This window comes from Malus domestica, chromosome 13 (genome assembly GCF_042453785.1).
Source record: "Malus domestica chromosome 13, GDT2T_hap1".
Taxonomy (NCBI): domain Eukaryota; kingdom Viridiplantae; phylum Streptophyta; class Magnoliopsida; order Rosales; family Rosaceae; genus Malus; species Malus domestica.
The window spans coordinates 15417442-15472502 of record NC_091673.1 but is presented as its reverse complement, the minus strand read 5'-3'; the positions used below and the strand labels follow the sequence as shown (position 1 = coordinate 15472502).

The following is a 55061-nucleotide window of genomic DNA, read 5'->3' as shown; positions in this document are numbered from 1 at the left end:
GCCTCCTACAACTCTATTAGGATCTCACTTTGCCCTTTTTAACTCAAAAGTCACTACTTTACTATCTGAAACTTAAAATTCATTCTACTTTGACTTGTGGACCCTCTTCTCCCTGAAACTTATAGGTCGTCTCTTAAAACATATGACTGACCCAACCCAATAAGACCATGCCACATTGCAATAAATTTGATTATAAATCTTCATTATGCGTTAACATCAACAATCAAAGACCATTAAGTTTAAAAGAAATTGAAGAGATGAAAAAAATAGAAGAGAAGAATAAGAAATTGATTAGTTTGGCCACCCAAATCAGATCCGCATAATTTAAGTTTTATAGAGACGCTGACAGTTTTGGAGGGCAAAATATGATCAAAATTAAGTTTTAGTGAACAAAATGAAACAAACTTTAAGTTACAAAGTCAAGTGGTGATCTTTGTGTTACATAGGGCAAAATAAGATTAAAATTAAGTTCCGTGAGCGTAGCTAAAAATAAGCCATAAAATAAATATAAGCAAGGGCACTTGCAGATATACTTGGGATCATAAATTTTGACTCGTACAAATGCTATTGGAGGAGATTCAAGTGTTGCCTTTAAATCCATGCATATATTACTTGGCGGGAAAGCAACATGAAGTTTCGATGGGTAAGCAATTATCTGGGTCGTGCCCTTTTAAAATAGGTTGGGCCAGCCTGCTCGTTTAACCCCTCTACATGAAGCCCATATGACTTGGACTGAATACTTCTTCAAAAATCTCCGAAATCTCCCATTCTCCTTTTTCATTTTCTCTTTCCTAGAAATGCTAAGGAGACTCTAGCCTTGTTTGGTAGGTCGGACTGTACTTAATATTTCAGTCGGATAGGATAAATAATCATCGGATAGTACTGACTAAATTAGTCGGACGTTGGTACAGTATCGGACTAATTATCATATTATTTATACTATGTTTAGTATTATATCGGATATGAATTCAAAAGTAATTATCGAAAAAACAAAGAGTGAAACAGAACAGCACTGCCACCATTGCGCTTCTCACCACTGACTACACACCATCATCTCCATGGCTTCTAATCATTTGAAACCAAAAAATCAAATGAAATCTCTACTAATTTTGAGTTTAATTACCTCACAACAAAAGAGGGAAACAAAATCAATCAATTTGGTTGGTTACCAATCTTCATATGGAAAAGAAGCATATGCGGAATAACTTGATTATTAAATTATAGGGTAAATTACACAAAACTACTTCAACTATGGGTCAAACCACAATCTCATACCTCATGTTTTAAAAATTACAATGTCATACCTCATTTTACGAATTTGTTGCAATGTCAGACCTCCATCAGTCTGTATGTTAATTTTTCTGTTAAATGCTGATGTGGCTTGGAGTGGGACCCACTCTCCTATCCAATTGGATAAAAATATTAATTAAATATTAATAAATTAAAGATAAAATTATTTAAATATATTTGTAAAAACATGTGGAACCCACTTTTTCTCTCTCTCTCCTCTTTCCTCTCTCACATCCGATCTCTCTCTCCTCTCTCTTATATCTTTCTTGTCACATCCTGGCCTGGGCCCCCACCACATCTCAGGCTCGACTTCACCGTAGCACGATATTGTCAGCTTTGGGCCCCGACCACGCCCTCACGGTTTTGTTTCTAGGAACTCACACGAGAACTTTCCGGTGGGTCACCCATCCTAGGAATGCTCTCGCGCGAACTCGCTTAACTTCGGAGTTCCGATAGAACCCGAAGCCAATGAACTCTCAAAAAGCCTCGTGTTAGGTAGAGATGGAATATACATATAAGGCTTAGAAGATCCACTCCCCTGGGCGATGTGGGTAGAGATGGAATATACATATAAGGCTTAGAGGATCCACTCCCCTGGACGACGTGGGATGTCACAATCTACCCGCCTTAGGGGCCCGATGTCCTCGTCGGCACACTTCCGGCCAGGGATTGACTCTAATACCAAATTATCACATCTCGACTCAGGCCCCCACCACATCCAAGGCTTAACTCCGCCGTAGCACGATATTGTTCTCTTTGGGCCCCGACCACGCCCTCACGGTTTTGTTTCTGGGAACTCACATAAGCAAAACTTTCCAGTGGGTCACCCATCATGAGATTGCTCTAGCGAACTCGCTTAACTTCGGAGTTCCTACGGAACCCGAAGCCAGTGAGCTCCCCAAATGCCTGCTAGATAGAGATGAAATATATATATAAGGCTTAGAGGATCCACTCCCCTGGGCGATGTGGGATGTCACATTTATCTCCTCTTTTTCTCTCCTATCTCTCTCCTATCTTTCTATCCTCTCTCTCTCTCTCTTCTTTCTTCCTCAATTCTTTCACCTTCATCTTTCCCAGAAATTTAAATCGGCTAAGAGAAAAAAAAATTCAACACTTTCATCCCCAGAAAAATTTCACCTTCATCCTCCAAATTTCACCTTCATCCTCCAAATTTCACCATTCTTTTTTTCTCTCCCCAGAAAAAAAAAAGGACCAAATTATGCATAAAACCTGCTTAATTATCTAGAAATTCATAAACCTGTTAAAAAAACTAACTGAATTCATCTAGCATCTCCAACATTACAAAACCTACTAAATTCATAAAAAACCCGCTACATCATCCATTCAATTCACAAAAGACCCACTGGATGCATAAAACATGTTCTAACTTTACAATTTCTTTACAAAATACAACCATCTGTGCAAAAAACTAGTGGCTGGATTGCTTGATATTTATGTGCTTGGTGCCTTGGGATGATTCAGTTATTGGTTTGCTTGGTGCTTCTAGGTGATTCAACTACTGATTATGATGCCTAAATCCAAAATCCATTAAGAGACAAAGCAAGCTTTTTAACTAAATCCAAATATTTTACAACTAAGGAAATGGTTAAGTTTTTATCTTTGTTTTCCTTGTCATCTTTTTAGGTGCAGTTTCAGCTGAATTTGTTAATGGTGATTGTCCTTGAGCAGATGTGGATGCCTACAAAGCAATTTAAAGGATTAAGAGTCTGATATGATCTTAAAGGATTTAAAAAACCACATAAAATAGAAAATGTTACATGTTTGTCCCTTGGATGAAGATGTCTATGATGGGTTCTTGCATTATGACCTTCCTTTTTGCATATGGTACATTTCAAACTGCCTTGCCGCTTAATTGGTTAAGGAGGACCTTGAGGATTATTGATTGGGTTTGTGGGAGTTTGTTTACCTTCATTGTCCCTCTCAGCAGCTTCCTTGTTTTTCCTCCTCATCGACCTTCCTGGTTGTCTTGTTAGGAAGCAATATTGGTGTGTTTTCGGTTTCCTCCCACAAAGACATCTCGTTCATCAGCATTACTAAATGTGAATACACCTCCAAGTACCGTGCCTTTGAATAATAAGCATCGATATAGTCCTCCGGTTTTTCTCACTTGAAATTTTTTGGCAGTTATTGCATGGTTGCATGAGATTCTTGTCAAGTCATACTTTCTGCAAGAATAGGTTTTCTTAACCAAGACAACCATATATTGCTCCCCTTTCCAGCATCAACTTGAAATTTAGTGCCCCTTGACCATTATGCAATGCACCCGTCACGTCGAATTTTGGCTTCCTCCAACTTCTTAATTTTAGGACATAGATCTCCAACTTTGTTCACCATTATATCCCTTCTCATCTAAATTCTCTTCATCAAGAGTGTGTAAATAAGGAGTAACATGGTGAAAATAGGTTTTTGTCTTGGCACAAGTATGACAACATTGAAACTTTCATAGAGATTGTTCAACAACATGTCACACTTGGGATATGTTTCAAAATTGGACTTGCTCCAATAATGTGCAGGCTTCTTCACCAACCAATTGTAGGCATTTTCATCCAGCTTCTTCATATCCTCCATTGCTTTTTTGAAGTGGGGAACTGTTGTTGTTCTGGTTATTGACCATAAAGCATCTTTCAAAGTTTTCCCCTTGATCAGATTTCTGAAGTTGGTATACAAATGTCTCACATAAAATTTGTGGTGGGAATTAAGGAGGACTTTTTAAAAGACCGGAATTAACATATTTTTCTTATTACTGATAAATGTCCATCCCTATTGATTGACAATCCCAACATCAACAACTAGTAACTTTAAGAACCAAATCAAACTGGACTTATTCTCAATTTCTACCCCTGCATACGCTATAACCCATGTTTCATCATTTGGGTCAATGCCAATAGCACAAAGTAGCTAACCTCCATGTACACTCTTTAAACGGCACCCATCTAATCTTATCAATGGTCTTCACCTTAACTTAAACCCCTTTTTGCAAGCCCCCAAGCACACATATATCCTTTGGAACCTCTGCCTATCTAACTTCACCTTTATTGTGCTTCCACGGTTAGTCTTCCTCACTTCCTCAGCAAAATTCCACAACTTTGTGTATTAGTCTGCATATTTTCCCTCAATGATCTTCAAAGCCCTATCTAAAGCCTTGTAAGCCTTCCTCTTTGTACAACCATGATTCCACTATGATTCGATAGTTTATAAAAAAGAATCCACAAGCCATGTGAGATTACGTTTTATTATGTCCATGTACAAATTCGTCAGCAAATAGGACTTCAAGTTCTTGTTTGCCCAAGCTCTCCCACATGTGTCTTTATCAAGTATAGTCTTGATCTATATGATGTTTGAACCATACATTTTTCCAGCACAATACTTCCAAAGGCAGCCGTTTGCACACATTGCTATGACTTTCAACTTCTCATTCCTAGGAAAATGGATTTCCCTAAATCCATTCACTAGGGAGTACATGATAAAAGCTAGCTTGAATTGCACATGAACCCTGAAAACAAGCCCTAGTGTAAGAGTGAGATTCTTTATGTCTGTTTTCTCATTGAACTCTGAAAAACACTCATGTTTTTTGCCTCCACTCTCCAGGGCATTAGAGTTATAGTCTGGATCATTAACCATATTTTGTTCCAAAGTTGCAATATCAAATTCTTCTTCCTTTTGCTCTTATTCTCTTTCCCAACTTTGCTCAGATTGCCTTGCATTTCTTTGCTTAGAATCCATTTCATCCTTTAAGTTCATTTCTTTTCTATGCTCATATTCCCTTGCATTTTCTTCCACAATACCATCAAACTTGGAAAACACTAGGTTATCAGCATCGCTCCTAGAAAACATTGGGTTATCAGCATCACTCCCATATTCACTCTCTTCAAACTTACTATCATCTTCTTCAACAGCTTCTTCATTTTCTTATTCAACATTCCCCTCAAAACTAATAGGTACATCAAAGAAGACTTCAGTGTCTCCCTCTCCCACATCTCCCTCTCCTACCTCAATATCCCCTTCTTCTACCTCAGCATCCTCTTCTCCTACCCCAGCGATATATTTCCCCTTGTTCTCATTTGGCCCTTCACCATTTTTCTCTTTCTGACCATTCCCATAATAAGCATTTCTCTCTCCTACCTCAATCACACATGTTTGCACTAGTTGAAATGTGCAACAATCATCCACTTTTGGCCCTTCAATAGGTAGCAATCCCTTATATCTTATTGGTTTAAATGGTGTTGACCCAACATCTCCCTCTGAACTACTTATCTCCTCAATTACCAATTTACTTGGACCACTGACTTCCATAAACTTCATAAACTGTTGCTCTTAGGTTACAACTTCTTCTGTCATCAATTCTTCGATTTACATCTCAATCACTTTATCTTTTGGAACAAAATTGCACATCGTTTGAACATCGGAATCACTTTGAATCAGCTCCAAACCATTAGAAAGGTCTATGTTGGGAATCTAGTAATAGTATTTCATGGACCGCTCACTATATCCAACTACCTCCACCATATCATCTATCACCTGCAATGACATGAGATCCTTATCACAGTTATCCATATATGTCACTTTTCGCCCAGCGTAGACTTCATAACTTATCTCCCCACCATGATGCAATTCAATAGAGAATAGTTCTGGATATACTGAAATTCACAAAAACAAACCCTAATTAAAAGCCAACAACAAACAAAAGTAATTGCATTTTAACCTAATCAGAAGCCAACAAAAACCAATGCAAAAGAATAAACAAAGCAATAAAGCAACAAACCACCTTATCCGACACACCATATGTAAACAACCAAATCACATTAACCATTTCTCGACAAGAATAAACAAAGCAATAAAGCAACAAACCACCTTATCTTGACAAAAATAAACAAAACAACAAAGCAACAAACCACCTTATATCGACAAGAATAAACATCGACAAGAATAAACAAAGCAACAAACCCATTATCCAACAACTCAGTAACCATTTTGAATTAAGAAAGCATAAAACCACATTTTCAAACAAGAATAAATAAAGCTACAAATCCATTATCCGACACCTCAAGAACCATTTCTAATTAACAAAGCCTAAATCTACCTTTTCAAACAAGAATAAACAAAACTACAAACCCTTTATCCGACACCTCAGTACCATTTCGAATTCACAAAGCATAAATCCACCTTTTCAAATAAGAATAAACAAAACACACATTTAAACCATTCCAATAAATAAGTTCAGTATGCATTTGGAATCATCAAAAGCACAACAAAAAAAAACTTACAATAGGTAGGTGTCGTTTCGTCGGGATCCTCGCACACGTACCACCCCATGTCGAATCCTTCAATTTTTTCTTCGAAGCCAATGGAACCCATATGAAACCCCTTTCCAACACCAACGAAGTCAGGGAAGCGAGTCGACAAGATGATTTGGAGTTTTCGTTGAATTTCTAATCTGATTGTTTGAGATTTGAAGCAGTTGGTATGAGAACTAGGGTTAGGATTCTTTTTCTGGAATTGGGAATGGAATTAGATTGACAGGGTTTGGGTGTATCGGGGGGAAAAACAATTCGAATGGCACACTTTACAATGTACTCTCATCTTTTTAATTTTTTAATTTTAATTCAAATATATATTTTTAATTTTAATGGAATATCCACATGTCATCCGGTGAGAAAGCCATGTGTATTGGAAATCTCACGTGGATGCCATTTGGCAATAAAACATTGGGTGTGGTGCCACGTGGAATCCATCTGGGCGAGAAACTGGGTCCCAGATTAAGTCACGTTAGTATTTAACCGAGAAATTCACGGACAAACTAACATAGGTATAGCATTGGAACAAATTCTAAAGATGAAGTATGATAGTATAGTTTGATCCATAGTTGAGATAATTTTGTGTAACTTCTCTAATTCAGTTTAGGGACGGTACCCTATTCGGATAAGGTCACATTGCTATTTTCCTTTCCAAACATCGAAAGTGGCTGCCGGAAACGCACATGATAATTGACACAATGTTCCCCCAAGTATAAATCCAAAAAACCTACACGCACTCCGCTGCCCTTAATTTTCAGTTTTTCCCTCCACTCTCTTTTCCCTCTCTGCCTTCCTCCATTTCTGAGTTCCGTTTGAATCTCAGATAAGTCCCAAAGTACCCAGAAATCCGGAGTGGAAAAGAAAGGTACCCATCTCTTTCTCTTCGACTTTTGCTTCGTTTTTACCTCTTTTTCCAGTTTTAGGGTAACTTTTTGTGCTTGATAATCTGGCTTTAATTTGAAATCCTTGAAGGTATTAAACCCCATTTGGTTTTGTTTGATTGATTATCTGTTCCGGGTTGTTTTGTGTTTTGCTTGGTGGGTTCAGATTCATTTGGGTTTATATTTGATTTCGAGTTGATTAATTTTTTATTAGTTGCAGATCATATTTACTGCGGAAGTTTGAATCTTTTTGGGTTTTTTATAATGGTAGTTTTTGGGCAACTTGACATTTACCCAATAAATAAGTTCATGACATTGGTCATTTGACAATTTTATCTTTAGTTTAGGAGAATGGGGTTGGTTCAATGAGATGAGCCAAATTTAAGAATCTGTATTTTTTTTTGGTCTGAATATGTATGAGTGTGCGTTGGAGATGAGAACAGAGAGAATGAACGAGATGGTTTGCAGTGGAATCAACCCCATGGTTGGGGGCGGAAGGGATGCAAAATGTTGGATCTGTTATGAATTGGATAGTTGAGCAGCCCAGTGAGGTTATCTCTTTGGTTTTTCTGAGAGAGCATATCTGTTGCGAATGAGCTTACTGACCGGTTTAATTTTTAATGAACCTTAAAGATGGACTGTTGTAGGGTGAAAAGTTATCCAAAAATAATGGAAGGGTAATTTTCCGCATGGTGATTCTTTAATTGTATGATAAAATTTCCAATGTTTTAGATTATAAGAAGCGAAAGTTACTGCTTCACTCTATCGTTTTCATTTGTTGATGATACCTTTTACCAAATGGAACTGTGAAATTTCCTCTAACCCTCTTTTTGATTGCTAGAAAGGGGGGAAAGAGAAGAAACTTGATTGGTAATAAAGAGCAACATAAAATATTGGGAATCTATATATATGGGGAAACAATTGCTTAAAAGTTAAAACTGAAGGAATTGCATGATAGTAGTTTAGAAGGTTTTAGTTTAGTGCTTTTAATTTTGTTTACGTTACAAATTTTCTCCTCCCCTGAAGAGGACAAGAAGTTTTGTTGCATCATTGTTATTTTCTATATTCCAAGTTTCTTCGCCTCAACAGTTATCATTTTGCATATATTAACTTAATTTTTTCTGTTTTCAAGAATTATGTTGGCTAAAGGATGTTGTTTCTGATGTTATACAGTTTTATATCATATCCTGAAACGTTCATTTGGTAAATTCATGATGGTTATCATTTAATATTTTGGAACTTTATATGTATGGCATAAGTAAGCTGCTTATCACTTTATTAAAGTGTTTATGAATGCCATTTACATAACCGCAACCTGCATTTGTAGGTTTTGTTGCAATGGATGCCACAACTCTGAATTCAGAACGCCGTCCATTTTCAATTAAACTATGGCCTCCTAGCCAAAATACAAGGAAAGTGCTTGTGGAGCGGATGATAAACAATCTTAACTCTAAATCCCTTTTCACTGAGAAGTATGGCTGTCTGAGTAAGGAAGAGGCTGAGGAAAATGCAAAACGAATTGAGGATGTCGCTTTTGCTACTGCAGATCAAAACTATGAAAATGAACCAGATGGGGATGGAAGTTCTGCAGTGCAGCTTTATGCCCGGGAATGCAGTAAGCTCCTGCTGGAAGTTCTTAAAAAGGGACCTAGAAGCAAGGAGGACGGGAAAGTGACATCTGATACCACACCCACTGAGACTTTGTTTGATATATCGAAAGGCCAACGGGCTTTTATTGAGGCTGAGGAAGCTGAGGAGCTTTTGAAGCCACTGAAGGAGCCAGGGAACACTTACACCAAAATATGCTTCAGCAACAGAAGCTTTGGTCTTGGAGCAGCCCGTGTTGCCGAGCCCATATTGGTTTCTCTTAAGAACCAATTGAAAGAAGTTGACCTCTCAGATTTTATAGCAGGAAGACCGGAGGCAGAAGCTCTTGAAGTCATGAATATATTTGCAGCTGCCTTAGAAGGTAGTATCTTGAAGTATCTGAATCTCTCCAACAATGCCTTGGGTGAGAAAGGTGTTCGGGCTTTTGGGGCACTCCTGAAATCACAAAGTTACTTGGAGGAACTCTATTTGATGAATGATGGCATTTCAGAAGAAGCTGCTCGAGCAGTTTGTGAGTTGATTCCTTCCACAGAGAAGCTTAGAGTCCTCCATTTTCATAATAATATGACAGGAGATGAAGGGGCAATTGCTATTGCTGAGGTTGTCAAGCGTTCTCCGCTTTTGGAGAATTTCCGTTGCTCCTCCACGAGGGTAGGCTCCGAGGGAGGAGTTGCCTTATCTGAAGCACTTGGGACTTGTACCCATTTGGAAAAGCTGGACTTGCGGGACAACATGTTTGGTGTAGAAGGTGGAGTCGCATTGAGTAAAGCTCTTTCCAAGCATAACAATTTGACAGAGATTTACCTTAGTTACTTGAACCTAGAAGATGAGGGCACAGTTGCAATTGCCAATGTTCTCAAAGAATCAGCCCCTGCACTTGAAGTCTTTGACATTGCTGGAAATGACATAACTGCTAAAGCTGCTCCTGCTATAGCAGCTTGTATAGCAGCTAAACCACATCTGGCCAAGCTGAATTTGGGTGAGAATAGCCTTAAGGATGAAGGCACTATTCAGATCAGCAAGGTGTTGCAAGGCCATGCCGAGTTGCAGGAAGTTGATTTCAACACCAACCAAATCAGAAGAGCAGGGGCTCGTGCGTTGGCACAGGCTGTGGTTCAGAAGCCCGGTTTTAAGTTGCTCAACATCAATGCAAATTTCATTTCTGATGAGGGCATTGATGAGCTGAAGGATGCATTCAAGAAATCTCCCAACGTGCTTGGATCTTTGGACGAGAATGACCCTGAAGGAGAAGATGACGATGACGAAGATGAAGATGATGACAAAGAATCTGGAGAGGGCAAGGGCAATGAGGATGAATTGGAATCCAAACTGAAAAACCTTGAAGTTGGCCAAGAGGAATAGAGGTCCTCTCTCGTATGTCTAGGTGTTTTTCTCTTTCCTGATTAGGTTCCACAGAGTTAATACCCTCTTTAACATCAATTACTGGTGAGGGTATTTGCAACTTTTAGGAAGACTATTGAATCTTATTATGCATCAGTTGGCACCAGCCGTTTCGTAAAGCTGTGTGATGACGGGTGTTCGTAGAATTGGGTTTAATTGTTTCTTTTATTGTCATGTTAGTCAGTTTATCTTTCTTTGTTTTGAACCTTAGGAGTGTAGTAAGCTTCACCCCTGTTGTTGTGATCGATGTGGCCTTAGTAGATTTCGGATGTTTGCCATATGTATGACCATGAGGGTTATTCTGGATATTATTTTATGAAATGCAGCAAAAGCATTGCTGCTGGTGTTATAATAGAATATGTCGTTCCAGCTTCATCGGATGTTACCCAGAGAGACGTTAGAACGAAATGTGTGATATTACTGACTGTTAAAGGACATGATTTGATGATTCTGATTTGGCTTTGTTCCATGAGTGAAAAGGCTTTGTTCTCTGAGAGGCTTTTACTCATGGAACACAGCCTTGATGCTTTACTTAGGTTGTTCTTGCCCTCATTGTGTCTGCTGGTCGTTGTAGATTGGCAAAAGCTCTAGACGCAAGCCATTACTGTTTAATAGAATTGTTCGCTCGTTTGGGACTACCATTGGAAGCACTTTTTCTCTAAAGCGCTTTGCTCAAATTGATTTTGTTAAGAAAAGGTTAAGCATCTGATAGGTCCTCCGAAAAAACGTTTCCGACCTATAAGCATTTTTAACCGTATCAGCTTAAAGCCAGCAGAAGCATTTTCTGTTGTAAATACGCTTTTAACACTTTCAGAAGCAGTCACGTCTGGCTGAATTTATATTTTTTTTACTCTTACAGCCGGGAGTTTTTCTTTATTTCCTCCTGTCTTGATTAAAAGTTTCCAGTGTCAAGGAAATTGCAAACAATTTCAAGAAATCCATACAAAAAGAAAAAAGTTTACGAACTTTACGAGCAAGAACTTTCTTGTTAAATAACTTCCAAGAAACAGATGCAATCTTATTGTTATAAACACTCTAATTAATTGCAAACCAAAAGATTATTAATTTATACATTTCCCTACCGTTATTCTTCTTTGATACAAGTGGTGCAGACATCTTAGATTCATTATCCTATCACAATGCCTACTGAGCCCGACAATGAGATCGGAAGGTGCTATCGATAAAGTTCATGTTGCTGCTAACTGCCGCACTTCGCACAACCAGCAGAATGTACGGAGGTTAAGTCAGCATCACCATGACTACAAGGTCGTTAAGCATTTGCTGCTCTGAGATGTAAAAGATCAGCAGAAAGCTGATCAATGCTGAAGACCATGTACAAGATCAGCAGCCACACTCATGCTCAGGGAAGAAGTCATGAGGGGTTCGCTGAGCTAATTCGATTAAGCCCATCCATTACCTCTTACATTGGAATTTTGCCCTCTACCATCGGAGGAGGAACTTGGGTTAGTATAGCTTGATCTCTTTTTTCGATGTATCTTGAACGTCAAGATAGGCCCACTCAAACCACTTCCTCCAGCTGCATGACTTTCATGTTTCTCTACTTCCAGCTCTTCAGACTTCTGTCTCTTCGAGGCTGGGGTCAACGCATAGGTATCTTCACTTGCTCCCTCTTTCACCAACGGAACATTTTGAATCAATTTCGTAACTTTTTCCTCTGTTCCTGCATTACCACTAACTAATTCAACACTATCTGATTGAACATGATTTCTCTTTGTTCCTCTTCCTGAAAGCTTCGATATGTCTGCTCCATTTTCGACAGCTTTCATCCACTGTAAATCACTAAGGCCATCAGAATAAGACTGTACCGCCTTTCTCCTGCGCTTTCCAGTGATGCTGCCACTATGAAAGCCTTTGGTAGCAGTTTGCTTATCAGGTGTTGAATATGCCCACTCGGGAACCTCATGGTCTTCCATAAGGCGAGATCTGTAGTTCTCCTTTCGCCTTCTCTCCTCATCCATTTTCTCAAACAGCCAGAACTCTTCTTCTGATCTGGCAGCAAGGCGGTTGATCTCTCGCTCGCTTGGTACATCTGTCCCAAGTGATCTTGTACCCTTGCGCATGATTTCCTCCAACAGCTCTCTTCTGTCCTGAGCTGCAAACACAACGTATATCTTTTGTCAGAATACAGCTGTAGTGGAGAGAAAAATAAAGAAAATGTGTTCATCTTAACCATGCAAGATGCAAGACATCTCTTCCATTCAATCTCTGATGCAGACGTGGTGTTACTTTACTGTGAGTGGGGGATAAAAGTTTTGATCCTGTGGTTTATGCAGGGTCAATAGCAAGCTCAAGATCGATAATAGTTGTGACTCAATGCAACACTTCTAATTTGCTCCTATCATTGACTTGGGAACGACATGCATGCGTATTAAGAAACCAGATTTGTATGAACGTAATGCATGTGTAGAGAGCATGTGCAGGCAAAGTAATGAAGCAGTGAATAAAACCTAATTCTTACTAGAAGTAATGACATCATAACAAAAAAAAATGGCATGAAATGAAACTGAAGTGCAACCAACCTGTGGAAGTTGTATTAAATAGTCCGGCCTGGATGACCTTGGCATCTATGCCCATCTTCTCTTTAGCACGCTCTAAAATTACCTCTTCGATTGATCCAACACTAACCAACACAAATACCCTAACTTCTTTCTTTTGACCTATACGATGGGCCCGGTCCTCCGCCTGTTGGTCCATTTGTGGATTCCAATCACTGTCGAAAATTATTACCGTATCAGCAGTTTGTAAGTTCAAACCAAGGCCTCCGGCACGAGTGCTCAAGAGAAACATGAAGAATGGAGAGTCTGGAGCATTGAATTTCTTTAGCAGAGTCCCCCTTTCCTCAGTTTTTGTTGAACCATCCAGTCGAAGATACTTAAAGTCGTGAAGTTGCATATAAATTTCAAGAATGTCCATGAGACGAGTCATTTGTGAAAAAAGCAGGATTCTGTGCCCCGCTTTGTGGAGTTTTGGGAGTAGACGATCAAGTAGTTCAAATTTTCCTGATGCTCTGATGATCTCCTCCCTGCGCCACATGTTATAATCTCCCACAAAAAGGTATGGGTGGTTACAACACTTCCTGAGCTGCATTGTCAGGTTCTGCAAGCTCTTGGATTTTCCAGAACCTAAAAACAAGTTCTCATCAATAAATTATGACAGAATAAATAATCATTGCAATTTTAGACTGCTTTTTAAGGACGTTAACTGTCACAATGTTTCCACTTAATTTCAGGTAAGAAGAATGGTGAAATGCATGAACAGTAATGTAATATAGAAGATTTCCGGGAAAAATAAGGGGGATAGGGTTGATATCGGATATGCAGATCTAGCATGGAGGAAAGGAACAAACCATTATCAAGCCCAACTCTGCCCACATCTGTAACTTGTTGATAATATACTTTCTGCCATGCTGACATGTCACTTTTCAGTATGACTTGAGATTTTCCAGGAAGGAACTTCTCCACCTCATCTTTTTTCCTCCTCAGTATGAAGGGCCGTATAACCTACATCATAAAGAAATTTTTATCTTTTTTTTTAAAAAAAAAAGTCCACAAAACCAAAATAAACAGAAACTGCGAGCAAGACCCACTTGATGTAGACGGCGAATGATCAATAGCTGTTCTTCATCAGTAAGGGTAATACTGCCCCGATCCGCAAAAGGTGCATTAAACCATTCCTCAAAATTTTGAACTGAATTAAAAATGTGTGGGAGAAGGAAATTAAGCAGGGACCACAACTCCTGCAAGCTATTCTGTATTGGGGTACCAGTCAACAGAAGTCTTCGTCGCATATCATAACTGTGTCCAAGTAAAAAAATTAATAAAGCCTTCATATTATAAAAATTAAAAACTAGGAAAAAAAGAAACCAGCAAATGCTGACCCAAAACACCTTTCAAAAACTCAAGGATAATCGACCATAAAAACTCAAACACTATTGAAACTATATGCAAACTTGAAACACAGAAACACAATTTTGAAACTCCATGGATCTTTATAACTAATCAGTGTATCAAGACCTAGTTCAAAACTTCAAATATTGGACCAACTTTCTTTTACCTCTGAACAGAGAAAAGTCCTTTGCAAAGTAAACAGTCTTAATCTTCACATTTCATCGGTGTAGGGAGCCTAGGAAGTGAGGACAAAAAACTAGGAAAGACAAACAACAACAACCACAACAACAAAGCCTTTTCCCACTAAGTGGGGTCAGCTATATGAATCCTAGAACGCCATTGCGCTCGGTTCTGTGTCATGTCCTCCGTTAGATCCAAGTACTCTTAGTCTTTTCTTAGAGTCTCTTCCAAAGTTTTCCTAGGTCTTCCTCTACCCCTTCGGCCCTAGACCTTTGTCCCGTAATCGCATCTTCTAACTGGAGTGTCAGTAGGCCTTCTTTGCACATGTCCAAACCACCGTAACCGATTTTCTCCATCTTTCCTTCAATTTCGGCTACTCCTACTTTACCTTGGATATCCTCATTCCTAATCTTATCATTTCTCGTGTTCCCACACATCCAACGAAGCATCCTCATCTCTGCTACACCCATTTTATGTACGTGTTGATGCTTTACCGCCCAACATTCCATGCCATACAACATCACCGACCTTATTGTCATCCTATAAAATTTTCCCTTGAGCTTCAGTGGCATACGACGGTCACACAACACGTCGGATGCACTCTTCCACTTCATCCATCCAGCTTATATTCTATGGTTGATGTCTCCATCTAATTCTCCGTTCTTTTGCAAGATAGATCCTAGGTAGTGAAAGTGGTCGCTCTTTGGTACTTCTTGATCTCCGATCCTCACCCCTAACTCATTTGGGCCTCCATTTCCACTTAACTTGCACTTCATATATTCTGTCTTTGATCGGCTTAGGCGAAGACCTTTAGATTCCAACACTTCTCTCCAAAGTTTAAGCTTTGCATTTACCCCTTCCTGAGTTTCATCTATCAACACTATATTGTCTGCGAAAAGCATACACCAAGGAATATCATCTTGAATATGTCCCGTTAACTCATCCCTTACCAATGCAAAAAGGTAAGGACTTAAGGATGAGCCTTGATGTAACCCTACAGTTATGGGGAAGCTTTCGGTTTGTCCTTCATGAATTCTTACGGCAATCTTTGCTCCATCACACATGTCCTTTATAGCTTGGATATATGTTACCCGTACTTCTTTCTTCTCTAAAATCCTCCAAAGAATGTCTTTTGGGACCCTATCATATGTTTTTCCAAATCTATAAAGACCATGTGTAAATCCTTTTTTCTATCTCTATATCTTTCCATCAAAATTATTAGACTTGCTCATTAAAATCATATGGTGACACAACAGAGGGCAATCACCAATTTAGAGAGGTTAAGGACTGCTCTGGCTGGCTGCCATCAGATACATTTAAGATTCTTATGCGATCTGCAAGATAAACTCGTTCCTTTCTTTGTTTCTTCGGAAGTACATTGAATGATATAAATCTAATAAGTACATTGAATGATCTAAATCTAATTTTACAACCAACCTTGGACCTTAACCACAAATGTATTATTACAGAGTTAAGAAGATTTTTTGGGTTTCCAATTCATCTTTAAAGTTTGTTCACCCAAAGGTAGGAAATAAACAGCTTTTTCTGGTCATAGCAGGAAATAAACAGCTATACTGCAGCTTTCTGCCCATCCAAAAACAAAAATTAATAAATCCTACTTATAAAACTATTCAACTACACAAGGAGTGAACAAGATGACCACAACTTGGAAAGCAAAAACATAAAATAAAGCATTAAAGCAAGTGTTATCTCACACTTAAAGAGGGGTGATAACAAGGTTAATAATAAGCCCTATTGAATTCGCTAAAAATGGAAAGAAGAAACATAGACTTGTAATAAAACATCAAAAGAAAATAGGCCTCTATTGGCATGTAGCACATACCCTGCAAGTGTTTGTGCAAGAGCACACTCATGATTCTTCAACCTATGTCCTTCATCAACAATCAAGTAGTACCAGTTAATTTTTTTCAAAAATTGTTTATCCCTCATGATAAGGTCATAATGTGTGATCAACACATTAAATTTTCCTTCCCCTGATAATTCTTCCCTCATTGCCTTTCTTTCGTCTTGACGTCCATCATAAAGAATAGCAGCAATACTGGTCAAGAAGAAAATACATAAAATGATCTGTCATAATTCTTCTTTCATGCTATTACTTATGTAGTAGGTACATATTACATATATACATGGGGGAAGAGAGAGGGAGAGAGGGAGAGAGAGAGAGAGAGAGAGAGAGAGAGATGTTTAAAGACCCTGTACACATACCTAGGAGCCCACGTTGCGAATTCATTAACCCAATTTGGTAATACGGCCTTCGGAGCCACTATCAAGTGGGGTCCAGTGACACCCTTGTTTTCAATGAGATATGCAATCAATGATATAGTTTGTATGGTTTTACCCAATCCCATCTCGTCAGCCAAAATACCATTTAGATTGTTATTGAACAAGGAAACCATCCATTGTAGGCCCTCAACCTGGTAAGACCTCAGTTCTCCACCTTCAAGCATGGAGGGTTGCTCAGTCACCTGTTGAATTTAATTATTAGTAAATCCTCTGCTCCAGAGCACTCAGCAATTCCAACACTGTCACAAATAAGCTTTTAAAAAGCTTTCAAACAGCTCACACAGAATATGAGGCAAATGAACCACCCCCTTATACTGGAATTAATTCATATGCGTAATCCACCCACCTGTATACCTATATGTATAATAGCCAAGAAAATAATAATAAAAGCATGTTTGAAGGCCAAGGAAATTCCCAAAGAAGGTTCAATCCCCTTAAGACAAAGAACGCAAATGCCAGTCTTATAGAATAAGTAACACAGGGCATTGTGCTCATTTGATTAACACCAGCTTTCTTAAATTCCTAAATTTCACAAAAAGAACTTCCACATGAGTGATTTGTGGCTTAATTTAATGCTAAGACCTAGGAAGCCCAAATTTTAGCTGTCAAGGTCTGATACGAATACTATACAAGGAAGTAGTTAAAACAAATAAATCATAAATGTCAAATTGTACAACAGAATATAAATGGAGTGAAAAAATTAAACTATGATGGCATAGAATAACACTTTATCTTTTACCTGTTCCTCAATAGAATGGATGGCTGAGTTATACTGCCGCTGACCTTTAAGCAAGTCACTACTGTCATCATTACAATCAGAATCAATGAGGTCCACATCTTCTTCCAACTCTGTCAATTCACCTTCAGAGTCTTTCATTTCTTCAGTACCCTCTGAATGTTTAAAATCTTTCTGCCGCTGAACAGCAGCTCCCAAATTAACAAGGAGTTTATTTGTTTCTTCAAGAAGTATTGTTAGCCTTTCATTCTTGCTCTCCTTTACCATTCTCATGTATGCTTCCTGATCATCAGCCTTTAAGGCCTGGAACCTCAATTTCTCAGCCCTTGTGGCTCGTTGTCTTTGCTTTCCATGCCAACTCTGTCAAAATAAGATAATGATAAACCGACTCTTTCACCATTAAGATGTAGTAAGAATAGTATACACCTTATTTCATTCCAACATTTCTTTTGTTAGTTCAGGCGCTTAATATAACAATAAATTCTGTCTTCAAGAAGTAAAGATGATTTTTAAAAGATTGCTGTTTTGATGAAGTTGGGCTCACACGTGACCCCTTTTGCTTATGGGATCCTCCTTTAAAGCATCTCTGATACATATGTATACATATAATATGGGTGTGGGTGTGTGTGTGTGTACAGTCATTGTCACCTACTCCTTAGGGAGCATGAAAATTTATGCCTGCGAACTATTGGATCAAAATCCAACAGCTAACATACATTCAAAAAAGAAAAGTACTTTATTAGGATTCAATTATCAGTCGCCCGATCTCAATCTAATGGGGTTATGGTGAGCATGGATATTGTGCCTCGTCATCATTGAGTAGGAGACCAAGATTGTGTGAGCAATATGGACTGATCCTTGGTCTTTTCCAAATTAAGTATGAACATCTTTGATGAGTTTATCCCATACATTTAAACAGAGACATTACAGGTGAAGAGAAAAAAAGTAATAGTTATGAAAAGACAAAAAGCATACCAGGACATGATCATTCCTCTGTTTCCGACGTTTCATAGAAGCCTGAATTTGCAATTGGTATTCACGAACAGCATTAAGTATTTCTGTAAAGAATTTTCTTTTCCTAGTCTCAATGTTGTTCTTCTCCTCCTCTTCTAACCTTGAGAGGCGCTGCATCAAAGATATGTTACTGTATCAGCAGCTTTCAGGATGCACTGAGGCATTTAACACGTATTCACTTAGATCATCCCACTGATTATTAGTCTCTTTTAAGAACATATAAAAATTATGATATGCCTCAGATTTTATAGCCTTTCTTCTCTATAAAATAGGGAATCTTAATGAAACACTCCCGGTTCATTTTTAACGTTAAGGACATTTTTACCTTGAAAAGTCACTCCTGGTACTATTCACTTACACTTTTATTTTGTCCTTTTCGTTAAAAACTAAAGTTTTTAGGACTTTTCGTTAGTTTTCCTTAAAATGAAACACCACATTTACTCGTTATCAACACCAAAAGAAGGTAGCCTAAAATACAAGGATAGCAATTTTGGGACTTCTCTTTTAGCCATATGCACTCCTAACTGATTAATTTAAAATTCTTCTGCACTCGCAGGAGGAGTGCCTAAGGCTAAAAGAGGAGTGTCAAAATTACTAGCCAAATACAATCAATCAAAGAATTCCACTGTGGCACCCCGTTCTGTCAATACAAGTTACTCTAAAACCCCAGATTTTCATTATCCCCCTTCTAAGTGTAACCATTTCAAATAAGTAATGCATGTATTAGTATATAACCTCAGCATCTCGTTTCTTCCTGAACTGATCATCGGCCTCCATGGCAAAAGCATCTCCAACACCATACAGTGGAGTGCGCAATCGCATCATGCCCCAGTCAAACAATGTTTTGTCAGGATGCTCACAATGCATACGGAGTGAGTATTCTGAACTCACTTCAGAGCGGACCTTCTTTTGCAATTCTGCAAGCTGCTAGAAAGAAGTCCTTGCCAACAAGGACATGCATGTCATCCATTGGTACCAGAACATATAAAACATAAAACTCTCCATAACAATCACAATAATAACTCTTTTTGTTGTATATTTTTAGAAAATGGCAAATGCTAACGAGTACATAAAAGTTTGACTCACAGGAAAAAACGGAAAAGTGTCTTCCTGAAAGGGAATTTTCAAAACAATATCAGTATATCAAGTTTACCTTTAGCCCATAGAGTTCGAGCAAGCACTTTGTCTGCAGGTCCTCTCCTCTACTTGAAGGTAATTCTGATTCAAAATCAGTGGTAAGTAAGGCTAGACAATAATTGTACAACATAAAAACACTAATGAGACTCCAAAAGCAGTTGAGAACACTATTCATAGGGTTGAAATAATAATTTCTGGCTGACCATTGAATTAAGTAATTACAGATTAAAACATGGCCCAAAGGTGCAAAAACGATGTGGTCTTCAAATTAAGAGCAACACAGGTTAAGACATGACCACTATGGTTCTTTTGCAAGAAAAAATTGCAGAGCAAAGACCTAGTCAAACCTGACCTTGTTCCTCTTCAGCAAAAGGAGGTGAGGACTAGAGGTCACATTATAATCAAATCCGTAACTTTTGCACCTACTCTAAAATGAGGGTGAGAGGACAGACGACAACCAGACTAATCATTAAAAAATATTAAAAAATTAGCTTTTCCTTCTCTTTTTTTCTCTCTTTCCTTCACGTTGTTTGAACATAGTTGAATGTGCAGAAATTTTCACATACAATAACTGGGAGCCTATTGACAACATTATATCGCCGCTCTACCAAACATACAAAGGTGTTCTTGGACGCTGAATAAATGTTATTCATCAAGTTTAGCAGGAATGGCAAAGGAGCAAAAGAATGTGAAACACTAGGTGATTAGTTCTCATGAAATTGTAAAAGTTAATCACCTTCAAGTTCGGTTAACCGATGCTGAATGTGGCTTTCATAACGTTTTTCTTTCGATTCTATTAATGCAGCACCCGACGTGAAATTTTGACGTTGTTCCAAAAGTGCATCTCCAAGGTCTGCTAATAAATCTTCTCCTGCAGCAGAACTATCAGGGCCATCCTGCAAGCATTACGTATCTCAAAGTCAATAAATTTGGAATCAACAAAGCAAAACTATAAAAGACAAACAAAAAAAGCTGCAACAAACCCCTTACACCTCAAGTGAAGAAATTCAATTGAATTAACACATGAAGGTCGAAACTTTTCCTACCAAATCTCATACTCCACAACCTTCACCAAAATCCCAAAATCGAAACGAACCCAAACCGCCAATTCACACAAAGAACAACACAGGACGCCAAATTGACAAGAACCCAAGAACCAAAACCGACCCAAAACCCAAAACTTGGAAAAAACAAAAGGGAGTGGGAAGAAACCGTACCAAACCCTCGTCACCGTCGAGAGGGGCATCCGGGGCGGCGGCGTAGATGTTGGAAACGACGTTGAATAAGTCGGGAGGGAGAGGGAGGTTGCGAAAGAGGAAGTTGAGGGCGCAGATCAGGGACTTGGTCTTGTGGACGTGGTCGAGGCTGGAGCTGCTGCTGTCCAGCTCGGCCATTGGAGACATTGGCGGGAGAGAAAGAACGCACAGAAGCTCTCCCAAAACGATCTGATTTCAAACGGTCACTTTTTGAATTGAATTTTTTTTGGGTTTAATCTGTGATGTTGCTTTACAAATATCACGCTCTCTCTCTCTCTCTCTCTGTATATCGGATCACTTGGGTGATTGTCTTCGTTTCGGCGTTCGGGTGGGTTTTCTCGCCCTCTTTTTTTCTCTTTGGATTTTATTGGAAAAATCAGGACCGAATTATTATATTTGTGGCGTTGCCTAACACGGCTCTATTTTTCGTGAATGACGAAATTACCCCTGTGCGGATGAGAAATAGGAACCGTCCACTGTTATACCTTCTCTGCCCTTTGGTATCGTTTGGTATGCAGAATAGGATGGAACAGAACGGAATGGAACGGGACGGGACAGAACGGATAGGGAGGAAAGATGCCCTTGGATGGAAATAAGGAGGAAGAAGAAGGAGACGGAGAGGTTATAATTTTATGTTCCACAGATGTGGAATAAGCCGTTCCAGGGGATGAGGTAGAACGAAAATTCACCCAAAACTTGTTCCGTGGAACAGCGCGTTCCACCCGTTTTAGCAACACCAAACATAGAATAGAACGTCTCATCCCATTCCATTCCGTCCCGTACCATGTACCAAACGGTACCTTTGCTACTCTCTTTTGTTGGTGGTCTTTTTATTTCATAGGATTGTATTGGGTTAATACATTTGCATCCAACTAATTTTTTTTTTTCATAGGATTGTTTTTTCACTTAAAGGACTTGGAGATTTAATTTTGACAATTAGAGTCACGTAGATCGCTTAACATTTCAATTAAGGATGACGCGTTTAAATCACAAACAGGAATTCAACGGTTTTATCAAGTAATAGACACGTGGAATGGCAAAATCAACCTGTTCAATTTTCTTTGTTTGCATAGTGTGTGTACGGATCTGTTGTAGTTCTTTATGCACCTATACGGTTAACCAAAACTACTTTCCCCATAACAATTATTTTTCCAAATTGTAACCAGCCAAATCGATCGGTTTTGTTCAGTATGATAGATTAGTCGTTCTGGTTTTTATTCGATAAATTTTTTTAATATTTTCCATTTTCATATCCAAACTAATAAGCCGAGTCACCTCTATTTGGTAGATGTGAACTAGTTTTGGATACACAGCCTCATTTGCATTCAAGTTCGAATCACAATATTCTATAGATTAGACTAATTCAGAGAACCGTATCGTTAACCAAAAAACCCATCCATATTTGGTAATTGGCTTTCTAAAGTTTTCAATACAGTTTTTTAAATATATGTTTTCAGCCCCAGAAAAAATTGTCTACCTTACATGTTTACAAGAAGAAAACAATGAGTTCGTGGTCCGAAATTTACCAGCTGCGCTGGATCCACCTACTCAAGGCGCCAATACAAAAACTCTTCAATATTCACCCGGATTACAACATCAATTAAGTTTTTTGGCAGACTTTCATTCCAACCTTGCAGCTTAATTTAGATCACAAATTGTCCGCTTAATCACGCAGCTTAAGGTTGAGCAGCTTGTGGACCGGTTGGGCAGAAACAAATGAACAAAAAGGACGAGGATAATCTTCTGCTGCATAATTGCTATTCCCGCCTTTAATGATGTTAGAAGCAAAGTTACGAATCGGAAGAATCATGACTTGATTTCAGATTCCCTGTGATCTTGGCAACTGTGGAAGTTCCTAATGTCCTCCAATTAGTGAGCTTTAATGCTAAATTCTCTTCAATGCTCGGCTGATTGGTTCTTGGAAATACTGAAGAGATATGAGAATGGCTTCCTGCTCATGAAGAAGCAAATTAAGCAAATAATAACGCAGTTTTTTTCACTAAGAAGTTTTCATCCATGCATAGAAGAGCAAAGAGTACGCCATAAGTACCTCAGTTCGAATTGTTCGACTCCCCTGATGCGGGCATGTGTTCAAATACAAATCAAATACCTCTCTCACATTTTTTGCCTTCAAAAAGATCCAACAAAAACAGAATTCAATTACTGCTTCGTTTCTATATTTTTACTTTCAGTTAAACAAGCTACTAGATGTTTCGCCTCAAGCAAGCGTTTTCAAGATCATAAAGATGTTCAGAAGTTCGTAAGGGGATGTTTTCTGGGTAAAAAGTCTAAACGTAACACATTTTTTTAGATTGCTAAGATATACGGAGTAGTTTGTTTTTACAACTCAATACCTACTATAAGTTGTGAAAACCAAAGCCCTGATCAATTCACAATATCACGCCAAAGCCCTAGGAACAATACCTTTAGGTTAGCATCCTCTTCAACGCTCTCTTCCAACCCAGCAAGTCCACCAAAAGCAATCAATAGATGCCTGCCAAAATATTCATTCAGTCAATTAACAAGTATCTAATTTCACATTTGCCTCGTGCTAAAAAAGTTTCATAATATAGTTGGAAGTAGTAATACTAGAAAGATATTAAGTGTCTAAAACTAAAAATCATAGGAAATCTGATATACTTCTCAAAAAACTGAAGATAAAAAAAGGGTGGTGCTATCCACACACACCCTTTTTTACCTTTCACACGCCCTTCCCAGTTTCCGGCCATCAGATCGAATGAATTGAAGAAGATCAATGGACAAAAATTAACAAGTGTGTGTGAGGTAAAAAGGGGTGTGTGAATAGCATTACCCTAAAGAAAGTCAAAATACCCATGATGTTTTAAACACAACTGAATACAGTCAACTATTCAAATAAAAAAAATATGACTGGAAGCTTGTCAGTACTTGTCTTATGTACAATTTTCATTTTCTGTTTAATGCAACTTTACGGATAAAATATTGTAATAGAGATGAAATGGTTGTCCTCAGGCCAATCTCTGAGAAGGGCACCAGGCAACCTTACTTAACCAGAAAACTAAAGAACCCACATAAGGTAACAATTTAAGCATCTACAGAAAAGAAATGGAAGGAGGAAGGGGGCGGAAGGGCATCGTGTTATATTCTACATATCCCTAAAAAGAATGTGCATCTAGAACGAGGTTAATAGATTGAAAGAAGTTGAAATTCCATCCCGGGTACATCAAGAGCCTACCTGATAACTAAGCAATCTAGTCAATGAATACAAACTACAATAGGCATCTATCAAATTACAACATACAGAAACACAGCTGCCTTCAGTAGCTACCAGTTACCCAGAGAATGCAAAATGCACAGCATCTAATGAACACAATGTTATTAATGGTTAGTACGTTCAAAGAAAAGTACCTGAAAGTAGGTACAGTGAGCTCAGAGGAATTAATAATCTGACCATGCTCTGAGGTACCAATTGAATGGTCATAGCCACCCTGTGATTGAATAACAAAGTTGATAAAGAAACACCATATCTGAATGATTAACATGAAATCATGTATTTACGGGAAGGGGTTTGGGATAGAGAGAGAGAGAGAGAGAGAGAGAGAGAGAGAGAGAGAGAGAGAGAGAGAGGATCATAGGGTCAATGCATGAGTACCTTGTATGGGCATTCATTCATGACTGAAGTAATATTAGAAGCATAGCGCACTTTGTACCCCCAATATGTTCCTGCTTCTTCCCTAGGTTTGGAGGATGAGACAACCTGGCGTGATATATCTAGATCAATGCAATAGAAAGAAGCCAATACCCACGTAAGATTCATAGTCAATAGTAAAGCCTCCATTAATGGTCGAGAAAGAAAACAGAAAAGGCCGAAAAACAAATTCAGGACAGATTCATTACCAGCATCCAAGTTCCAACTGGCTCCCATAGCCACAGTAACTCTTGTTCCAGGATCAAGTACTTGATCAACAATGACATTCTGCATATTTCATCACTAAATCAACTAATGGCCAAGTCTTGAGAGGTGAAGGCGAGGAAGAAACTATCAAGCAATAACCCTTGTTACTGTAAACTAGAATTGGAGGGAGTACCTTACTCAAGCCCACATCAACTAGTGTTCCCACAAGGTTGGGAGGTCTTTCTTTCAGTGTGACACCTATACATTTATCGCACACTCTCAAAGTTATGGCCATATGTCTAAAGACTCTGAACAGAAAGCACAATCAAACAAAACTACATAGTACAATCCCATCATCCCATGTATAGTCGGAAGACTGAACCATTTTTATCATGTTGGTTCTTGTTTAATATCTAGAAAATTGTCGTCGTGGGTATACGCAAATATAGTCAGACAAATTTTTGTCTTTCAGAAAAGTCATTATTTCAATATCACAAGAAGTCTTAAAATCCACCCATTGCACCTTACCTTCCCGAAATGGACCCCATTCATGTTTGCGCAGATGGTGCGGAGCATCAAGCGGGGGTAACATGCCCTGTCAAAGCAATGTAAGTCGAGGTATAAGCTGAAAATCAACAACAACAACATCATATGATGTATGATCGAGGAACTCACCACAAATCTTAGGCTGTTGTGTTTTGGAAACAGAGCTTTTCTCAAATACTGAGGTGTCTCAAGGTACCTCAAGATTCGTACAAGAAAAGCAGCACCGCTTTCATTCTCATCCGAATCAGCTTGTGGCAATGAGCCAGACTCACTCTTATTGGCAAATATCACCACCTGTTTATACAATAATCAACTACAAAGTAAACAAATATGCTCATTTACACATCAACTGATATAACTAGGGGCCCGTTGGGGATTGCTTCTATAGAAACCGCTAATGCTCACGAGCGCTTTTGTTAAAAGTGCTTTCATTTATAAACAAGTTGAAATTTTTTTTTTAAATCCAAGTGAATTTCCACCTCGGAAGTGCTCCTGAAGAAGCATTTCACAGGTACTTCTCCAGAAAGCGTCCTCTGAGCCACAAGCACTTCTAAATTTCTCCACCACACGTATACAGAAGCACTTTTGGCAGTCAAGAAGCGCTTTTATCCCTTACCGAAGCAATCCAAACAGAAACCTCTAATTTTGATAATCATAGTTCAAATAAACAAGTATTAAAGATAGAAACCTCGTCGATTCGGAAAATCGTCGCGGCACGGGCAATCTGACTGGCCAACTGAGAAATATTTGGTAATAAACATAATTAATTAATTAGAAAAAATGAAGAGGAAGTGAAACGAGAGCAATTATCTGTTTGGATGGAGAGAAAATATACTCGGGTGGCGAGTTCGAGGGATTGAGTGTTGTCGATGATTGAACCGGGGACGGCTATGCTCACGGAAGGTATCACGGCGGGTCCGTCGAATTTGTGCTTCTTCTTCTTCTTATCTTTCTGATGAGAGTCGCCATTCACAATTTCGACTTTGTTCTCTTCTGGTTGTGCTTCTGCTTCTGATTCGGCTCTCTTCTTCTTCTTCCCCATTTCTGTTCGACGTGGTACTTACCAAGCCTTTACGAGGGTTTTTGAGAGTTTAGGGTTTTTGGTCCAGAAAAAATAATTTTGTAAAAAGAGTTTGGGTAAATGGCAAATCCATAAACCTCGTTTGGACTACTGCAAGAATTTTTAGAGAATGTTTGGTTGGAAGTACTTCTAAAATTGCTGAAAGGTTCTGGTAAAAATATTTTTTGAATCAATTCTTATTAAAAATGCAAGTGAATTATAAAAAAAATACTTAAATAACTTCCTATAAGAAGCACATAATTGGTGTTTTTTTTCAGGAATTGCTTTTGAAAGCCAAAATATTTTTTTCATAAACGTTCAGTCATTGAAGCACTTCCAAACGAATTTAAGTGCTTTTGGAGTAGGTGGTGTGATTAAGAATTTCTTTGGTTCTCGGCAAATGCAAGGGTTGGTTTAGCATTGCAGAAAATATTTTAAAAGCAATTTTTTTTTTTTATAAAAGTTGAGGCTCAAATTGTGTTTGGTAAATTGAGAAAAGTGTTTTTTTTTTTTTGTCAAAATCATGGGTCCAAAACAGAAAAAAAAATAATAATAAAAACAACTCTACCCCTACTTTTGAAAACAATGTTTTTTTTACAGCACAACAACCCTAAACAGCTCTACCTTTACTTTTGAAAACAGCTCTAACCTTAAGCCGTGGTGAGGTTCTCCTTGTAAAATTTGGGGCATCTTCTTGGGTCTGCAACTAGTTTGGAACAAAGGGATTCTTTTGACTTTTGGTGGAATCTGATTAAGCTCTCGTTGTCTACCTGATCTTGCGAGGTGTGAGTGACAACCATCTTCTTGGTGAATTGGTGTAGGCTTGTCATGAGTTGATATGCATGAATTAAACTGTAATTTTGTGGTTGATGAATGGACTAACTTGAGTTTATCATGTTCTCTTAGTCCGATTTATTTTTGAACAAGCTCTTATCTCTTGTCGACACCTTCTAGTGACAAATGTTGTTGAACATCTAGGCCTCGTGATGTTTTATTATAGTTTATCTTTGTTGGCCATTTAGCCCCGTTGTTAACCCAAAAACAAAGCTAAAGTCTAAGTGCTAGTTTGGGATTGCTATGCTTACAAAACAAAACAAAAAAACTGTTGCGGTGCTTTAAACTGCGAAATGAAGTATGTAAGTGTTTAATAAATGATAGTTATGAAAGTGCTTTTAGTAAAAAAAAAAAAAAAACAGTGTTTTAGTGTGTTTTAAACTTTTTTTTTTTTTTTTGGAAAGAAGTGTGTGTTAAACTTTTATATAAACTTATGTGCCTTCATAAAATGACAAAAAAAAAAGGCATGGTAAAAACAAGAATAGTGAACAAAATATATGTGATGTCACGACCCCTAGTGTAACAACAAACACACATTTAACTTTGAAATTGCACATTAGTGGAATGAGCGTTTATACTTTTATTCATGGATATGTTTTTTCTTGTAAACTTAAAGAAGAAATGTTGAATCCCACATCGAAAACCGTAAGCGTTAAAAGCGTCACATAACAGTATATAATTAGACTTTTGCTCGTGTACTCGTTGATATTAGATTTAAGTTACGTACTCTAATTATAATAGATATTTATATAAACTAATTAACTAATTAAATTTTTTTTAAACATTAATATTTTACCAAATATCAATGGATGCAAAATATCTCTATCATTTAAAATTAAATCTAAAATATTAGCATGTAAATAATATTGGCAATATACCCTTTCTATATAAAGGCCATATTACGCCTTAGGTACATTTTCCATCTATATTCAATTTTCCTTTTATAAATTATAACCATTTTATTTTATTTTATATAAATTAAAATCATTTTTGCATTTCTGTCCACACCTCACCACCAAGCATTCATCTTAAAATTACTTGTTCTTGCTTAATCCAGTTTGGAAGAAGAAACGTTGTGTTTCTTAATACATTCAAGAATGTCTAAGGCAGCTGCATCTTTCTCCACAAATCCTCCCAATTCGGTAATAAACAAATTAGAACTATTTAAGAATACAGTATTATTTCTCACAAAATACTTAGGTACTCACTAATGAGTATTTTCTGTACTTGCTTTTAAATCCAATCAAAAGAAGTCACGTATGTCTTGTTTTTCAAAGCTCAAGAAAAATAAAAATTGTGTCCATTATTTTTTAAAATAATAAAATATGTGGTACAATATCACTGGCCAAATCAAAAGTTGAGTAGTCACCAAGTGAGTACTGAAGTATTATCCTTGCTTCTCATAGTTAATAGATGTTGATTTTTTTTTTTTTTTTTTTGATTTCTTAATGAAAGCTAAGAGTGCATGCATATTGCATATATAAATTTGGCATTTGAGGCACATGATAAATGTTACGGAGGCTCTCTCAGAAGTTGGACTATTCATGGATTCTTTATCACTTTATATTTTTTACACAATATTTCATAAAGTTGGCATGGGAATTGATGTTAATTATGAAGTAACAGAAAGTCTATAAGAGCAACTCCAGCCTTCATTTTTGGACGGGGGACGGGCTGCAGGAAGGGGCCCGAGGGCCTGTTGATTCTTCTCCAGCCATAGAGGGCCCGAGTGAGAGTGGGAGCCCGAGCACAAGGGGAGTGGATAGTTGACAGGCCTGCAGCCCGAGGGCCAAGGCATTTTTTTATTGTTTTTTGTGTCAGCCCAAGGCCTTACATCCCCATTTCCCTGTTTTATTTTATTTTATATTATTTAAACAAACAAAAAAACTACTATTTTATTACCTATTGCCAGGGGGGAGGGCTCCAAGGGTAGAGATGCAAAAGGTAATTACTGTTCATTAATGGTAGTTACTATTCATTAAAGACAGTTACTGTTCAATAGGGTGGATTCAATAGTGGATTGCCAGGGGGGATGGCTCCAAGGGTGGAGTTGCTCTAAAGAGTCACTTTAAGAGTCTCCTTAGCATTTCTTTATATGCAAATGTTTTTCTCTCAATATTTACGTAAATATCATTGTTATACATTAAGTTTTACGTAAACATTGCGAGACGTAAAATTTAATTTAATGTTTATTACTATATATATTTGATTTAAAAACACACGCAAGCTCCCACAGACTTTTTTTTTTTTGGCTAATTTGACTCTAATCGTGTCAGTGTGATAACGTTTTATTAACTTGACCTACATACCCGACCACGTAGCAACTCTATCAACAATCAATTGTCTTGTGATTTAGGTTGAAAATACTTTTAGTTGAACCCAAATTGGTCGAAAGCAGGCAATGGTGGGTGTGAAATAAGGAGGTTTGGTAAACTGACACCTCCGCCACTTATCCCCAACCGGCCCTTCCCACTCACATTCCTTTCCGTGTAACAAAATTAAATACTATGCACATGCATTCTTTATTTTAACTATTATTTATTTATCACTCAATATTAGGATCTGCTAGTATTCTTTTTTACTAGAAAATAAGAGATTTTAGATTCAAATCTCGTTGATAGTGAATTTGACATTAAATTAGATTACCCATTGTGTGGTATATCCAAACTCTAAATTTCTTTAGTGTAAAACATATCGTTGTACTACAAAAAAAATTATTATTTATTTATTTGTTAATTTGTTTTTGGATTGGATCAGTTTTCTGCACTTAGCTTTTGATTTTTTATTTTGTTAGCTTTTTATATCATTAATTATATTCTAACAATAGTTTTTTCAATTCAAAGCAATGCCTCCCGACATTTGAAGCAGGAGGGTAATCGTGTGGAACTATAATATTTGTTTAATAATCATCGACAATCGTTTAATTTAAGCTTAATGATTGTTTAACTTATGATCATTTTGTCTAATGAAAACAAATATAATTTTTAACAAAAAAAACTTAAAAAAATTTAGAGAAATAGAAATATTTTTCACTTATACGGTAAAGCGTCCTTTGAAAAACCGAATACCTTTTTTATATGAACAAGTAAATAATAAAAAGAAAATGGAAAAGTAAAAAAAAAAAAAAAAGAAGGAAAAAATGTGCGACCATTTCAAAGCGAGCTTCTCGCAAACTCGAAGACAATCTCTATCTGGTGGAGAGGAGAGAGATCGATGACGATGACGATGCTAGTGAGCATTGTCGGTCTTCTTCTCCTTATGCTTCTTCTGATCCTCCTCCTCATCTTCCTCGCCTGCAAACCATGGCGCTTCTTTTCCTCCTCCTCTCGTTCTCGCACTATCAAGGTATTCTCGTCCTCCCCTCTTTTCTTTCCACTATTTCCCCCAATTTTTTTTTTTTTCAATTGCGAAATTCTCAGAGGTTCGATTTCGATCCTCCTCTCCGTTCGAGAGAGCGCCTATAGTGCAATGTTCTGTTTGGTTGCCGAGAAAACGTAGGAAAGACGGAAGGAAAATTTGAATGTTTTGACGCATCGGGTTTGACCTTGTTTGATCACTGGATTTCGGGTTTTTTTTTTTTTTTCCGTTTTAATGGGAATTTCTGGTGTGTTTCGGATTGCTAGTTAGCTTACAGCCTAAGACTTGTAGCTTTGTTCCACTTTGATCAGTTTAGCTCGGAATGTGCAAGTAGCATTTGTGGTGATTCGAGTGTGATCAATGATTTGATGCGTATAATTAATTTCGTTTCGTGTTTCAATTGGTTCCCTCGAGTTTTTTCGGTTTTGATATTGTGTTTCGGGGTAAAGTTGAAGACTTTGAAGCTGGGAGTTCGAGCTTTTGTGGGTTAATGTTACAGCTTACTTGTTGTTTTGTGTTTATGCTGATGTATGTATGTGACTCTGTTAAGCTGTTTCTTCATTTCACATTCGAGCGGGGGCTGATTTCAATTGTTGAAGGTTCTATCATTATATGTTTTCTATTGTTTAGTTTTCTGCGTTGCGTTTGTTATCTCCGAGAAAGTAATGAAATCAGAAGCCTATATTGATAAAAGAGTAATTGAAACAGTGCCAAGGTGTGGTGCCCGAGTGCACGAGCTTTATACAAGAGACTACAAAGTAACAAAACTACACACTCTGACAGAGTGTGAAAAGGCTAGGTGTTATGTGACCATTTGAAAAGTCAAGCCATCTCACTAGATGATTGTTGTCTCGCATCTCTATTAATATTCTCAATGATTACCTGAATACCAAGTGCTTCCCTTTGGATATATGATTTATCATTTGGTTTACCCAGTAATTATTAAGCTGTTTCACACCTTGTGATTCTTCGTTTAGGTTGGTGAGCTTGAGAGACCCCTTGTTTCGGATGATGCTGATTTGGTCCGGAACCAGGGCAATGAGCTTCCAAGAGGTTATGATCTAGAGGGAGCATGCTTTCCAAGTGAAGGGAATTTTCGCTCACCCCGACCACAAGGACTTGTGCATAAGCCAAGGCTTCCCACTGCACCTCCCATTTTGACTCAAAGTAATTAAGTTCATCAAGTGGAATAACTTTTAAATAATTCTTTTACTAGTTGCATTTAAGTGCAATTTCAATCCTTAGCAAAATCAGACATTTATGCTTCACTTTCAGGTGATAGTTTCGTCCTAGATGTGATTTCTGATGCTCCAGAGGATATTTTGGTTGGTCAGACCCTGAAGCGTCCATTGGCAATCCAGCAGTTACTGGAAGAGCAGAGGAACAGTAGACAGAGTTTAGAACAAGAGAGATTTCAAGAGTTTCTACCCAAGGATACCTTGAATCAAAGTAATTTCTTATCCCTTTCACATGTTTGAAGTGTTTTTTCTTCTAATGGTTTTATACAGTTGAGTGTGTAAAACACGTGATCATATTCTTCTTTTAGAAGTGCAGGAACCTGCCTCAACCTGGAGGTCATATCCGGTCCTTCCCACGGACTTCGTTGTTCAGTACAGTCAACAAGTTCCTCCAGGCTTCCTATGACCCTGGGAAGGGTTCCTCCAAGTGATTTATTATTGAAGGACTCGGAGGTGTCAGGAAAGCATGCATTGATAAACTGGAATTCAAATGTAAGCATAACAACTACTACCTCTTTGAATTTATTGGCATTGCATCTGTGTATTTGTTATATAATAATAATGTTAATCCTGATCATTGGCTGCAGAAAATGAAATGGGAGCTGGTCGACATGGGTAGCCTGAATGGAACACTTCTGAACTCTCAGCCAATCAATAATCCTGATTCTGGAAGTAGACATTGGGGTAACCCCGTGGAGCTTGCAAGTGGAGACGTAATAACCCTCGGAACGACCTCAAAAGTGTTTGTAAGTCAGTGTGCCTTTATATCCGAGTGAAGAAAAAAAAATGTACATATGCATTCAGTTGTAATATAACATTACTGTTTTTGCTTAATAGTAATAATTTTCATGCTAGTTCAATTATATTTATGCATAACATACACAAAATAGAGAAATGCTGACATTCTGGCTGGGCGACATAGATACACTTTTAGGACTCCGAATTTCTCACATTAATCTGATTTTACTTTGGCCGTCTGTTGCTTCTGCTACCGAGAAGAATTTTTATTAGACAATATACGTTTCAATGAATACAAGTACTTGGATTCATATGGCATACAAAATAGTTGCAAGACCCAAGACTGCTTGTTCTAACCTGCCTGTGTAAATATAATAGGACAAACCTACCATTATACCATAATGTTCTATGATAAAGAGACCTAAATTCTATGCTTCTTAGATGCCCCCTTTAATGATTCTATGTATATAGTACCCTTTTCCATGGTTGACTAAGCACAGAGAAAAGGTGAAAAGAATAAACATATATGGTTCCAAAATAATTTGGGGTAGCATAGTAGTATTTATGACCAAGTACCTTTAATTTTTTGACAAAAAAAAAAAGGACCAAGTACCTTTTATTTTGTTGGTCTGCAGTTCCTTTTGTCTGTACAAGCGCCTCTTTTATTGAACATAACAAACAGGTTTCTAATAGAAAACCGATCTAAAGTCTTGATACTATACATTATGTTATGTTGTGGTAAGGCTTTGATTGATCATGGTAGTTGTTTATTCTATATATTTTATCCTAATTCACTTAGTTGGCTTTATAATGAGGATATCTAGTGTTCACAATTTGTATTGTATAGGTGACATAACATTTGCTAATTTCCTACCCTTTGTGGCAGGTTCATATTGCATCTGAAACTGAGAGTCAGATCCCCTTTGGAGTTGGCGTGGCTTCAGATCCCATGGCTCTGCGTCGTGGAGGGAAGAAGCTTCCAATGGAAGATGTGTGCTACTATCAATGGCCTCTTCCCGGGGTTGATCAGGTTTCAGAGCTTATGTCGTTGTGCTTCCTTCCATTGAAATACTTTTGCAAGTTTCTGAAAGAGCTAATATCACCTAAGTTCTTGCCTTTCAGTTTGGACTTTTTGGTATCTGTGATGGACATGGTGGAGCAGAGGCTGCTGGATCTGCTAGCAAGTTAGTATTTCTTTTACAATTTAAGTGTCCTATGTTTCTAATGGATGCTTTTGTAGTTACCTAATAGTCCTGTTATTTTACAGGCTTCTTCCTCAGATCGTTGCTAACATTTTATCAGATTCGCTAAAAAGGGAGAGGGTCTTGTCACTATGTGATGCTTCAGATGTTCTCAGGGATGCATTTTTTCAGACAGAAACATGCATGAATCACCATTACGAGGTTTTTCTTTTCACTCAATTTACCTTGGTCCATTAGTTGCACTTTTTGTGTTATTAGAAACTGAAGCATTTGATTCACACACATCTAAAATTGATTCCTTTCTCATATGCATTTCAGATGCTTCTGTTACTAGCAGTTAAAGTTTGTGGTTTGCATAATATAATGGACCATCTTTTGCAGGGCTGTACTGCCACTCTGCTTCTGGTTTGGACTGACGGTGGTGACAATTTCTTTGTGCAATGTGCAAATCTTGGAGATTCAGCTTGTGTTATGAAGTATGTTTTCATCAATTCGTCTTTCCATTAGGATAAAAGTAAACCTGCCTTTCCCTGTTTTAAACTGCCTTTCCCTGTTTTAAACGGAGTATGATTTAATTGTGGAAGTGTTGATGGGAAGCTGATTAAGATGACCGAGGACCATAGAATTAGTAGTTATGGTGAAAGACTCCGAATCCAGGAAACAGGAGCCCCGTTGAAAGAGGGGGAAACACGCCTATGTGGTAATGATCACTTCCATTTGTTTGTGAATTACATGATTAGATGTTGGTAATCCCTCACGCTTGCTCCAACTATTCAGGTTTGAACCTTGCTCGGATGCTTGGAGACAAATTTCTTAAACAGCAGGATTCCCGCTTCAGTTATGAACCATACATTAGCCAAGTAGTTCATATCAATCAAGCGAGCAATGCCTTTGCGATAATGGCCAGGTTATTGTGCCTTTTGATTTGACTTTGTCAAAATTTTACATTCTGAACTTCAATACTGCACAAGAGAATAATACAATGCTTATGCTTAATGGAAGATTAACTCTGGAATTTGGGTTTGCAGTGATGGCTTATGGGATGTAATTAGTGCGAAAAAGGCGATTCAGCTAGTTCTTCAGGTAGTATCTTTATTTCTTTTCCTTTACTTAATTTTCTGTGAGAAGGATCGATATTTTATAATTACTGGCTTAACGTTATTCTTTCTGGCTCTTTTGACTTGGTGTTGTACAGACGAAAGAGAGATACTCGATGGACAGGGAGAATCTGGCAGAGAAGATTGCTAATATTTTGTTGAGTGAGGCTAGAACAGTGCGAACAAAGGATAATACCTCTATAATTTTCTTAGATTTTGATACTTCTAGGATCTCGTGTGAAGCTGAATCTTGATATGAATTTAGATATATAAGTTATAGTTTCAACACAGAAATAGGATGTTTCACCATTGTTGATCTTCCGATCCCAAAATATAATAGATACAGTTTTACTTCAGTAAACTCTCTCTCTCTCTCTCTCTCTCTCTCTCTCTCTCTCAGGTTTGAAAGCAAGTATGCTCCTTTGTCTCCTATATGCTGAGATTTTAGCCACTATATCTCGATCATTGGATCCTAGGATGAGGATTTGATGTAAAAAATCTTGGTATATAGGAATGGGATACACCGGGACATTTAATCAGTACTAAATGTCGCATTAAGGGCTAGTATGATACGTAGGATTGGACTGGAATTGATAACTCTCTAAACTCAATGCATGTTGAGGAGAGTGATGACAGAATTATCAACTACAGGGTAGAAGATGGATTACTCATAAATGGAGCTTACCCATTCCAATCCTTTCCAAAATGAAGGATTCGATGGGATCAGTTTTCTTGATGTTTAATCCTCTTCTAATCACCTCTAAATAAAAAATCATTCACTTCTACTTTCAATTTGCCCAGAAAATGGAGACCTATCCATTCCAATCCAGTTTTGCTTATCAAACGAGTCTAATGCAAGGCCTACATATTCTTCAAGTAAGGGCTGGTTTGGTATTGTTGTGCTTTGAAAAAAAATTGCTTCTGCTGTGCTGTGAGAATAAACTCATTTTTGCAGCTTCATGTTTTCAGCTTTTTTTCACAAAAAACTGTGAAAATAAGCTGTTTTTAAGTGTTTACCACACATTTTTTAGCTCAGTTTTTTTTTTATACCTATTTTTTATAAAAGCATCCCAGTACCAAACCATTACTAAAACATGTTTATCAACAAGCAAAAATAGAGGATGATGATCTAACAACAATTGGCATGATAAATATCATACTTGTATTGGTTTTACTAATTTTGTAATTTTCCAGTATCGATCTGTTTCCTTAAAGTTAATGTTTTATTTTTGTTTTTTGTTACGAAAATTATTTTCCATCACTTGATACAGTTTTCTATGGACGGATAATTTTTTTTTAAACTGTTGGCAAGTGCCTTCGCCCATGAGCGGTAAGTCTCGGGTTCGAGACTTGGGAGCAGCCTCTCCATAAATGGGGGTAAGGCTAGCCGACATTCACCTCTCCCAGACCCTGCGTAAAGCGGGAGCCTTGTGCACTGGGTACGACCTTTTGTTCTCTTATTGACTATTCAAAAATATCACACACTTCTTATACAAATTTTTTCTTATATTTTATAAATTTAAAATGCATGATAACATTTTTGAATTGTTTTAATAACATTTTCACCCTTTTCTGTACATGGCGAGACCAAGTCTCTTCAAAGGATTCTCAAGGATCTATAGACAAGAAGTAGCACATCATATTATTTTGATTCTTTATGCAAGAGCCTATATTTGGCTAGATTCATTTTATCTTTTTCTGAAGAAAGAAAGAAATAGGGTTCGGAGTTTAGACCGCTCACTGTAGTTCTACCCATAAAAAAAATAGGGTTCTCATGGCAGGGATTTATTTGCTTTCTTATCATTGGCTTCGTTGTTCCTGAACTGAAAGTGAAATATATGCACCAGCAAACATGAAAAAGAAAAGAAAAATTGGAAAGTGAAATATTATTAATAATTAATTCTGCTGCATATAGTATTATGGTGTGTCGCATTCATGTTAACTGACTCATATTTGTTCTTTATAAAATTTAATTAATCACAGGTTTAATGGGACAACGATCTTTCTTTATCTTTATTAAGTTTAACCATAAAATCGACCAAAACAAAAGAATATGATGCAGCTACCATTTACATGTGTGTGTGTGTGTATTATATGTTTGACTTTCTTAATGCTAGCTACTTGCAATCTTTACAATGATTTAATATGTTACCACTATTTTTAATCATGATCGATCATGATCGAATAACATATGCTTAACTAATCCTCCAAGTTTATAATTTTTGGATAACTCGATGAGGGAAATTTTCAAACATAGTGGACTGTTATTCCTCATTATCACTGTCAGCTAGTCATGTGATTACTAACCTTACTTTTGTTCTGCTATTTTCAAGGCCAAATGCAGAAACTCCAGCTCAACTTTGCTCATCTAGAAATACGTATTATATACGGATAATGATTTAGTTCAATGATTACTACTAAAATATGGTAGTGGAAGAGGAAGTCACAAATCACGCATGCAATCGACTTCTGTTTTTTTCTTTGATATTCATAATCGATCTAAAAGGGTACGTAAATTTAAATTGAATTCTCCAAATTTTTATCCTAACCTCACATCAAACTTTTGTAAATTCTAAATTATTCATGGACAATAATGAATTTCGATGCGATTCAAGTCATAAAAATAATGGGGCGATCAGATTGTGCGTATGCATATCACAATTCTCACTGGAGTTCGAATCTGGAAACATCAACTTATAATCTGCATCAAGTTTTTTTGCTTGTGATAGTAAAGCAATGATATTTTTATCGTTATAACTTGGAATCACGATTTGTAGGCATTCAAATTGGCCCGTAAAGTTAGTAGCACGGTTAAACCTAAACCAAATAAGCTCTGTGAACACAAAACAAAGTTAAAAGTTAAATCCTACAAGCTCTCACAATGAGAGAATGGCTTACGAGTTGAGATTAAAAATTAAAAGCTTATTTAGTCACCATCAATAAAGACAAACCTTCGACTGCGGTGCTTACTTATGTGTACTGCGTGCTTCTAAAAGTTTTTTTCATAGGGCTCAATCGTGGTTTACTGTTAACTTTGTAATTAGATTAGCAATAAAATAAACTAATGGCCATTACTTGCATGACATGTTTGCATGGATTACGTAGGCTTTCATTGCTTAGTCCGGCTGTTATTAATTTAAATTAATAATTCAAAATGGAAGGGAAAGGTGAGGCACTAACATCATAACATGGGTCAAAATTCTAAAAGGTAGGTGTGAGTGCTTTATTTATTTAGTTGCTTGTGTAAGCCATGAACTGGATCCTCTTGTCTTTCTCAGTAAAGTCTTAATTAAAATACAAATGATGTTTATTTGAAAATAATTAAAGGCTTAACTTTAGGCTTTCATTTAAAGCCAAGGGGACATGACGTTTGCTTTGTTAAAGATTCTCTCCAATACAAAATCTGTGATGGAATCTGATGCAGTTTTATCTCTCTCTCCCTCTCTGTTTTTCTCTCAACCAAAATGATTAGGAGGAAAAATACAGATTCTGATGCAGGCTTGATGCTCCCTTTGTTATTCAATTAGTTTGCTGATGTAGAAGATTTTTGTACTAATAGAGAGCAATAAAAAAGTATGATCAATTAGAGGTGCCAAAAGGTTATTAATTAATTTTCAGGTTTTTGCTTTGGCAGTGTTTACTTTGAGATCGAATTACTATGCTTACGCCCCCAAGCTAGAAATCTATGAAGTGCCATAAGATTCTCGTGAAATGTTGCACCACAATTGGAATTGTAGTATTCGACAATAAATTTTGTTGCTAATGAATTAGTCAATTTGAGCCTATCTTTTACATGATGATCTCCGTTTATTTTGAGCAACTTCTTGTTATAAATAATTTTTAATGGTTAATATTGATGATGTCTCTTGACCTTGCGATATTAATTTGTAATTTTCTCTTTTTATGAGCTGTTAGTCCTATTGTTTAACAAAACAAGAAGTAAGATAAAATTGAACAGACAGATGATAATAGATGGTCAAATTTTCCTTCTTGGATTAACAGCATTCGAGGACCATAGTACATGGTATTTGACCTTAAATTGCCCTTTAGACGAAAATCCTGCACAAATGGCTCCGAGTTTCGTTCCAAAATATCTCAAAGATAATGAAAGCATCCATGAGTTCAATTATTCTTTCTAAATTCTACTTGAACAGTAAATGCATGTTGCTATCGACAATTCTTTTAGTTGATAGAGTGAGAATCTGCAACATATATGGTCACTTTTAGTCTGTATCATAATCATAGATTCATATGCTGATTTTCTTATAAAATACGAGAAGAGATTGCTTTCATTACATCATGGACAATAGAGAAGAAGATATAAGTTAGTTTTTTCTTGTCATCTTTTGTATTTTTATTTATATTTGAAGGCAATGAAGTAATTCTACACTGCGCTGTCACCAGCGCAAATTGGAAATTAACATAAATTAAATGAGCAAAAATTAATTGGATAATGTGAAAAAAGAAAGATGATTCAAATTAACTTCATATAGAAAATGGAAATTATTAAAGACAAAAGCAAAACTAATGACGTTATAGAACATTTTCTTCGCAAAGAAACAAGACAATGAACAGATTGCATCATTGCATCTCTGGTGATTTAATTAATCCTCCCATTAGTAAATAAGGTTTATAAGTTTTACTTTAGTTTGGCGGAGTTCTCCATCTATCTGTCAACTGATAAGCCAGAAGAAAGTCACCGCAGCAACTCATCAAGCACTCTCATGCAAATTCTTGGCCTTTTCAGCCTCTTAAACCTCTATTATTATTAACTTAAATGTAAAATAAAATTATGAGAATGCATGTTTTAACAGCATGCACTCGATCGACCAAAAGAGGTCGGTGATATATTAGTATGAAACAAAATATTGTTTAAAAACAGTACACTTTTTACGTCAATACGAATTAATTCTGCTAATATTATACATATTTTCATTGGTCAGCATAAATTATAAAAACACAAGGCAACGTGCAAATGATACAATATTGTCAGCAGGTACACATAAAAAGAATTTGATTGCCGGATGCTCCTGCTGGTTTCCTTTTTACTTTTTCCTCCAATTGCTCAGCTTTCTGCTCTAAAATTTCTATACTGGGAAACCCACATCACTCACCACCACAAAACGCCCTCCAGTAGGAGCAACCAGTACTCCTAAAAGCAACATTTGTAGGATAGTGGTCCTAGACTATTCTGAGCGTATGCTTTAGCATTTAGGGTAGGTCACTTGTTGTCTTCCCACATGCTTTAGTATTTGGGGTGGGCATATGCTTTTAGCATTTAGCTTGAGCTGCTTTAATTTCCATTTTTATCAATAAGCAAGCCTTAAATAATCTTTTAGCTAAAGAGAGATCAAAGAACTTTCTCGGGGAACTTTGATATAAAGAAATTTCATCATGTCAAGTGGATGCAATATTTCTTTTTTGTCAAAATATCTGCAGTGTTTAGTTTGAATATATATGCTATGGAATTTGAACTATAACAAAAAAATTTGAAACATATGTATGTTATGTTTTAACTATAGGCAGCACTGATCGCTCTTGCAGTCGTGTTGGTATTTCATTTTGGTATAGTATTTGATAAATATGAATGATATGATTTTAGAGAAAGAAAGAGAAAAGAACCAACGTGAGGACTTTCCTGTCACATGGAAAGATGAGTCACATGCATGCAATGTTCCGCTAAAATATATTTTGTTAAGAAGTTTAAATAAAAAATAAAACTTAAAATATGCGCATTATGTTTTTATTAGGTAGTACCAATCACTCCTGCTTAATTAGTGGCAAAGCTAGACTTTCATGCTTAGGAGGGATGCTAGCTTGTGGCCTGTAAATAGTTCCGTCTCTCCTCATTTTTCCACTTGGCACATAAGTCTCCACACGAGTTTTTCTTTTGAGAGAGAGATACATTGAGATTATGTTTGAGTGAGGAATTTCCCAAGTCTCAAAAAATTGAGTCCAATTTAGTACAAAATGGAATGTAGAATGTAGATAGAGTGAATTAGGAACGCCTTCTATAAACAAACACAGACATGTAAGAAATATTTACAAATTTCTACTTAGAATGTATCATTTATAATTCTCTCTCATATGTCTTTATAATGCTCGGCATAGCCAATCTCCTCTAACTACATTTTTGGTCCATTATACCAATTTAGACTCAATACCTTAAAATTTAGAACTTTCTTAATCAAAGATATAGCCTTAATTAGGTTTGAATTAGCAAGGCACATAGCCGGCCGACATACAAAAGGGTAACCTAGTGGAGGATCACTTAGCTTTTAACATGTCTACCTAAGTGTCCGTACAATTAGTGCCGTGGCTCTACAGAGAATTAACAGTCATAATAAAAGTTTGCATGGCCTTTTGGGATTGGTGCAAAGTGATGGCAGGAACATAATTAATAATTGTTACCACAAACCAAACGTACAACCCCCCAAGCTGGAGGGAACCACATCGATCGCCTTTCCAACGCACAAAATTGAAGAGAAAAAAAGAAAAGAAAAAAGATAGTACTATTCATGTACCAATTTTTATATCTCAAATATTTTTATTAATTTTTATATATTGATATTCTTCATTCAACGTTTGAGAAAATTGAGAGAACAATGTATGAAAAGTAAAAATATGTGTGTGAATAGCATCATCCAAACAAATTAAATACGTTACACGATTGAGAGATTCTTTCAAGTTTCAAGGTTGTAATCAAATTGAAGAATAATTTCCGTGATTTCGAGTACTTGTGTTGAGAAATATTCCGAGCAGGCAGGCATGAGGCATTATTATGACTATATTTGAACAAGATAGGCTAGTTTTTGCTGGATCATTCATTGGGGTGGGACTCAGCACTCCATCACCCCTCTCTTGTTTCAAAGATCCATAGGAAAATATACCCATGGGATTCTGTCTCCCTGCTGAAGCTAACTAAGTTTTATTTCGCCGAACATAATTATTGATGCATGCTGCATGGATAGTGTCCCCTCTCTATCCCCCTTCGATGCATGCAGCATGAATCTTCCCATCTTGGTCTGGTATACATAGAATAATACGTAGATTACAATCTAGGTAATGTTTTTTTCGTTAGACTGATTTAGAATTTATTTTATTTTTTTATTTTATCAAATGATAGATTTTGTTAAATTAAATGTTAGATTAATTATCAACAAGGTCTGAACCCACACCATCAAGCAAGAGCAACACCTTTTACCACTGTGGTAAAGGGCCACTTGCTATTGTTCAAAATTAACAAAACCAATAATCGAGCTTTACTTGTAGGCGTTGATAATAGCACTGTACTGCGGTTAGTTAGATCATCTATCAAGAAGAATAAATGTACTAGACTACCATCTCACAATAAGGGGAATGACTTACATATCTACACCCCCTTTAAAATATTACAATGACATTTTAAGTCAATATTACAGTGACATGTAGTTTAACTATCATGCACGACATTGTATTATTGCTTTGGAACATCATGATGGCATCCTAGAGATGTCTTCAAGTGATCACTCTCCACAACAAGAGCATCCAAGAAGTTTGGTATTTTATGTCATTCAATTTGGACTACACATTCAAATAAAACATAAGGTGATAATATATTCCCCTAGATTCCTATGTTTACTATATGGATGGAGGCTAATTAGTCGACTGTGTGTATACAATCTGTGGTCAGCAAAATATATAAATAAATATGCGCAAAATCTAGTAATTCCACTCAGAAATTTCAAAGGGTGTGTGCTGATGTATTTCTTTTTCCTCTTTTTTTATATATTATATAACGGATTGACGGACTCGTATGGCATATGGATCATACATAAAAAAACTGGTCTCTAGCTACACAGTGTTGTAGTATTTAATTGATAAATCTTATATTTCAGAAACAGAAAAAGCAATATCACTGTCAAGAAATATTTGGCGGAATCCTTTTCTTCCTTGCCCCTTGTCGGCTTTCATTTGGAAAGGAATAGGAAAGCTGGTAATTTAAAAGAAATGATAAATTCCATGTGTCTCTCTCTTTAACTACATTCATGCATGCCCAGATAAGGGCATTTTATGTCCACATGAGATTTGGGAAACAGAGAAGAAAAAGAAGTTCTTTTGCTTAAAATTTCGAATTCCTTATATTAACACGATATTTAATTATTTAAAGCTCCTTGAAGAGCTTACTTGTGAAGATTATTTTTTTAAACTCCTTTTCTTGTCTAGTTGGAGTGTGTAGCATACTAAGAATTGTATAATTCAAGTGGTGTAAAAAAGGCCTCCTGCCCGCCTGGGCCACCTCTGCTTCTAAGATCTACACCTTCCACCTTGGAGGACTACAAATACCCACACTCCACACCCTCTCTTTTCACCCATGCTCAATCCCCTCCTTCCTCTCTTCTCTCCTCCCTCTCCCCCCCCCCCCCCCTCTCTCACTCTCCAAACAACACAAAAACCTCCCCTTGTTCTAATTTCCTAACACCAGCAAAACAGAGTCCTCTGCTTTTACCCTGTTTCTCAGACACCACAAAACAACAAAACCCCTCTATCTGAATCCTTATTTTCCCTACACCCACTTTTTCATTTCGTTTTCCACCTCAAAATTTGATTACCATTTTTAATTTCCTGGAAATTTCCAGCGTATATGGCGACAATCGTGTGCCAAGGTCTGCAGTCATGCCTGGATTCTCCTCACCTTGTGGAGCCAAGAACCCTAAGGCTAAAACTTTCTGCACCGGTAGCTCATCACTTCTCTCCAATTACCCCCCAAGAATTAGGAATCAAAGCTTGTTTCTCTGAAGAGAAATGCAATAATTATGAGGAAATCAACAGCAATAAGGGCACCTCCAAAAAATCTGACATGGGTGGCTGGAGTTTCCTCCAAGCTATCTCCAAACCCTCACTAGAAAACCCTACTGCTGAGGTGGACAAAGAAAATACTTACACCCCTCCTAGGGTTTATAGGAACTCATCAGCTACTAAGCTAAATGAGAAGAGCTTGGAGTTGTGCACTGAAGACTTGGGCTGCGAGACCGGCGCCATTATCACAGAAAGCTTCAGCATTTTCTCACCAATGTATGAATCAGAATCGAATGCAGCGGCAAGGGAGCATCAAAATAAGCATAAATTTTCGGGTGCAAAGAAGGCGAATAATGTTCACAATTTCCCACCTCCATTGACAACAATAAGCGGCGAGGATTCTCTACACTTTAGGCCTCACAGGGAAGATGGGAGGCTGATCATCAAAGCTGTCAAGGCCCCTTTAAGTCATTCATGCTTCCAAGCTGAAAGAAGCAATGGCCGCCTTCGATTGTGCCTTTCAAAAACCTTTACTCCCAGTTTTGACTCAGAGGAAGAAGCAGCAGCCATTCAAGAATACAATGAAGGGTGTGAAAATGACATAATTGAGGAGGAAACAGAAGAGCAAGATCAAGAAGTGGTGGGAGAAAATACAGAAGAAGAATTGGTAGAACAATTAGAAGGCGATAAGGAGGAGGAAGAGGAAGAAGAAGAAGAAGAAGAAGAAGGGAATAGTTCAAATGTGTGTTTGATAGAGGGTGAGGAGGTGGATGGGAATAGTTTGAATGTTAGGGGTAAAGATGGAATAGAAAAGTTTGAAAGGCCAAGCAGGTGCAAAGAAGGTGGCGGTGAGTGTGAGAAGAAAGGATTGTTAAAGTATTGGGAGCCCTTTTGGGTGGCTACTTAAGTTGGATTATTAATAATTAAAAGTTTATTAAGTATAATATTGGATCTCTCAGCCGTGTAATCAAATTTTCACAATTTTGTGTTTGTCTTTTCTCTCGTTCTATTCTATAAATTTCCTTTTTAGCGTCCATAATGTATCTTTGTGGTAGTCGGTACTCTCTCTCTCTCTCAGAGACAGAGAACATAAATGATCATACTTTCTTCAAACGAATTTCAATGACATGGGTATTTTCAATTGAATAAAGAGCTAAAACACTCACAAATGGGAGGTGGTTCTTATATTATTGCAGTAATTAACTTACGATTTCATTTAAACGAAAAACGAAAGTTTATAGTTGCTCTCCACCAAGGCAACTAAATGGAATGACATAACTCATCCATACATGCATGCAAAATAATTCTGGCTCACTGCGTATCTCCTGCAGAAGGCTTTTGGCAATAATCAGGTGAGATCTGGGTGGACCCATTGGAAACTCTAATTAAGACACTATGGCCTCGTTTGGCAGCTCGGACTGTACTGACTATTTCTGTCGGATATGATAAATAGCCACCGGATAGTACTGACTAAATTAGTCGGGCGTTTGGTGCAGTATCGGATTAATGACCGTATTATTTATACTGTGTTTGGTTTTATACCGGATAGGCTAAATCAAACTTAAAATTAAATTAAACTTATAAAAATAAAAATTAAATCTGAAACCATCCCTTCTTCTTCCCCGTTCTCTCCGCCGCACCCCTCAAACGCCCTCCCTCTCTCTCCCTTCTTCTTCCCCGCCTGCCTGCACATCTGGTGAGCAACCATGAGTCATCAGATCCACATCAACCCAAATCAAGATGCAACAAACGAAACAAACTAACGATTTGTTGACAAGGTTACCTCCTGCACTGCAGCATCGCAAGTGGAATGGACTGGCGGCGGTTTGACAGAGAGAAGGAGAGTAGTTTGTTGGCGTTTTGAGAAGAGAGGTTTCCCAGACACCATGCCGGCCAAGAGAGTGCATGCTTCTTTGTAAGACCCAGTTGCAGGGGAGGACGACGACGGCGACGGGGAGGACGACGATGGTGAGAGAAGGTGACAGGGGGGGAGGACGACGACGCCTAGAGAGAGAGAGAGAGAGAGAGAGAGAGGGTCGAGAGAAGGCAAGAGAGAGAGAGGGCCGACTAATAATCCCGGCCTTTTGGTTGGTTTTATTAGTCCGGTGTATATCGTGCTAAATAAGCACACCGGTTAATTTAATCCGGCGCTTATTTAGTACGAGTGAACGCCAAACACCCGCGTCTGTATAATTAGTCCTATCCGATCCTCTATCCGATCTGCCAAACAGGGTAAGGAGTTATTCATTCTTGACAAATACATGATGTTGTATCATTCTATTTCCGTACACACATTATACTATGAAGAATTATTCTCTTTAGGGTTTTTATCACAAATAATTTTTGAAAATTGACTAACATCATCAAGATGGTCCATGAAATTAAAAATCGATCAATGTAGTCCTGAAAATAGGTGTTACAAACCAATGTGGTCCTTCCATCACAATTTTGTCAAAGGTTCTGTTATATGCTAATGCCACACATACATGGGTCCCACAAGATTTAAGGGTTTATATCACAATAGTCCCTGAAAGTGATCCATATTATCAAGATGGTTCCTGAAATTGAAAATAGATTTACCAGTCTTAGAAATAGATGTCTCAAATCAATGTGGTCATTCGGTCACAATTCTGTAAAAAAAAAAATTGTTATGTGCTGAAATGGCACATAAATTGGTCTCACAAGTCTAATTAAATTATAAATAGGTTTAATAATTTAATAATTAATTAAAAAAGATGTCAACCCAAAAACCCAGTTTCGTAATCACCTCTGATCCTGACCCACACTTCTCTAGCTCCATCTATGGTAGCCTTCACCGTCTTTTCTTTGAAAAAAAAATTCTCAAGACACTCATCTTTACACCCTTCGATACCCTTCATCAAATTGGATATGGATTGATACCATCTTTGGTGACGGCTTGGATTGATGGCGACTTCTGTGACATCATTGTCAACATTTAGGCGATCGACAACCTCACAACCTTAATCGTGAAGAGCTTGTTGGGCTCTCCCTCGGTGATCTTGGTGACACGGAGAATGACGAGCTCTGACTTGAGATAATCTCACTATAGAAAAAGGTATTTTGACAATTTTTTTAATTTGTTATTAAATCATTTAATCCACATCAGCACATAACATAATATTTGATAGAATTGTGATGAAAGGATCATATTGATTTGCAACACCTATTTTCAGGGACTGCATTGATCGATTTTCAATTTCAGGGACTATTTTGATGGTGTGGGTCAATTTAAGGGACTATTTGTGATAAAAACCTTCTCTTTATAATCACCTAAAGATCATATCCAAAAAATTATTTGATTTGAAGACCGTTTAGTCATTCATATGAATCAAACAAATTGACAATTTATCACAAGGAGTCACTTGTTACCATAACCGTCAATTTGTGGGGCACATATGGATGACTAAAAGGTATTTAAATTGACAAAATTACTCTAGAGAGGTTCTTTAAATGATGATGATAAAGAGAATGAACGATTCTGATTGTGATGTTTGTAAAATAAAATGTTGTCATTTCAACAATTGGAAATGAGTCAAATCCATGACAATCTATGGTAACTAATTAATGATGTTAATATATTATTATGACAAACTCTCCAATCCACAAGACTTATTTCATGACAAATAAACTACGTTACTATCACATGCAGTTTCAATGTTTTTTATCTCTCTCGTCACATGGCCTATTGAATCCAAGATAGGGGAGTTATTCTTAAGATGTCACAACTACATATATAGTGCAATAGAAGTATGTATCATTTAGCATACCGAACATATGTGCAGTGGCAGAGCTAATATGAGGTCATTGGTTGCCTTTGGCCCCCAACAACTTAAAAAAACTCCATGTATATTTGTTTGTGTATTATATTTGATCCTTATAAACAGTTAAGGCAAACTAAATTATAATCTCCTCCTCCTGCTTCTTCTATTTTCTTCTAACATCTTTGTCTTTTTTTTCTCTCTTCTTGTGTGAGACTCTATTGTGGGCCACCATGTGCTCGATGAAATACCTTAGTTGACAAACCTTGACAGTCTTCAACATTACTCCATAGTATTCTGCAACCATCCTCGACAAGCCTCTACAAATAATAGTAGTTGTGTATATATGTTGGCATAAATTTTGGGCATACGTTTGTAGGAATTGGTAGATGCCTACTAGAGGTTCAACGAAATAGTCGAATGAAACTTTTTGGTCGATATCATGAACAATTATTTAAAATTTTGACTCCGCCTACTGCATATGTGTGGGACACATATTATTATCTCTAAAATAAGATGGATTCTGCACGATCTTATGTACCGTTCAAGCTTTTGGGACCAAACATATCTGTGACTCAGAACCAAAATCTTCCCACAAGGGCATCAGAAACGTGATGTATAGCAGCTAAAAGCACAAAAGGGTAAAAGGTTCCTTCGTATAACTGCCAGCCTGATAGTTGCAAGTGGGCACTGCAGACTAGGGCTGGTATAGGTACCTTACAGAGAGCCCCTATTTATGGGGGGTCTCATGCTAGCTATCCCCACATGCGTATCCACCTTACATTGCTTCATCTTGCTTGATCTTTATTTACGTACGGTGTGCTCTCACCACCATTAAAACATGTTATCAACTTATCATCAACTACCCTATAGCCATGCGCACACAGAAGGACTAATCGTATCTGTCACCACATCCTTTTGGAAACTTCAGTGTTTGATAGTTCAAGTTGCACTACAAGAAAAATAAGATGGGGAACTTTATCTACTCGGAACACTTGTCATGTGGTGTACAACTTTACGTATTATAATATAGTGGGTTGGAAACATAGTTTTTATGTTCTACTTTTATAGTATATTAATTAAAAAAAACACATTATAATTATAATAGAAGTTTCTAATAGACCAAAAAATCTCTCATTTTACCCACCTCAATTTGTTCAACTAATATTTGTGGCTACTGTTATGTTTTCTTATAATAGTGTTATTGTCTACACATGTTATAACACGTGTTTTGTTTATTTTGTTTATTAATACTAGAAAACTATGTGATGACAGTTACAGATAGTTAATAGCATAAAGAGAAATATAGGGTTGTGGGAGATGAAAAAAAGAGAGTGCATTTTAAGTGATATTGTCCTTAAAAGTTAATTCTATTATTCAACTTTTAAACTTAGAAATGCCATGAAAGTAACTTAATCTTCTTAGTTGGTAAGGATGGTTCTCTTAATATGTAGTGCATAGTGTAATTAAACCTAAAATATAAGCACATCACCCACCCATGTCATAATAGTTAGTATTCATTGACGAGTGGCTTTCTATATTCTGTTACAACAAGCGATAGCAATTTCATTAACCAAACAAGAAAAATTTCAAGGGTTGACACATGAATACATCTTTTACTAACCAATCCAATGATCTGGAGATAATTCAGACAAACAAACATAAAAGTAAGAGGACAACACATCTAGTGGCATCTTTTGTGTTTAAGGAAGATGGCCTTCATAGTTGGAATGAGTTTGAACTGGAATGGTTGTTCAGCACTCTGGCATCTGATATAAACGTTTCGATTCAAGTTTAATCAAAGTTTTTACCGTTTTGGAAAAGAAAAAAAAAACAAAGCACTACCGGAGCTAGCTCAAGCACCCCTCGGTTTAGGTCCATCACAAATATAGCTTTCTCTACTATTTGCTATGGTCCTAATCAGTTAAGTCTTTCAGCAAGAGTGCCGACAGTACCTATTAACAAGAGCTAGGGTTAGAGCTGTTTTAGAGTAATGTGCATGCATGAATCCTTAATATTTATCATTTATACCTTTCAACAAGATTAATGATCGATCTGTTTGAATTAGAGTAATGCCGACAATGACAGTACATTCAACAATGACAGTACATTCTCCATGTATATACAGACCAGAGGAAGGCAGTGCCTCATCGTGGAGTTAGGGCATCCATTCATTGGGAATTTTCGATAGGATAATGAGTATGTTTACTGCTCATCGATTGTCTGCATGTATTATATATCTCTTGAATTTTCAAACTTTCACTTTGATTGGTGTATTCTTAAGCATATGAACACTGATAATTAATTTACACTTTCATAAGTTGAGGAATGAGCTAATTGAGCACAGAAATAGTTTAAAAAGCAATAAATCAATAAAATAAAAAAAGTAATCAGTGAAGTGTTTGCTTATGGTGTCGACGAAATACTCTGAAAACAGTGTATATATAATGCTTCCAAATGTCAACCACGTGCGATAAACAGAATTGTAGCGCAAAATCTTTCATATCCACATGAACTGGGGTCGTTGTGAAAAGGAAACCTAGTCCCCACTAAAAGGGACAGTGGAATTTGGAAGTTGGCCACATTACGTTTTTGGTCCACGTAGATGTACGTTGTTAGGGGTTCTAATAGTTCTATAGTTCTTTTTTTGGTTGAACTCCCTCCCCATTTATAGTTAAGAATTCAAACTTATGCATCATTAGGTTTCCATAAGTCTCAATCCCTAAATGTCAATTGGTATGGACGGAAAATGGCATCTAATTAAATTATGAGTCACCTTTTCTAGATAAAAACCTTTCCACTGTTCTTGTTTTTTTTTTGCAAGGATAATGCTAGGCAGACTAAATTTGTAGACAAAATTTTGGAAACTAAAGGACATGAAAGTTGATGATTGATTTATTACTTAAAAGATGATAAACGTGCTTCGCTCCAGGAAGTTTTTCTCTCTTAAACTTGGGGCAATTTTCTTTTTGTTTTTAAAAGACATAGATGCTTACATTTCTTTTGTCGGTAAATCTGCTAGTATATATCACTTTACGCTCATGGAAGCAGGAGTATAGTTAGAACTAGAAGTTGGTAAAAATGGTTGACAAAGTGATCGTTTTCTTAAATAGTACTATGAGATGATAAAAATAAACTTATTGTATTACCTAATATCAGTTATTGTATTACCTAATATCAACATTTATCTAGGTAAAAAAGATGATCATTACCTAATGTAACGATTAGTAGTTACCAATGTGCACTATTTGTTTAGAGTAATTTTCTCTTGTTTAATAGTGAGCTAAGTTCATGTTATATGAAATTTTCCTTGTTGGATAATTTTCCTTTTGAACGTCGTTTGGGATTAGGAGTAGCCCTCCTTGTATGGTACAGTAGTGGATTAATTATTAGGAAAACTAATGAAAAGGACTTGAAAACTTTGAGTTTTAATGATAAGGACAAAATAAAGGGTAAAGTGAATAGTACCAGGATAAACTTTTTAGTGTAAAAATGTGGTTTTTCGTTAAAGTGAACAGTACCGGGTGCTTTTCGTTAAAGTTCCCTTAATTATTTTGAAAGTTTGATTTGATCTGATCAACAGATGACCAATAATACTGCTCCACGTGTAAAATTTAATGTGTGGACATTTGGTGAAACGCCGAAGGTGCATTTTGATTGGTTCTTAATTTGTTGAGTACTCTTTAAGAAAGGGAGCTTTACTTAATTTCTTGGTAGTTAAGGACTCGAAAGTTGTTTGTATCATTCATGCAAAGCCACGATATTATACAAGTTCCACTATCTTTTTTTGGTAGAGAGCAGATCGAGCTTCGAAAAGCCAATTGTGATAGTACACCTTCGATCGTAACAACTTTTAAAACTTTTTCATACATTACTTAGGTGGGTTGGTTTCATGCATAAGCACTCTTCGCAATTCAAATATTGCCATTTTTATATGGAGAAAGTTCACTCATGCATCTGCTTTTCAAATTAATTTGGGCAATCTTTTTAACTTTATATCAAGACTGTCCTTTTGTTATCCATATGATGAGATCTAAAGCTCTAGAAGTAAATCATTGGCCCCATTTTCTGTAGATTAGATGCCAGAGTGAATCGAGAATTAGATTGAAATGTGCAAATCCAATAATGAAGTTTTACATTACAGATTTTGGTTTGTGGTCCGTTATTTTGAAAAGACAAAAAATCGCCATCAATACTCAATGCTTGGTTGACATATATGCATTTTTAGCCAAATTCTAATGTTTACTAGCCCAAAGCATCATTCTAAGTTTTGAGGACATGTTTTTGGTAGCTTGCTATTTTTTGTACTTTCCTTTCTATTAGGATTCCTAGCAAGTTTAGGGTTGTGATAGACTATATATCTTTTTGTGGTGTTAGGGTTTCTATCTTTCTTATTGCTCAATAAACAATTTTAAAGTTTTCTCATATTCTCTTGCGTATTCTAATGATATCGTTTAATTTCTTTCTCTTAAGTTGTCACGTTGTGCCATCCAGACAAGAGTTTGCCCTTTCTCTTCTGAATAGTAACAAATAACATTTATGCATCAAGGTTGAGATGGAATTCTGTGTATTTGCCAGTGGATCTATTCATCTTTGTTGGATAAGCATCAATATTGAAAACCCAAAACTCTATTTATAAGAATTTTTGTTCTTATAGAAGAAAAATTTTATAACTAAATATTATATATTCAATAGTGCACTGTGTTAAGGATAGTATACCATTCCAACATCCCATTTTCCTTAATTTCTCATTTTCTTCTAAAAATGTTCAATTTTAATCCATGACACGTCACTTCTCTTTCAATTTCATCGTGTTTCACACCATCAACATATGATCTATATGAGCAATATTCTAATATGGTAAAATATTTATATGTAAAGGAAAGTCTCACTATTCATTGGTCCAAAGCCACCAGCCATGGTGTCACCAACAAAAGGAACCACCACTGGTTCGAAAAAGCTTCCCATCATCCTTCACACCCCCACCACCATATCCACCCTAGCTACATTGGACCCCAAATGTATGCCAAGGCAAATAAAGCATCCCAAAAGGAGGAGACCACGCGAAAATTGACCACAATATATAGTCTTAATCTGCTTATGATAAAACCGTGTGTCCCCCCTCATCATAATAAACCATTCTAATGCAAATGCATATAAGTTAAAAGTATGCAGACTGATTTACTAATAAAAAACGAATACAAAAAAGCGTGAGAGACCAATAGTCTACTTACATTCACAAACTAGGGATATAAACATCTTCTAAATCCATTGCAAGATTTGATAATTGACTTGAATTATAGACTTGACGACATCTTTTCCTCTCATACTCTTAACTTTCCACGCATATACGGATAAGCATGAACTCACAACTGCAATTGCCACACAGAAGGAGCACATTATTGGCAAAAAAAATAAAAACAGAAAAGGAGAGAGAGACTATGACATATATTTGTAGTTTATATACATTATAAATGCAAACGAAGTATGACATTCTCACACGTTACACGATATAAATTTACCCACAAGTTATGATAGAGCATATATACCTTTGTATCTTATCACGTAACATAACAGGTTACTCTTCTCCCAAGTAGACAATCACAAACAAACAACAAGCTTTATTTTTTTGTCAAACAAACAACAAACTCACACACATATATACATACATTCTCCACCTCATTAATTACAGAAACTTGAAGATCATCAAATTGTCACAATTCTTATTGTTTACAAAACATAATGCCAAATCTCTTACTTGGGTATGTGAGTTGCTAAGTTCCACAAATAACAATTTGAACCACTTCATACCCTTGGACAAAGCTTGGTGCATGCCCCATTGTCTCTTTCCCTTGTCCTTAAAACTATAGGAAAACTAATGAAAATGGCTTGAAAACTTTGAGTTTTAATGATAAGAACAAAATAAAGGGTAAAGTGAATAGTACCAGGATTGACTTTTTAGTGTAAAAATGTGGTTTTTCGTTAAAATGAACAGTACCGGATGCTTTTCGTTAAAATTCCTTAAAACTATTCCCATGATAAAAAGTGAGGGAGATATCGTTTGGAGGTTAAAGGGGCCACCCACCCACCTCACCTATAATCTTTAGACTTGCAGTATATTCCTGAGAATCATACAATATTCTCATAAAATATAAAATAGAGGCTGGTTGGTCCACCATTGTTCTTGTTAATAAAAACTAAATGGTCCAAGTTCATTCATCGTAATTTGGGGGTACTTGGGGACATGACAAGTTTATTTTCCAATGGGTTTTTGACAATAAAAAAAGCAATTAACACCATTATTTCAATATAAAAGTTGATTGAATGTAACAAGTAACAAACTCTTTTCATTCGGTTCTAGTCACTTAAAACTACGATTTGTTGGTGTTCTTCTTCATTAGTAAGCAGTAGTTTTTAATTTCGATTCTCATGAATAATGAGTTCAACGTCGAATTATTATGACTGACGCGTGTTTTTAAGCTCAAATCTTTCACTTTTTGACGTAAATATATCTTTGTATTAGACAAAATTTTGTTTTCTTTGCCGGCAGGAATATATGAGGTTATTTTCACATGATCTATGTAATCATCTTGTTGAGATCTCCAATAATCTTGGCCTTTCACAACCAAGAAGTCATCATTTTATTTACCAACAAAAGAAAGAAGAAAGAATGCCCACCTCATACGAGACAACAATCTTTTTCATGCCTTCGTAATCATTCAAAAATTCCGCCACTTATTCAAGAATTTTGCTTTTCCGCCATACTCTCTTTCCGTGATCCATAAACTTTCTGCCACGTAATATTCAAAAGGTCAAAGAAAATGGAGACTTTCAAAAGCTTTCGTTTTTTGACTCACCTACTAAATTGCTCCAATTGCTCGATCACAGACTAAATAACTCGTCTTGGGAACAAAGGGAACTTTCAAAGATTTTTTTTATGATTTTTTGGGAGGGAAAATCATGGTGGGGGAGGGGTCCAATGGTCAATTTCATGCATAACTGGGGAAGCAATGGGGGACAATGCAGGGGATTAATTTTTTATGTTTCTATATTACCCACATTTATAATTTCGCACCAACCCATGCTTCTTTGACATTTTCAATAACAGTAGTGCTGCTTTACTTTTACTTCTCACACATATCTTTCAATGTTTAGTCAGATCAAATGAATTGGAGATCAATGAAAAAAAGTTAACAACGGTGTGTGAAAAATAAAAATTAGTGTGTGAATAACATTATCCAATAAATAGAGATGCAATGATTTTCATCTAAAATTGAAGTTAACATTTTTAAAACAAGGTAAAAGTTTTCCACTTAGAACACTTTTCATCATTTGAAGATATTTGAACAAATATAGGTAAAGGATCGTTCTCGTGTACTACTTTTGAGTGGCAACATGTTTTTCATTTTCGAAAGCTTATAAACATATTTATTCTTTCTCTAAGAAAAAGAATCAAGAAAGCTCATCGAGACACAAATAAAGCTCTTATATGTCGGTAGGGAGCATGGGGAAATTGCAATTCGGACAC

At 36.8% G+C, this 55061-nt stretch overlaps 5 protein-coding genes and 1 long non-coding RNA gene across 7 annotated transcripts; 3 read left to right on the top strand and 3 right to left on the bottom strand.

Annotated features, from left to right (window-relative positions):
• Positions 1 to 7262: 7262 nt before the first annotated feature.
• LOC103453095 (RAN GTPase-activating protein 2) lies at positions 7263 to 10870 on the top strand. The gene is made up of 2 exons (XM_008392633.4): positions 7263 to 7470; positions 8814 to 10870. The coding sequence occupies exon 2, from the start codon at positions 8825 to 8827 to the stop codon at positions 10454 to 10456; it is 1632 nt and encodes a 543-aa protein (XP_008390855.3). The 5' UTR covers positions 7263 to 7470; positions 8814 to 8824; the 3' UTR covers positions 10457 to 10870.
• Positions 10871 to 11461: 591 nt separating this feature from the next.
• On the bottom strand, positions 11462 to 21414 carry LOC103453094 (probable ATP-dependent DNA helicase CHR12). 2 transcript variants are annotated; one of them, XM_029091274.2, is made up of 12 exons: positions 20992 to 21414; positions 20511 to 20670; positions 19791 to 19855; positions 19373 to 19561; positions 18599 to 18748; positions 17627 to 17983; positions 16810 to 17069; positions 16427 to 16642; positions 14103 to 14310; positions 13863 to 14016; positions 13036 to 13638; positions 11462 to 12608 (listed from the first exon to the last, which is right to left on the bottom strand). In XM_029091274.2, the coding sequence occupies exons 1-12, from the start codon at positions 21175 to 21177 to the stop codon at positions 11896 to 11898; spliced, it is 3261 nt and encodes a 1086-aa protein (XP_028947107.2). In that variant the 5' UTR covers positions 21178 to 21414; the 3' UTR covers positions 11462 to 11895. The 2 variants fall into 2 exon arrangements, with proteins under 2 accessions (XP_028947107.2, XP_070666581.1); XM_070810480.1 differs by having other exon boundaries at positions 19373 to 19564; positions 20992 to 21399.
• Positions 21415 to 22409: 995 nt separating this feature from the next.
• On the bottom strand, positions 22410 to 26826 carry LOC103453092 (uncharacterized). The gene is made up of 11 exons (XM_008392630.4): positions 26286 to 26826; positions 26139 to 26186; positions 25580 to 25744; positions 25433 to 25499; positions 25098 to 25162; positions 24907 to 24985; positions 24662 to 24780; positions 24418 to 24497; positions 23455 to 23524; positions 23081 to 23158; positions 22410 to 22981 (listed from the first exon to the last, which is right to left on the bottom strand). Exons 1-11 carry the CDS (start codon positions 26490 to 26492, stop codon positions 22916 to 22918), a joined length of 1044 nt encoding a protein of 347 aa, XP_008390852.3. The 5' UTR covers positions 26493 to 26826; the 3' UTR covers positions 22410 to 22915.
• Positions 26827 to 30486: 3660 nt separating this feature from the next.
• Positions 30487 to 35337, top strand: LOC103414648 (protein phosphatase 2C 70). Its single transcript, XM_008353012.4, has 13 exons — positions 30487 to 30689; positions 31679 to 31868; positions 31977 to 32150; positions 32256 to 32431; positions 32527 to 32685; positions 33564 to 33707; positions 33800 to 33861; positions 33945 to 34080; positions 34261 to 34355; positions 34464 to 34579; positions 34657 to 34786; positions 34908 to 34962; positions 35075 to 35337. The coding sequence occupies exons 1-13, from the start codon at positions 30558 to 30560 to the stop codon at positions 35228 to 35230; spliced, it is 1725 nt and encodes a 574-aa protein (XP_008351234.3). The 5' UTR covers positions 30487 to 30557; the 3' UTR covers positions 35231 to 35337.
• Positions 35338 to 43176: 7839 nt separating this feature from the next.
• On the top strand, positions 43177 to 44793 carry LOC103453192 (protein FANTASTIC FOUR 1-like). Its single transcript, XM_008392742.4, has one exon. The coding sequence runs from the start codon at positions 43600 to 43602 to the stop codon at positions 44659 to 44661; it is 1062 nt and encodes a 353-aa protein (XP_008390964.1). The 5' UTR covers positions 43177 to 43599; the 3' UTR covers positions 44662 to 44793.
• A 457-nt stretch (positions 44794 to 45250) lies between these two features.
• On the bottom strand, positions 45251 to 45714 carry LOC139190279 (uncharacterized). Its single transcript, XR_011574379.1, has 2 exons — positions 45538 to 45714; positions 45251 to 45439 (listed from the first exon to the last, which is right to left on the bottom strand). It is a non-coding gene; the product is annotated as an uncharacterized lncRNA (long non-coding RNA).
• Positions 45715 to 55061: the final 9347 nt, after the last annotated feature.

Excerpts from the sequence above, each read along its gene's own strand:
- LOC103453095 (XM_008392633.4), top strand. The coding sequence starts at position 8,825 with ATGGATGCCACAACTCTGAATTCAGAACGCCGTCCATTTTCAATTAAA.
- LOC103414648 (XM_008353012.4), top strand. The coding sequence starts at position 30,558 with ATGACGATGACGATGCTAGTGAGCATTGTCGGTCTTCTTCTCCTTATG. Across the intron at positions 34,081-34,260 it reads GCATGAATCACCATTACGAG|GGCTGTACTGCCACTCTGCT; the intron begins GTTTTTCTTTTC and ends CATCTTTTGCAG. Across the intron at positions 34,580-34,656 it reads GGGGGAAACACGCCTATGTG|GTTTGAACCTTGCTCGGATG; the intron begins GTAATGATCACT and ends CCAACTATTCAG.
- LOC103453092 (XM_008392630.4), bottom strand. The coding sequence starts at position 26,492 with ATGGGGAAGAAGAAGAAGAGAGCCGAATCAGAAGCAGAAGCACAACCA. Across the intron at positions 26,187-26,285 it reads CCCTCGAACTCGCCACCCGA|TTGGCCAGTCAGATTGCCCG; the intron begins GTATATTTTCTC and ends AATATTTCTCAG. Across the intron at positions 25,163-25,432 it reads ATGGGGTCCATTTCGGGAAG|GTGTCACACTGAAAGAAAGA; the intron begins GTAAGGTGCAAT and ends ATAAATGTATAG.
- LOC103453192 (XM_008392742.4), top strand. The coding sequence starts at position 43,600 with ATGGCGACAATCGTGTGCCAAGGTCTGCAGTCATGCCTGGATTCTCCT.
- LOC103453094 (XM_070810480.1), bottom strand. The coding sequence starts at position 21,177 with ATGTCTCCAATGGCCGAGCTGGACAGCAGCAGCTCCAGCCTCGACCAC. Across the intron at positions 16,643-16,809 it reads TTCGCAACGTGGGCTCCTAG|TATTGCTGCTATTCTTTATG; the intron begins GTATGTGTACAG and ends CTTCTTGACCAG. Across the intron at positions 14,311-16,426 it reads CTTGCACAAACACTTGCAGG|TTATGATATGCGACGAAGAC; the intron begins GTATGTGCTACA and ends ACTTGGACACAG.